Source organism: Myxine glutinosa, chromosome 1 (genome assembly GCF_964187855.1).
Source record: "Myxine glutinosa chromosome 1, kmMyxGlut1.1, whole genome shotgun sequence".
NCBI classification, from domain to species: Eukaryota; Metazoa; Chordata; class Myxini; order Myxiniformes; family Myxinidae; genus Myxine; species Myxine glutinosa.
In genome coordinates, this window is record NC_136261.1 from 69909105 (window position 1) to 69981193 (window position 72089).

The window sequence follows — 72089 nt, forward strand, 5'->3', positions numbered from 1 at the left end:
TCCCTGGCTCGGATGGTTCTGGGGTATCTGGGGCGCGAGGGTAGCGGGGTTACAGGGAGGTGGTGGCGGGAGCGCAGAAAGGATAGGTGGTGCCTGAAGCCCCGGGACAGGGCTTAGGTCTGGGGTTGGGGAGTGTAGATTGGTCACTACTTCCCCTACCGCGGGGTCTGGGTTTTCAACGAGCGACATCAGTCGCGCGTTGGCCTGCCTCTCTAATTCTTTAATCGCTTCATCCTGCATTTTATTCGCCTGTTTCCTCAGACCCTTGAGTTTTGTTACCTCACCGGCCAAGCTGGCCTGTTTCGACTTTGCGTGTCGCTTCATCGCTTCTTCCTTCCACCAACCAAAGACTTTCCAATAGTCAGGCGGGAAGTGTTTTGTGGCCTGTTCTAACTTTTCTAATGCCTCATACAACACGTCCAATTTTTCCAGCGCAAAAGACCCTCCTTCGGGCCACGGTTCACCTAAATCCTTAGTCAGCTCAACCCATGACTTCCCTGGTCTCGCAGCATCATAGCCATACCTCCGAAACATGAAAAATGCTGGGGTATTTCTAAGCGGTTCACCTGCCTTTACAGTCTTATTACCCATCCTGTTCCCCATCCTAGGAAAATTTAGTTTACCGACGTAGCCTTGTACCCGTGAGGTTCGCCCGCCTCGCGAGGTACGGCCTTCTACCTAACTCTGAGAGACCCGTAGCCTTGTACCCGTGAGGTTCGCCCGCCTCGCGAGATACAGCCACGCTACCTACTCTCCGGAGAGGTTCGCCCGCCTACTCAGCTGTCTAACCTACCCTTACTATACTCTCCTGGCGTCCTATGCCCTTATAATACTTCTAATCTTACTTATAATTCCGACGTCTCCCGGGTAGGCCTCGGATCGGGACGCCGCCCTTATCCTTACCCTCACAACCCAGAGATCTATTACTCCTTACCCTTGGGCACCCAACGTGGGGCACTTCCCCTTACGTAACGTTACCCTGACACGAGTCCATAAACAGTCAGTTGCTCCGGGACCCAAGCGGTCCGTATTTAAATTTAGGTTCGTGGATCAGGTTCGAGCAGTGAACGGAACAAACGGCACCCGAGCAAGAGAGTGGGTTACAATTTGGGCTGACCCCCAGGCTATAAAGGAAAAAACAAAAGAAAACCACAGCTCACCTGACCCGGATCAATTGCCAGCTGGTCTCACCACTCACTTGCCTGGGACTGCGTCCCGGACTGCACAAACTGATCCCACCGCTGCCACCACTTGTTGGAATTGAGACTTAGAACTTGGGACTCAGAAGACTCAGAGAAAGGAGCAACGGATATATTTATTAGAACTCGTTTACACAAGCTTGCGGACAACAAGATGTCGCAGGAGGCTCACATGAAATGACCAACACTACAACAAGATGCTCTGAAATAATTCGATTTAAACTTGCTTTATATAATGAATATAGGGTGTGGCTTTAGCTCACAAGATACAGAGACAGAATGGGCTCATTGGTTCTCCCACCATAGTCCCATCCTGTTGTTCAGTTAGTTTAAAGGAAGTTCATCCAAGGCCACTTATAGGTCAGCTCAGATAAGGAGATGGTCAGCAATATGTGGCAACATGTTTACAACTTTCTGTATAGAGACCTTGGTTGGGAAAGTACAAAAGGAGGGGACACTCATAAATGTGTCAGCCCACAGGATATTGGCAAAGTTATGAGGGAGGCTGAGAGATAGCAGCTGCAACCGAGGCCAAAGAGGGGAACTAAGAGATTGTGCCCACACAGGGCAAGAGCTCACAAGCACAGAACTCCTTATTAGGATATTACACATCCTCAATGCACAAGAAAGGACTAAGTATTATAAAAGAGTACAGTAATCAGTCAAAACAAAACATATAATTGGTTACACTTGGTAATTGGTAAAGCAGCAAGAAATACAAAGGGGGAGGGGCAAAACAGCTCCCTACATATATATATATATATATATATATATATATATATATATATATATATATATATATATATATATACATATATATATACATACACACATATATATATGACTATATGTATGTATGTATATATATATATATATATATATATATTGTTGCGGAGATGAGGACTGTATTTTTTGATTGTGTGCTGTATTATTATTATTATTGTTTATTCTGCGCCCCCCTACCTCCGGAGCTGTGTAAAGGTGAAAGGGCATCCCATAATTAGTCCACAAGCATACACGTCAGCCAAATAATAGAATACCCCTGTTTGATAGTTATCTCTTATTCTGTGTTTTAGGGTTAGGCTGTGTCTCCCATTAATTAAAGCACTCCATTGCACCAGTGAAAGAGAATAGACCCCCTTTCATTCCCATCCCCAAAATCTACATCCCCTTTCGTCATTGCCAAGCCTCGATTCTCAATTACCTCCCCTCCAAAACCACCATTGAACATGTGCTCGAATCGGAGAAGAAAGGCGTGCCCGCCCGTCGTCATCAAGGGCGGAGCCAGAGGGTCGCGCGACCAACCAGGGCCGAGGTGAGCACCCCGATGGGCGTGTCCAAAAGGCCGGCGGCTTAATCACCGGAGGCGCTATAAAAGGCGCGCACGCGAGAGAGTCGTGAGTTGGTCGTCAAGAGAGAGTCATGAGGAGTCAGTCAGTGGAGTCGGTGGTCAGTTGGTTGCGTTGGTTGCGGTGAGGAGTTGGTGGTGGTGGTCAGTTGGTTGCGTTGGTTGCGGTGAGGAGTCGGTGGTAAAGAGTGAGTGGACCAAGAACGAGTTGAGGGTTTGGACCAGACGAGTCGGACAAGGCCTGGCAAAGCACGCGACGTCCACAGCAGCCACAACAGCAGCTTGGGGGCCTGAACGGCGGTTTGGAGCAGGGCTTAGAAGGAACGGCGGCTGCTAAACGCGCCGGTTGTGCTGCAGGACCCCCCTTGGACCTTCCTCTCCCTCCAGCCATCCACCTCCTGCCATTCCATCCGTCTTGTGTACGTGAGTTTGTTCTGTTTGTTCTGTCCTGGGTTAATTAAGTCTGTATAAGCTAGTATTTTCACTGTGTCACCTGCGTCTTATGTGCTTGTAAATAAACGTGACTGCTTTCTTTTTGCTTATGTGTGTAAATAGTCAATAAATTCAGTAGTATTTCCAAACCTTTCTTTGCCTTCGTTTTCCTCTTTGCATTCGTCGTTTTAGTCTTTTCCCTCATTGAGCAGCCGCGGTGCGATCTGGTCAACGTCGGGTGGAATCGGGTTCTAATCGGGGAGTAACTGTTCGGTTGCGGTTGGACCATCCGCTCGGCCCATCATACCATCTAAACCGCGATCTGTAACAATTGGTGTCTGGGAGTGAGATTCGGGGCCCGAACCAAATTTTTAAAACATCTAAAAAAAAAATTTGGTCAAAATTTGGAGCGGCCGAAATTTGTTTTGTTTTACAAAACCTGAACTTTGAAATCGCGCCATGGCTGGTCAAGGCGACGGGATGCCGGTGGGAGAGATAGACGGGGTAGAATCGACCCAGGACCCCAGGGAAGAAGTGGGGAAAATGGTGGAGGAGAGTAAAGAAGGTGTGGTTGAGGGAGTATCAGGTGCACAAAATGGCGGCCTCGCGCACGTGGTTACAGCGGCACCAAATAGAGCCGCGCCCTTTGTACCAACGGTGGAAGACGTGCAATCATTTATGGCTGAAATGGAGGCCCTTATGGCCGAGATGAGGGAGCAATTCAAAAATGACTTGGGAAACCAAATTGAAGCAATAACCAACAGAATGGGTGACCGCATGCAAAAATGTGGGGAGACCATGGATCGCATGGTGGGCGAGAGGGCCCCAGGGGTGCACGAGGAGGTAACGCGAGTCGAAAAGCGCTGGTTGAGCGAAGTGGAGGAAAGCACGGGTACAATAACGGGGGTAGAAATCGCGACACAGGGTTTGGAAAAGCCGGCGACCGATGAGGTAGAGGGAATTTTATTAAAGCCAACGGTCGTCGAGGTGAGTAAAGAAAAAGCGGAAGTGGGCATTGAAATTGAAGAGATGACGGAGGTAGCCCGGGAATTGCAGGGAGAAATGGAATATGTACAAAGTCCCTGCTCAAATCATAATGGTGTACTCGCTAATTCAAATGGAAGTTTGCAGGTTTTGGTGCAGGGAGGAAGAAGAACCCCGAAGGTGAGACGTGCTGTGTATTGTGCGGGGAGATTTTGTAAGAGGATGTTTGGCGACAAAAGAATTTTCGCGTGCTTGGGATCGAGGAGGCATCCGGGCGTTGGTGAAGGGTCCCGTGTGAGTGGAAATGGCACGCGTGGGAGGAAAAAGTGTGCGTCGGCGAGTGGGTGTGTTATAAAGTGTGGGAGTGAAACCGAGTGCGAGCGAGAATGCAGGTCGGGGTGTACGGAGTGTACGTGCGAGGGTGAGAGTGACCCGGAGAGTAAGGTGGTGGTGGAACGTGTGCGAGGAAGCACACCTGAGTTGGTGGTAGCGCGGGTGTGGGAGAGCCCATGTGAGCGCGTTAGTGGGTGGATGCCAGAGTGCACGCCCATGTTGAGTGTTACGGAGGACGTAATGGAGGAGAGGTGTGCGCAAGAGTGTGCACGAGAGGTGTGGTGTGTAACAGGGAGAGCGTTGGTGGAATGTACGGACGGCGTTGGAACGCCAAGTTTTGTGAGGGTGAAAGGGGTAGCGTATGCGTGTGAGCATGCAAGTAAAGCATCGACGGTAACCGGGTTAGTGGTTAGGGCGACGGATAGCCGATGCGAGCACTCGGGGCGCGGGGTGCTTTGTTGGGTGCGAGGCCCGGCGCGGGTCGATGCTGCGTCGCTTCTCTTCGAAGCGTCGTTGCCGATTCGGGCTTGGCCCCGCGCCGCACGGTCGAGTCCGGGCTTTGTCGGGCGAGGCGACCGGTCCGGTTCAAGGGCGAGTGGGAGGAGGCGGAACGGTGCCCCCTCGTGGGGACGGGGTTCCGACCGGGGGAGATTGAGCCATCGGGCCCGGGACCGCAAGGTGCCGCGCCGAGATGGTGCGTGGAACCTCGGTCCAACCAAACCACCTCCCTTGAACCGAAAGCCGGACGGATTCAACCTGCAGGCGACCAAACCACCCGAATTCATTGCTCGGCTTTACGAACCGAGTTTAATGATGTCACGACGCACCGAGGCTAGGATATAGTGGACTGTGATGATGGTGATAGTGATAGTGATAGTGATTTGATACGAAATTTATAATAGTGGGTAGATTTGGCAGTAAATGGAAAATTTTTGATTGGTTGAAATTTGGTGTGCCAAATTGATAGTGGGACCTCCCCGATGTGGTGGGATGGCAAATCCACCATCCCTCACAGATAGTGGGGCAAATGCGCACTGGCTTATGGGGTTGATGGCAGTGAAAACTAGCCCGGGTGGGTTAGGATATATGGTGTGTAGGGATCTAGCGAAGATGACATTAGGTAACGTTAAGGTTAGTTAGTGACAAGGATACCTGTAGTGGGGACGCAGGTAGATTAGTATGGATGATAATGACGTGGGAGCGCAATAGTTTAAAGGGACGACTGGGAAGCGCAAGTTTCAGAGGGGAGTAGTTAGCTGAGATGATGCCGTGTGTTTGAAGATTGAACAGGTGTGATTGAACAGGTGTGATTGCACAGGCGTGCAACTGAACAGGTGTGTGGAGCAGTGTATGAGTGAGTGATGGTGATGTGTGTTGTGTTGACCAACTGGTCCAGGAAGAGGAGGAGGGTGCAGGTGGCACCAGGTATGATTGCACAGGTGTGCAACGACAGGTGAATGGAGGACAGGTGTATGGAATAAATGGTATGGAGTATAGGAATGGATGGTCGTGGAGTGAGTATGGTGGAAATTGTGGAGTGGAGTGGATGGTGCGGAGGTGTGAATGGGGGAAGAGTGGACCCCCATCACGGATAACTGGGGCGGGTAGTGTAAGTGTTAGGTAGAGGGTACAGGTAAATTGTGGTTGGATATTGGCATCTGTGGTGTGGGTGAAAGAATGGTCTTTGGATGGGTGCATTAGTGTTGTGGAAATGGCTGGGCGTGTAGCCTGTTAGTGTGTGTAGTTGGTTTGGGCACTCCACCACTGTGAGGATGTCGGCCAGGTGAGGCCGCAGGTGGGCTCTGGGAGCCGGTAGTAGTTGTTGTGGATGGGGCCCGAGGATCCGGAGGACGGACCCGGGTAGCCCAGTGCCAGAGGGCACCAAGGGGTGACAGAGCCAGGAGAGGGCCTTCCCCAGTTAGTTAGGTTAGGGTGAGGAGCTAGGTAAGCTCGGGTGGCAACTGCAGTGGTGGAGGTGTGCAGGTGGGTAGACCTGCTGGGAGAGCTACACGTCGCAGCCCAGAAATTGTGCGAGGGCACCGGGAGATGAATCGGGGGAGTGAGACCCCAAATTGAGAAGCACCACAGTTTGGTCAATGGGAATTGGTTATTAGAACCCATAGTGTAAGTTGGCCAATGGATTGGCAGGGAAAGACCCCGGGTAGTGTAAAGTGTGTTAAAATCATTTAGAGGATAGTTAGGATGAAGGATCTCCTCGCACCATCTGCATCCACTCACCTGAGGTGACAGGTACACCACACCATGCCATGTTTTGATTATTTTTTATGATGCAAATGTTTGGATTGTGAGACGCATCATGACGTGGGTGTGACATTGTGCGTAATTCCATCTCTCCCTCCTTATGAGGATTGATGATGAATTGGTGATGGCAAATTTTGAAGTAGAGGGATTGTGGAGACGAATTTGGTATAGGAGAAATATGGGGAAGACGTGACAGTAGTGACGAATTTGTAAATGGGTAGATTTTGTAAATATGGGGTAAGGGCAAGGGTAGTGTAGGTGACAGGGGGGTGATGTACGGTAGGGACGATCTTTCTCACTTCGCCCTCCGTACGCATTTCGCCTTGCATTGCCTTATTCATGTGTACCCTTGTGACCTTACCCCTCGCTCATTTGTCTTTCCCCTTTTGTCTCCCACATGACCTGTGCGCCATTGGGTGCCGAGGGGAGCGTGCGTGAGTCCTCCATTGGGCGCCCGGAATTCCCAGAACCAGCTGTCTGCATCGATGCACCACATTATGGACCACATGCCTGTGGCCGAGCACCACTTATGGACCCCATGGGTTGGGGCATGGCCCCTCTGCTGGAACCGGCCATGAGGGCCCGAAATCTTGCTGGCGGACCTTGGCCACAGGGCACCGATGCCCCACAGGTGAACCACATGTAGTCGGCCCTGTGGGCCATAAATAAAGAAAATAAAAAGGACACATTGGGCACACTTTATTGCAAATAGGCCGCCAGTAAGAAAATGAAAGAATGACAACATCTGGAAGAACAAATAGTAATAAACAGCAGAGGGAGCCGAAGAGCAAGAGATCACCTGCAGGGTTAGGGGTTGTTGAATTTATTTTTGTTGAACACTCTTGAACATTGGTGACTGCACCGATTGGTGCTTGGGTGTGTATTGGTGCGTTTTTGGGTGCTTTCATGGTGCGTCGATGCAGAGCAGACTGTCTCCCCCCCAGAAAGAACAATCACAGGTCCTGGGTTAGTTTTGTAAATAAAAATAGCGTCATTGTAAATAATGCTTCCCACCGTCAGTGTATAGTTTGAAGACCATTCCGCAATTCGGTTAACTGTGGGCATAAGTCTGTTAGGCAGGGTGCAATGGAGCAGCGGGACACATTTATTTATGTTTTAAAACTGTCGCACTCAGGGTCAGGTTAAAAGTAGAGGGAACTACACCTACGTGTCACACTAAATAAAAGTTGTAGGCCCGGGCCGTGCCTAAGAGGAGGAGGGTGCAGTGTTGCGGAGATGAGGACTGTATTTTTTGATTGTGTGCTGTATTATTATTATTATTGTTTATTCTGTGCCCCCCTACCTCCGGAGCTGTGTAAAGGTGAAAGGGCATCCCATAATTAGTCCACAAGCATACACGTCAGACAAATAATAGAATACCCCTGTTTGATAGTTATCTCTTATTCTGTGTTTTAGGGTAAGGCTGTGTCTCCCATTAGTTAAAGTACTCCATTGCACCAGTGAAAGAGAATAGACCCCCTTTCATTCCCATCCCCAAAATCTACATCCCCTTTCGTCATTGCCAAGCCTCGATTCGCGATTACCTCCCCTCCAAAACCACCATTGAACATGTGCTCGAATCGGAGAAGAAAGGCGTGCCCGCCCGTCGTCATCAAGGGCGGAGCCAGAGGGTCGCACGACCAACCAGGGCCGAGGTGAGCACCCCGATGGGCGTGTCCAAAAGGCCGGCGGCTTAATCGCCGGAGGCGCTATAAAAGGCGCGCACGCGAGAGAGTCGTGAGTTGGTCGTCAAGAGAGAGTCGTGAGGAGTCAGTCAGTGGAGTCGGTGGTCAGTTGGTTGCGTTGGTTGCGGTGAGGAGTCGGTGGTGGTGGTCAGTTGGTTGCGTTGGTTGCGGTGAGGAGTCGGTGGTAAAGAGTGAGTGGACCAAGAACGAGTTGAGGGTTTGGACCAGACGAGTCGGACAAAGCCTGGCAAAGCACGCGACGTCCACAGCAGCCACAACAGCAGCTTGGGGGCCTGAACGGCGGTTTGGAGCAGGGCTTAGAAGGAACGGCGGCTGCTAAACGCGCCGGTTGTGCTGCAGGACCCCCCTTGGACCTTCCTCTCCCTCCAGCCATCCACCTCCTGCCATTCCATCCTTCTTGTGTACGTGAGTTTGTTCTGTTTGTTCTGTCCTGGGTTAATTAAGTCTGTATAAGCTAGTATTTTCACTGTGTCACCTGCGTCTTATGTGCTTGTAAATAAACGTGACTGCTTTCTTTTAGCTTATGTGTGTAAATAGTCAATAAATTCAGTAGTATTTCCAAACCTTTCTTTGCCTTCGTTTTCCTCTTTGCATTCGTCGTTTTAGTCTTTTCCCTCATTGAGCAGCCGCGGTGCGATCTGGTCAACGTCGGGTGGAATCGGGTTCTAATCGGGGAGTAACTGTTCGGTCGCGGTTGGACCATCCGCTCGGCCCATCATACCATCTAAACCGCGATCAGTAACAATATATATATACATATATATATATATATATATATATATATATATATATATATATATATATATATATATATATATATATATATATATACATACACACATATATATATATGTATGTATATATATATATATATATATATATATATATATATATATATATATATATATATATATATATATATATATATATACATATATATATATATATATATATATATATATATATATATATATACATATATATATATATATATATATATATATATATATATTGTTACGGATTCATCACTTCCGCTGTTGTGGTTTTCACCCACTTGACATGTTGCTGATATTATGTATTATTTATTATTCGCAAACGGTTTATTATTCGGGAACAGCTATCCAAAGTTAAAAAGGTTAACTTAAAATGATACAAGAAATCGTGGACCGGAAAACGACGAGGCAAAGAGGAGGAGGCGGTGAGAATAGTCGGAGAAGAAGCTGGTTGCTTTGCGTTCTGGATCGACCATTGTCGAGCAAGAGACACGGGTGAACTTTGGGTTTCCTGGAAAGGGATTCCGCCATAGCGTTGTTATCGCCGTGATGGATCAACCCTGCATGTCAGGTTGGCGTTGGATTCAGAGGAAACATCGTCGTGTGATTACATCTCAAGTACGAGCCGTCCTCCATTTTGACTCATGCGCTTCGCGCGTCGAGCAAACTTTCCTTGCTTCGTCACCCGTTTCTACTGCGTTCAGACATATCTGTGGTGTGTGTGTGCACCAAGGCTTCTGACGATTACTCTGTGGCTCGCCGACCATGAACAGTGAAAGTTCGTACCTGGAGGGGGCCTTTGGATTTCCCAGTCGCCGTGAGTGCGCCTTTGTGCCACTTTAACCACGTGACCCTTTTCTCCGCTTTGAGCCGCGTGCGCTTTGGTGCCGTTTTGGGCGGCGTGTCTGTTCCTGCCCTCGGAACGAGATTCTGGTTTAGAGTCGACATCGTTCCGTTGATCACTGGAGGGGACCAACTCTGAGCTCGAAGACGGGACTATAGAGACATTGGGGAAGGTTCTTTCCACTCACTTGGAACACTGTGAGTTACCTTATGCATGCTAGCTGATGGAGTAGAGAGTGCACTCTTAATTGTCATTTGTGGTAATGTTATTCCTGTGTGATTTATAATATATTATTGGTTTGTTCATAACCATTGGTGTGGTTTCCTTATTGATTTCGACACAGAATAATATACTTTTCTGCCGTGGCCCCTCCCGGGGTTCGGAGGTATACCGAGACAAGGAGGTCGGGGAGGAACACGTAACAATATATATGTATATATATATATATATATATATATATATATATATATATATATATATATATATATATATATATATATATATATATACACACACACACAACTGTGAGAAATAGCAGAAACTCCACAATACGAGCAGGGTGCCTCATTTTGCTTCATTTGCATTAAATAAACTAGAAAGAGCAATCAAAGATTGCAGACCCTCGCCAGGACATGTTTTCAGTGGTTTTCAAGGCTTTTTACGGGATAGCCCATAGGGCAAAACTGTCTACAACAGTGTTTGTCCGTCCTTATGTATGTATGTATGTATGTATGTCCCCTCAAACGTACACCAATCAGAGCTGAAGATCTGGTCACATGACAGGGTGATGCGATTACGTCTGATGTCATAACGGCATACAACAGCTGACTCTACACTCAGGCATTTTGATTCCAATGTCGTTAATGCCGAACATATCGTCGAAACTGTCATATATCACAATCGCCATGCTCTACGTTTATGTTGTTCATTCAAAACACAAACATTCAAAACAAAAACAAACTAAAGAAAACAAAAACACAAACAAACAATTCAAAACAGAAACAAACAAAATTCAAACACAAAAAAGTGTGAAACACAAACAAACCGATTGTTAAATGATCATCATATATCAAAAGCATAGTCATCTTCAATATATTGTCACGTGACTACCCTGTGTGGTGAACACCGCAGGGTGACACAGATGACCAAACGAGCTTAACACTCTGAGGCATTCAGTCAAAATGTCGCGGAGAATACGCTTGGGGGGGAAGCAGAAGAGCTTACCTTCACGGGTCCCCCAGCGGTCTTCTCACATGAGATGATTAAATCAAACTGAGATGGAATTAAAATGTACAAAAATAAACAGGTTTAATGAAAGAAATGACGGTAACAAGGAAAGCACGATAAAACTAAATTCCTAACTGGAGCGCACCCATACAGACCCGTATACAGATGAGGGATAAAAGAACTGTAAAAGAAATACGTGTAATTTGTGGGACTTGGCTCAAATCGGCTGGTGTATCTCGTCAGGAATCGTCAAAGATAGTCTGAGGCCTTGGCAGGAAAATGCGTTCGCTGCACTGCCATGGGCGCAAACTAGGCCTCACACACCCGCATTCGCCTAGCCACAATCGTCTTCATCCATGCACGGGAAGAAACTGCAGTTCTCGGTCTGCAGCTCTTCCTCCTCACGATCACTATCAAGATGTCGGAACACGATCGTTTGTGATGAACCTTCCTTGCGCAAGAGCAATAGCGACCCTTCGCTATGGAATCCAAAATGAGAAGGGAAAATGTCCGCCGTTCCACCTATTTTGTACTTGAGGCTTTGACGTCATCCCACAACGTCTACATCTCCACTCCTATCAGCGATTCTCATCTTACCAGTGTCTGTGCCAATCAAATCCCTGCCAATCACTGCTCTTTGACACGTGGCTTCACAGGCCTTTTGTGCCTCTGCGCTCACCAAGTTGGTGTTATCAGCGATTGTGCTTGATGCCTGGTTTCCGGTTGGTTTTTAATTAGTGTGGTTAATGGCCGATTTCATACTAAGTCTCGGTAGTGCTGTGTCATAAGGAACACAGGAAAAGTTTACAGAGGCAACTACATACAGGGGATTAATTACCCATAATCCCTCACTAATTAACAAACCACACCCCTCTCATGGGGGCGAAGATACACTTACACGACATCCCGTCTGCACAAATTTCCTACTTATGATACATTGATGTGTCTTCTTCTTCACGACAGTCAGAGCACACTAATCTATACAATTCTACTTGGACGAAGGTATTGCCTACCCTCTACAAACGTAACAATATTAAAGTAGTGGCAGATTTGTTTCTGGCGGTCATGCTACGTCATTATGTCTATGATGTCATGATGGTGGCTGACTCCACGCACATTTTAATTTACTAGTACACCCGCTCACTACAGGAGTGACAGGAAGGGTCATTCCTCTTTGGGGTATATAGATTACAGTCGATCTATGATCGGGACTCAAGAACGATGGGTGTGTGTTCATTTACCAAGTTTCTTGTGGAGAGATCGCCAATTGGTTTAAGCATTCGAGCAAGCACTCCATTCAAAACCATTAAGGAATGGCTGGCTTGGTAGGCGCTAGCTAGCAGCTTGGTAAATGAGCAGAACCCGGGCTTCCTCCCTTTCAGTTTCGGGTTAAAAAGCTGGAAAAGTGGGTTTCATTGGTGGTTTTCAAAAACAAAACCTTAATTGGTGGGTTTCGAAAGGCCGCTACGAAAAACGCCACTTTTTTCGTGGCAGGAAGGGTCATGTTATTTAACCAACCCTTGTGGGGTATATAGATTACAGTTGATCTTCGCTCAGTTCTCTAAGTAAAACTTACCTCAGGGATGTCAGGATTCCTCCAAATTTATTTCTTCAATGTTATAAACAGCATTAGCGACTGTTTAAAAAGCTAATCACATGTGTTTGTGGTTTATAATATTTTACAAGCCCGGCTACTTCCGGAAGTTAGACTTCCGGACTTGTTTTTTTTCATCCAATTGAATTTTTCATCCAACATCTCAATTTTCATCCAATTTGTATGCAAACTCGAGGCTTATGTAAGAGCTAACACATTAAATACAAAAAAGACAGACACATAAAACATACAATTAAGGGAGCGGGAGACAAGAGGGGGACAGAGAGGGAAGCATACAAGCACAACAGTAGACAACAGGGACATCGGCAGATCTGTGGAAGGGAGAAGGGGGGGGGGTGGAGGGGAGCTGTACACGGTATAAAACAAATGGACAATACGAGGAATTTCAGGAATGAAGTCGGAGATTGAAAGAGGTGGATTTGGGGTGAATTAGCGTAGTAGAAAAGATCAAGGTTTCCGATGGGGGAAGATAAGAGTTTTTTTTTTTTTTTTTTTTTTTGTATACAAGGTCGAGGCTCGTGAAAGAGCGAACATTAATCACACAGAAAGACAAACCGACACATAAAACATATAACATAGGGAGCGGTAGACAAGATGGGGAGAGAGGGGGAAGGACACAAACACAACATTTGAGAGCAGGGACCGAGACACATGGAGACATCGAGAGATCTGAGAGAGGGCTATGGGGGGGGGGGCGTGGGAAGGGGGCGGTGGGAGAGGTATAAAACATATGGACACTGCCAGGACTTCCAGGAAAGAAGTTGGAATTTCAAACAAGGTGGATCTGGGGTGAATTCGCGGGGGTAGAAAAGATCAAGGTTTTGGATGGGGGAAGATAAGAGATGGTGGTGAACAGCTGTTTTAAAGACCTGGAGGGAGGAGTGGGATTGAAGGGAGTGAGGGAGTTTGTTCCAGAGGCGGGAGAAAAGAGGAATGAAAGAGTGAAGGTGAGCAGAGAGCCGAGATTTCGGCAGTTTAACCATCAGAGGGTTGCTGGCAGATCTTGTGCGACCTGTAGGAATATTTGGGGGACAGAGCACAGAGAGAGCTGGGGGTGCAAGGCCGGAGGGGAGTCGGTAGAAGACAGAAAGACCACCTACCTGCCTGCGGTGAGTGAGTGAAAGGCCCTCAGAGATAGCTTCATCGCGGGAGATTCCAATAATTCTGAAAGCTTTGGTTTCAACAGCGTGAAGCCGAGCTAGGTGTGAGGCAGGAGCACCGGCCCATAGGGGAGAACAGTATTCCATTGAGCTGCGGATGAAAGCCTTGTATGTGGTGAGGAGCTCAGGTGTGCCTAGGAAGGACTTCGCACGACGGAGGATGCCCAGTCGGCGACTGGCTTTGGAGGCCAGCTTGGAAATGTGGTTTTCCCAAGAAAGATCATGGCAGATGGTGAGACCCAAAAGCTTGAGCGACAGAACTTCTTGGAGAGGATTGTTGAGAAAGTAGATGGGAGGGTTGTCCAGTCGATCTTTTCGGAGAGACATAGTAAGAGTGTGAGATTTGTCAGGATTGAAAGACATGTTCCACATGTTTGACCAGTCTGTGATTTTGTCCAGGTCTTCAGAGAGTGAGGAGGCTTCAGACTGCCGATCTGAGGGAAGAGGAATGGAGCGGCAGAGAGTGGAGTCATCAGCAAAGAGATACAGAGGATTTTCGAGAGAGTCAGAGAGATCATTGATGAAGACCAGAAAAAGCACGGGGCCCAGAACACTGCCTTGGGGAACTCCAGCCTGAACAGGAAGAGGAGATGAGAGAAACCCATTCAGGGCCACACGTTGACGACGACTAGAGAGGAAGTCCGCCAGCCATGCGTGGAGATTTCCATGGATACCAAAGGAGGAGAGTTTGGTGAGCAGAGCGGGGTGCCAGACCGTGTCGAAGGCACGTGATATGTCGAGGGAGACAGCTCTAATTTCCTGTTTGGCATTGAGGACCTCCATCCATTGTTGAGACAGCAGAAGCAGCATGTCCAGAGTAGAGTGACCTGGTCTGAAACCAAATTGATGATCAGAGATCAAGCCATTGGAGAAGAGGAAAGATTTCATATCCGAAGCAATGATGGATTCCATGACTTTGCTGATAATTGGGAGAAGGCTGATTGGTCTGTAGTTGCTAGGATCTGTTTTTGCACCTTTTTTGTGCAAAGCGGTGATGTTCGCTGATTTCCAAGCAGATGGCAGTTGACCTTGAGCAAAAGAGAGGGTGAAGAGAACAGAGAGAGGGTGAGATAGAGCAGCAGAGCAGGATTTTAGGACCCGTGGGCTGATGCCGTCGGGTCCAGTTGCAGAATCAGAGTCGAGGGTTGACAATACCATGACAAGATGGTGGTGAACAGCTGATTTAAAGACCTGGATGGAGGAGTGGGATTGAATGGAGTATGGGAGATTGTTCCAGAGGCGGGAGAAAAGAGGAATGAAAAGACAAGGAACAAGATGGGATAAACAAGGAACAAAACAGTTGAAGTACACCCAGATTTTGAATTTTCCTTCCTGTAAAAGTGCCTTTAGAGATCTTATTTTGAATACAAATAACTATAACATTACTATCATTGTCATTTTTATTTAGAGCAAACTGACCTTAATTTTCCTTTGGTATTGAGGAATGTCTTTTTCAAGAAGAAATGTAATGTTATTCCATTCTTCCTGAGTAAGCTCTTCATAGATGTTGAACATGAGAAGTCTAAAAGGGTTGATGTAGAATTGAATTGAATTATAATTTGAAGAGGATTTGCAAATTTTGTCACTGAATTGAACCACCAATTATTTTTGAGGTCAACATAAGTAAAAAGATCAACATAGGCCATAGGTCAACAACTTCGAAGCAATTTGTAAAATCCTCAATTTTCATCCAATTGACTTGAACATTGAGGAGGATTTGCATATTCGGTCTTTGAATCCGACCACCAATTATTTTTAAGTTAAAATTTGTTTTTGGGATTTTGTAAGTGTCGTGCTCTGCATGACGTCTTTGTTTGTCTGTTTCTCTGTTTATTTATTGATATCTCATGTACTTCATCTACATGAGAAAAATTACATGCAAGTTCTTCCAAAAAGAATGTGTAGTTGCTACCATAATGAAGTTGCCAGCATAATTGTATGATTTTTAATTTAGCAACCTTATTGATATCTCATGTACTTAATCTGCATGAGAAAAATTACATACATATTCCTCCAAAAATCATGTACAGATTGCTAGCATAATTTCCTCTACTACCATAGGTGAACATAAGTTATGTTTTCACTCCTGTCTGGCTGTCTGTAATACTTCAGTCACATTTGGCTCGGCGGCCGTAGGGTCTAAAAAATCTACGGCCACTAGCAATTATAGGGTGGCCGCAGTATTTCCACGGTCACACAATGTAGCAGTCACATATGTTTTTATTTTTCGGGTAGCCGCACGGGGTATTTAGAAATTGTGGAGACCGAAAACGTGGGGGTGCCGTACGGTCTTTGATTTGATGTCGCACGGTGACCTTAGGGCGTCCCTGTGGCGGCCATAGAATTTTCAAGGCAGACGCAAGGTAGCCTCAAGGTGCCCGCAAGGTGCCCGCAGGGGGGCCCTAAGGCGAACGTGCGGCCAGCCGGACGGTAACGAGTGGGTATATATACCAGTTCTTTTTCATATGTATAACAGCACTTACAGTTGTCATGGCTACGGCTTGTCGAATTGCTACGGCCACCCTAGAAATGAAAAAAGTTATAACTCCGCGCTATAATTCCACGGCGACCCCTACGGCCTGTAAAAGATAGCCATACGCCCTAGGGCCACCCTGAGGCCACCTCAGAAACTCTGCGGCCGCCGCACGTTTCTGTCAATTTAGGGGGGGTACGGCCGCCGTATCCTAGCCGTAGAGCAAATGTGACTGAGGAGTCAGTGAGCAGGATATCTCAAAAAGTTGTTGATGGATTTGGACGAAATTTGGTAAACACGTTGGGTGTGTGACGAAGACTAATTGTTTAGATTTTGGTGAAGATTCAAAATTAGGATCTGGATACTAGAGTTTTCTAATTTTCGAAGTGATTCTTTACGGTTGAGAAATGGGGCCAAAAACGATATGTAGCATGATATCTTATAAAGTTGTGGAGGAATTATGACAAAACTTGGTGGATGAGTTGGTTAGTTGACAATAAAAAGCCGATTAGATTTTGGTTCCGGTCTGGAACAAGATCCGACCTATCATTGGGATACAAAACGTAAACTGTTCCGCCTCGTTGACGTATGCGCTCTACCAAGTGCCATTCTTGTTTTATGTCGTTTTTCAAATGCAAATGTGGAGAAATAAATGGAAGGCGATTCTTGCAATCATTTGGTTGATCAGCATTGAAATGGATTTTCACATAATGTTTTTGTTTCAATCAATATTTAATGCAATGACATTTCAGATTCTCCAGATTGCTTACGGTGTCCCAAAGATCAATGGCCTACTGAAGACAAAAGTACCTGTGTTCACATGCCAATAGAATTTCTTTCCTTTTCTGATCCATTGACAATCTCTTTGCTTGGATTTGCTGTTTTTGGAAATGTAATGGCACTAATGGTTGCTGGGCTGCTGATAAGATTCTGGAAACGATCTATTATGAAGTCTACAAACTTTGCAGTTTATTGCATTATGCTTGCAACTATCGTAGGGTGCTTTGGGAGTAGTTTTACCTTTGTGGGCCAACCCACAGACCTGCTGTGCCAGTTGCGCCATCCTCTCACTTTGTCCATCTTAACCCTCACCATTGTCTGTGTGATTGTTACAGCAGCTCAACCGATCATTTCCAAACCTGCCATTTTACAAATACCAACTCTCTGTTCTTCTTGCACGAATATCCCAAAGCCACTGATACTTGGAGCACTTTGTGTATCTCCACAATTTACTTTTTGTCTAATTTGGGCTTTAGTGGGGAAACCTCGCCCTGTTAAGAATATAGAAGCTCGTGTGGATGTGATAGTTTTGGAGTGTGGTGGAGCATCTTCAATCTGGGATATCTGTGCTCTTGTTTATTTAGGAATTTTAATCTTATTTTGTTTATTTGTAATCTGTCTTGTCCATGACGAAACATCAACTCAACGGGACATTAAGTTCATCCGGTTCAGCATCCTTTTTTGCCTCATGGTACTCGTGGCATTTTTCCCTGCCTACAGCAGCACCCAAGGCAAGTTTGCAGTTACTACAGAGATATTTGCAATACTCGCCATTGGGTATGGATTTCTGGGATGCATTTTCTTTCCGAAATGTTATGTCACATTTATAAAATCTTAACTCTTATACGATGTGGATGACATTTAATGCGTCTGGGTTTTCCCCTTTTTCAATCATGAAATGTAATTAGTGATTTGCTACTGCAAATCACATGGCAAAGCTTCTCTACTTTATAATTAACCCTAGGATGCATTTGGGGGTCTTTTTGGGCAGCATAATTTTGTTTTTGTGATAACTTCGTTGTAAAAATGTTTACACCCATGATCTTTCATATATGCTTCAAATAAAGGGTAATACATATTCATGTGTGTGTGTTTTGGTTTTTTATTTTCAGGGTCGGGGAGAATGTATTTATAAATGTTACCCCCATTAATGCATTCGTGGGTCTTTTTGGACCCAGACCAAGCATGATTTTTGTTTTGCTATAACTTTGTTATAATAACTTATATTTGCATGACCTTTCACATGTGCTTTCAATAAAGGGTAGTGCATGCCCCTGTGTGTGTGGTTTTTTTCGTTCAGGATTGGGGAGAAATTTATTTATTAAATTTTTATCACATTGCCTTGGGGCATGATTCTATTTTTGCGATAACTTTGTTATAAAAACGTGTTTACCCATGATCTTTCATACGTGCTTTGAATAAAGGGTAGTACATAATCCTGTGTGGATGTTTTGTTTTGTTTTTATTCTCAGGGTTGGGGAGAATGTACTTTTAAAATTTTACCACCATGAATGCATCATGGGTCTTTTTGGACCCGGGCCAAGCATGAATTTTGTTTCACTATAACTTTGTTATAAAAACGTTTTTACCCATGATCTTTCATGTTTGCTTCGACTGAAGGGTAATAAATACATGTTCCTGTATGTGTGGTTTGCGTTTTTTTCTTTCAGGATCGGGGGAATTTATATTTTTAATTTTACCCCCATGAATGCATTCATGGGTATTTTTTGACCCGTTTGACATTTTCACATAACAGGTTGTGATATCACAGGTCACAACCTAACAGGAAGTGGTGACAAGTTCGCCTGCCATTTTGTAGTCCTTGTCAATCTCTTGCAATCCTTGCTTGTGAGCCTTCAAAAACATTGCCTGTAAGTATAAAAAATATAGTCTAACAGTTCATCTTGTTATATCCATCAGAATTTTGCACATATGGTTTGCACAATTGAAACATTGTTCGTGTGCTGAATTTATATTACCAGCTCAGTCGGCCGAGTCTGCTATTGAGTGTCATACGGCACTAGTTGACACAATTGTGTTATGTGGCATCACTGTGGATGAGCAACTGGTACCATTCAGAGGCCGTTGTAAATTTATCCAATATATGCTGAGCAAACCGGCAAAATATGGCATCAATATATTTTGGGATTGTGATGCAAAGACTTCGTATGCTGTGGATGGCATGGCATACACAGGCAGATACCCTGGGCAAGCCGTGCAAAAAAAACCTAGGATCAAATGTCCTACAGACATTGTGTGGTCCATTGAGGGGTTCAGGATGGAATATCACCATGGACAACTTCTTTACGATTGTTCCACTTGCTTGGACACTGCTGGAGAAACGTCTGTCGCTTGTAGGGACACTTAAGAAAAATAAGGCCGATATCCCTGCACTGATGGCAGCCAGAAAAGACAGAGCGCATCGCAGCAGCGAATTTGGATTCATTGAAAATGTAACTATGGTGAGCTATGTGCCAAGACCCAACAAAGCCATAATTTTACTCAGCACACTACACCATGACAAGGCGATCATGGAAGGAGCTAGCAGGAAAAAAAGCCCGAAATAATCGGCTACTATAACAGCACCAAAGGCGGTGTGGATACCATCGATCAAATGGTTCACACATATTCATGCAAACGACAAACCAGGAGGTGGTTCATGGCACTGTGGTATAATGTCCTGGATGTTGCCTGCCTGAATGCGTTTCTGCTGTTTTCATGCCAACATCCAGAATTCCATCCAAAGGTATCCAACAAACGCTGCTTGTTCCTGCAAGAACTTGTCGTGGAAATGGCAATGCCTCATATGGAAGACAGGCTGAATAACAACCCTTCACTTCCAAGCAGCGGCAAATATTCCATGGAGATTTTTGGCATTTGGTGTCCAACAGCCGAGACGTTCACAGGTGGTGCCAAAAAAAGGAAAAGGTGCACTTACTGTCCAAAACAGGAGGACAGAAAAATCTCCAAGACATGCCAAAATTGCTCACAGCATGTGTGCAAGAGGCGCAGCCTGCTTTTGTGCAACAAATGCCATCACTAAGATGCCATCACTAAGAAATAAGAATAAATTTACTGTTGAAAATGTTTTGTATTACCTACCTCACCACCCATACATTCAAGATGGGGGGAGGGGTCGAATTACCAAAACTATTCTGGGGAAGCAAACATTCTTCATGCCAAGTTTGAGCCCTGTGGGTCAAAGGGTGTGGAAGATACATCAGAACACATCACACACACACACACACACACACACACACACACACATTCAGCGATGCTATATAAAGGGGGGAGGGGGAGGGGGAATGTAATAATTAAATAATAATGATAAAAATAAAAAGAATACATCCAATATAAAACAGCAATAAAGAAAATTACATCTTATTGGTTTGTTTTGACCAACAATAACCTAAATACTAAACCGGTCCAAAAAGACCCCCAAATGAATTAATGGCGTAAAATAAAAAAAATAAAAATTTGCTTTTAATACTAAAAATACTTTTAAAAAATTTAATTTTTCTAATTTTTAAAAATCTCTCCGACCCTGAAAATCAAAAAATCAAAACACTCACACAGGAATATGTATTACCCTTTATTCAAAGCACATATGAAAGATCATGGGTAAACACATTTTTATAACAAAGTTATCGTAAAAACAAAGTCATTCCCCCAGGCAATGTGATGGGATTTAAAAAAAAAATCCCCCCAATCCCGAAGGAAAAAAAAAATCCACACACTCAGGGACATGCACTACCCTTTCTTCGAAGCATATATGAAAGATCTTGGGTAAAAACGTTTTTACAACAAAGTTATAGGGAAACAAAAAAACAGCATAGCCTGAGGGCATAAAAGACCCCCAAATGGAAGAGCAGGGGTATCATACCCGAATGCATCGTACAGTTAATGAAGAATATTGTATGAGCACATTCTGCTTTGTCTAACTCCTTCCAGTATTTTTAGCTCCGCCACAGAAGAGTTTATGTTTTCACTCCTGTTCGTTTGTCTGTTTATCTGTCTGTCTGTTTGTTTGTTGGTGAGAAGGATATCTCAAAAAGTTATCGACAGATTCCGACAAAACCTAGAAGACAGGTTGTGTGTGAAATGATGGACAAATTGATTCGATTTTAGTGAAGATCCAGATCTGGATCCTGATACAATATTTTTTTACGTTTTTCAAGTGATTCTTCACCATTGAGAGATGGGGCCAAAAACCATGTATCGCATGATATCTCAAAAAGTTATGGATGGAATTGGACGAAACTTGGTAGGTGAGTTGGGCAGGTACAAGAACAATGTGATTAGATTTTGGTTCAGGTCCGGATGCAGACCTGGCCTCTCAGTGAGATACAAAAAGTAAACTGTTCAGCCGGTGGAGGTATGCGCTCTATCGAATGCCTTCTAGTTTTTTAATGAATTGCATGAGACCAATCACTTCATATTTTTTCTTTTGTCTCATTTCTTGTGTGTGCAATAAAATTTAGCATATTCAGGATACACATTCTTTGTCATGGACTTGATACATTAATTGAGACTCAAACCTTCAAATTCGAGTCTTTGAATGTGTGACCTGATCAAATCATTTTGTACGCACACCAAGAATACAAGGAAAGTAAGAAGCAGAAAAATCAATTTGCTTCCTCCAGGCTGTGCTGCATTTGCACTCCCACTTATATAATTCAACAACAAAAATCATAGTTTGTGGCTATGCTTCTATATCGGTGTAGCACCAGAATACATCACAGCCTGTTACAAATTATATGCTTTTTTGCCAGAAGATGTGGTGAGTGGAGGAGGGTGAGCAAAAAAACAAATTGGTCTTACAGAAGCCCAAGAGAGGGGAGGTCAAGAGGAAATTGGAAGAAACTAGTGCAAAGTATTAATATGGTTTTCAACTCAGTACACAATAAGTACTTGTGACCACAATTAAATAAAAACACTCAAAATTACAATATGAAAAATAAATTATTTATAAGAATGTAAATCCTCATCAATGACACAGCCCAGAAACCCACCTTTAAAATTGGACCTGTAGATTTTACATGTAAATAAATAACTACTTTAAAAATTACATTTGTATCTATATACATATATATATATATTGTTACGGACGCGGCTAGGATGTTGATTGGCCGAGCGGATGGCCGCCGCGCCCGAACAGTTACTCCGACTAACCCGATTCCTGCAACGTTGGCCAAAATCACGCCACAGCTTTTCAATGGGGAAAAGACAAAAGCGAAGGATGTGAAGAAGAAGAACACCAAAGCAAAAGGGTGGAAATACGAATATAATTTATTACTATTGTTACGGACACGACTTTGATGTTATGGTGGGCCGAGCGGAATGGCCGCTGTGTTCGCACAAGTTACCCGATTATACTCGAACGTTGACTAAGTCGCGCTATGCTAAATCAATGATGGAAAGGACACAACGGCTGGATTAAATGACACGACACCAGGGGTACGGTTCTCAAGACCTCCGGAGGAGGTTATAATATTGCGGAAGGTTAGATTACAAAGACAAGAGAGACAGCATAGAAAGGTGGGCACTTAAACACGGTCTTATCTTAGCCCTGACAGACGACAGATAAACGGGACAAGACTGACTCACACGGGGATTGATGGCAAGGAAAGGCGGGTAGTCGATGGCTCAAGGTGCACTCTTGGCTCAGGGACAGAATCGACCCGGTCCGGTCCAGAGATGCGGGAGGTCTCACAGCGCTCGGAGGTGGCGTCTGGTTCTCTTTCGTGGCTGAGGCGCATCTGACGTCACGTCCGGTAAGTGGCTGCGTATATCCGGCGGGGAGTGACACGCCCTCGGCTCGTTAGCTCCGCCCCAGTTGGAATCGGCCCGTTGCTTCTTATTGGATGCGGGGGTTACCGGGCTCCGCCCTTGATGAGGAGCTGACAGCCAGCCCCTTCGTGGTAACCCCGTGGGCGCACATGGCAATGGCGACTAACCAAGCCGGTGTGAGGACGCACACTCCCCGCACGCCGTTGTTGTAGTTGTTGTTTCATGGGGAAGATGGGAGGAGGTATGGGGAGGTCCTAAACTCACTACTGGTGCCATACAATCACATTCTGGTGCAACGAAGAGTCAGAATTAATGGAAACGAGTCCTTAACTGACATAGACTAAGAATAACTAGCAAGAGGTCCGAAAGTTGTCTACGTGAGATGCGGTGGACCTGGGCACGACATTTAATGGGGGAAGAAGGGGAAGGTCGGTTCTACAGAGTGTTGTTTACAGACAATGGGACTAGGGAATGGGGGATTGGGGATAGTTGGGGAGTATTGGGGAAATAGGGGAATATTTACAAGCGGATATGGAGGCCAAGTCCCATATCCGCAACATTGCACCCTTCTCTACCCTCGGGGCGTCCCGACCCGATAAATTTTTACCTATTTTAGTGTGGCACTCAGATGTAGTTCCCTCTACTATTAACTCTACCCTGAGTGCGACAGTTTTACAGATATTCACAAATGAGTAAATATGTCCCCCTGCGACGTTGCACCCTTCTCCTCACAGAAACACACCCACAGGATAACCGAATCGCGGAAAGAATTCGCAAACTAAACATACAGCCGGTAGGGAGCATTATTTACAAGACTACGCTGATATTTACACTACGATCCAGGACCTGTTTTTGGAGGAACACATGCAGATGTTATGCATAGAGAGAGCACGCATGCCAGCATCGATACACCAACCCACGAGTGCTCTGTGGCCTTACGGCCTTTAATAATGTGCAGAGCACCCCTTCCAAACACCAAAAGCACCACCCCATCACACAGTCAGCACCATCCGGTGCACCAATAAAATGTTTAATAATCATGGTGTGGTGTCGCAGCCGGCCGATGTTCTGCCGCTGGTCTTGCCTTCATGTGGTGCACTTGGCCTTCTTACTTCTTTCAAAAATAAAGAAAGGCGCCAACCGCGTCCATTTCTTTATTGTGGCCGTCAGGGGGCCAACTATAAGTGGTTCACCTGTATGGCATAGGTGCCACGTTGACCCATAGGTCCATCCACGGGTGGTGCTTGGCCGCAAAAGAACTGCGGTCCATTGTGGGTGGCCACCAAAATTGCGGTCCATATGGTGTATCGATCCAGGCAGCAAGCAGCGAAAGTGCAGGCCCACAACTGCGGAGCCAGCACCTCTCTCTCCTCTCTCTCTGCCCCAAAGCCAGATCCTCGGAGGTGGGAGACAGAAGAAGCAGACAAGTGAGTAAGGTGGTAAGGGCGCAAAAGTGCACGCAATGCAAGGTAATGCACACTGGGGGCACATGGGAACCAGGTGAGACAGGTACGTTCCTACCGCACGCCCCCCCCCCCAACCAGGTAACCTACATGGCCCCTCCCTTACCCCTTACTGTATCCACAAAACGCAACACTACCCATAAACATCTACTTTACAAATCAACAAACGTCCCTACTGTCTTCCCCGTTCCTCCCATATACCAAATTCGTCTTCTCTCCCTCCTAACCAATCAAATTTGCCATTTTCAACTCTCATCAAAATTTGCCATCTCCAACTCAACATCATAATTTGCTATCACCAATTCATCATCAGTCCCTCCTAGGGAGGGAGAGATGGAATCACCCCAATGTCTCATCCACGTCGTGATGCGTCTCACCAATCCAGACAGCAATTCTCATTTCCTGCACACAGAACAAAGAAAACACAGGTGTGGAGTCATCATCATCACCACAGGTAAGTGGCTGCGTATGGTGCGACAGGTTCATCAATCCTAACTATTTCCTACATGACTTTAACAACTTTACATTACCCGGGGTCTTTCTCCTGCCAAACCATTGGCCCTCTTACACTATGGGTTCTAAAAACCAATGCCCATTGACCAAACTGTGGTGCTTTTCAATTTGGGGTCTCACTCCCCCGATTCATCTCCCGGTGCCCTCGCACAATTTCTGGGCTGTGGCGTGTACCTCTCCCAGCGGGTCTACCCACCTGCACACCTCCACCACTGCAGTTGCCTCCGAGCTTACCTGCTCCTCACCCTATCCTAACTACCTGGGGAAGGCCCTCTGGCGCTCTCCCCACTCGGTGCCCTCTCTGGCACTGGGCTGCCCGATCCACACCCGGGATCCTCAGGCACCCACTCACAACTACCGGCTCCCAGAGCCCACCTGCGGCCTCACCTGGCCGACATCCTCACAGTGGTGGAGTGCCCAACCAACTACACACACTAACAGGCTACACGCCCAGCCATTTCCACAACACTAATGCACCCATCCACAACACCATTCTGCAACCGCACCACAAATGCCAATATCCAACCACAATTTACCTATACCCTCTACCTAACACTTACACTACCCTCCCCGGGTACTCGTGAAAGGGGTCCACTCTTCCCCCATCCACACCTTCGCACCATGCACACCACTCCGTACCACTTACTCCATGTATTCCACACACCTGTACCTGCACACCTGTGCTCTCACACCTGGTGCCACCTGCACCCTTCTCTCCCCAAGCGCATTCGCGCTGATCCACAACACTCACTACTCATACACTGCTCCACACACCTGTCCAGTTGCACACCTGTGCAATCACACCTGTTCAATTCTCACACACACGGCATCATCTCAGCTAACTACTCCCTTCTGAAACTTGCGCTTCCCAGTCGTCCCTTTAAACTATTGCGCTCCCTCGTCATTATCATCCACACTAAACTACCTGCGTCCCCACTAAAGGTATCAGGCCACTTCTTCTAATTTCTGCTTCACCTCTTTTATGTCCCGGTACGTCTCCTCAAGCTCGTCCTCCAAGGCTACCTTGACCGTTTCCATGTGCGTCCTCACCTGCCGGTCCTTCGTCTCCATTACCTCTATCACCTCTTCCAACCTCGTTGTCAGTCCCTCACGTACCATCTGACATTCCCTCTTCGTCGCTACCAAGTCATTTTTTAGGTCATTTTGTATCGCTTTTAACCCTCCTATTACCGCAGTGTTCCTTTGTACCTGCTCCACTAACTCCGTCTGTCCCACCGTCAGCTGCTCCACCTCCTGCATCAGGTCCTCTATGCCCCCTTGTAACTTTACAGTCCCCTTTCTCACCTCCTTCTCCATGCGCTCCTTACAGTGCCTCACCTCCTCGTGCACTCCTCCGCCCTCCTCACTCACACCTCTTCTGATCTCCTCTCCCATCACTTGCATCTCCTGCCCAGATGCCACCCTCATCTGCTCCATTTCCTCCCTGTGAGCATCCAGTTTGGTTTCTACCCCCATTCTGACCCCCTCTATCTGCTGCCCCATTTGTTTAACTTCCCTTTCCGCTTGGTCCCTCATGTCCCTCAATTTGCCTTCCATACTATTTTCTAACCCCTCTAACCTCTTTTGCATCCCTTCCATTTGATTCTCTTGAGCGGCCATTCTGTTTTCTACCCCCATTAACCCATTTCTCACCTCTTTTATCCCGTTGTCTAACCCCTCAAAATTATTGTCTAACTTCCCAAATTTCTTGTCTAACTCCTCAAAATTATTGTCCAACTTCCCAAATTTCTTGTCTAATCCTTTAAAATTATTGTCTAACCCCTCACCGGTACCCCTCGCTTCGTCCCTCATGTCCCTCAATTTGCCTTCCAATCGCTCACCCCGAGCATCCATCCGCTTCCCCAAGTCATTTTTGAATTGCTCCCTCATCTCGGCCATAAGGGCCGCCATTTCAGCCATAAATGCTTGCACGTCTTCCACCGTTGGTACAAAGGGCGCGGCTAAATTTGGCGCCACAATAACCATGTGTGCGAGGCCGCCATTTTGCGAACCTGCCGCCCTCACTGCTTCGCTCTCCTCCTGTCCCTCATGTCCCTCAATTTGGTCCTGGATCGACCCTGCCTCACTCTCCTCTACCGGAACCCAGCTGTCTTGATCCGCCATAGCGCGACTTTCAAAATTCGGGGGTTTTTTTTCGTAAAATAAAATCAAATTTCGCCGTTATAATTTCGAGCGCGTGAAACGCGCTCCGGATCGAATTCTACTTCCCAACACCAAAATGTTACCCTAATGGTACAATTGGTGTTCCAAAATTTGGGCCTAATAAATTTAGTCCCAGGTCCGAATTCCACTCCTCGACACCAATTGTTACGGACACGACTTTGATGTTATGGTGGGCCGAGCGGAATGGCCGCCGTGTTCGCACAAGTTACCCGATTATACTCGAACGTTGACTAAGTCGCGCTATGCTAAATCAATGATGGAAAGGACACAACGGCTGGATTAAATGACACGACACCAGGGGTACGGTTCTCAAGACCTCCGGAGGAGGTTATAATATTCCGGAAGGTTAGATTACAAAGACAAGAGAGACAGCATAGAAAGGTGGGCACTTAAACACGGTCTTATCTTAGCCCCGACAGACGACAGATAAACGGGACAAGACTGACTCACACGGGGATTGATGGCAAGGAAAGGCGGGTAGTCGATGGCTCAAGGTGCACTCTTGGCTCAGGGACAGAATCGACCCGGTCCGGTCCAGAGATGCGGGAGGTCTCACAGCGCTCGGAGGTGGCGTCTGGTTCTCTTTCGTGGCTGAGGCGCATCTGACGTCACGTCCGGTAAGTGGCTGCGTATATCCGGCGGAGAGTGACACGCCCTCGGCTCATTAGCTCCGCCCCAGTTGGAATCGGCCCGTTGCTTCTTATTGGGTGCGGGGGTTACCGGGCTCCACCCTTGACGAGGAGCTGACAGCCAGCCCCTTCGTGGTAACCCCGTGGGCACACATGGCAATGGCGGCTAACCAAGCCGGTGTGAGGACGCACACTCCCCGCACGCCGTTGTTGTAGTTGTTGTTTCATGGGGAAGATGAGAGGAGGTATGGGGAGGTCCTAAACTCACTACTGGTGCCATACAATCACATTCTGGTGCAACGAAGAGTCAGAATTAATGGAAACGAGTCCTTAACTGACATAGACTAAGAATAACTAGCAAGAGGTCCGAAAGTTGTCCACGTGAGATGCGGTGGACCTGGGCACGACATTTAATGGGGGAAGAAGGGGAAGGTCGGTTCTACAGAGTGTTGTTTACAGACAATGGGACTAGGGAATGGGGGATTGGGGATAGTTGGGGAGTATTGGGGAAATAGGGGAATATTTACAAGCGGATATGGAGGCCAAGTCCCATATCCGCAACACTATTTACACAATCAAAGAAACCAAGGAGGAGGAAAGATAATAAAATAAAATAGAAAGAGGGACGGACCAGAAGGACACAGTGCAAATTCCTAGCCTACCTATAGCAGTCTTAATTAACCCAGGGACAGAACAAACAAAACAAACTCACGTACACAAGAAGGATGGAATCGTTGGAGGGATGAGGAGGTTCAGGTTCATGCAAACGGCAGGGCTGGAGGTGACAGCTCCGACTCCTCGCACTCTGGTTCACAGAACGGGCGACAGGGAGATCCAAAGACCGCGGCACGTCGATGTTCACGTGCATGCACTGGTTGTTCTTAGAGTGCTGGTTGGTATCGCGAGCAGGGCGTGCCGATTCTCATTCCCCGCAGGACATTCGCGCCAAACAGAATGAACAATCCTCCCCACTGGTGTTCCTTGCTCATGCGCCTCCCTTCACAGAACTTCTCAATCTGTGTTCCCTCACTCATCTGCTGCCTCAATCGTTTGCTCGTGCCACTGTGGGGACGTCGCGTGCTTTTCCAGGACTCGTCTGAGGTGGGGGCGTCTTCTGCGGGTTATATCAGCCCCACCCTTCATCCTCTTCGAACCTCCCCCAAGCGTTCTCTCTCCGCCCTCCCCAGCCAAACCCCTCGTTCTGGGTTGGTCGGCCAGGGCTGGTTCACTCCTCCCCTCTATGACGAGGTGGAGACACGCCTTTCTTCCCCGACCCGAGCACATGTTCAATGGCGGCAATTGCAGCAAACCGCCCAATTCAGTCGGCAAAGGTTGAAAAAAGGGGAATGCAGTTGGTATTGGAGGCTTTGAGGGAATTGAAAGGGGATCTATCTTATGTAATTCAGTGCAATGGAGTATTAAGTTAATGGAAGACAAGGCCTTACCCTAATACACATAATAAGGAAATAACCGTCAACAAAGATATATGGTGTCCTGCATGTATATTTTATGGACTAACTACGGGAACGCCCTTTGACCTTTATACAACAACAAACGGAGGAAGGAGGGGTGATATTTTACAACAATTCATAACACAACAACAAAAAAAAAAAACATTCTCATATCCACAACACTGCACCCTCCTCCCCTTAGGCACGTCCCGGGCCTATAACTTTTACCTTAGTGTGGCACGTAGGTGTAGTTCCCTCTACTTTTAACCTGACCCTGAGTGCGACAGTTTTAAAACACCAATAAATATGTCCCGCTGCTCCATTGCACCCTACTTAACAGACTCACGCCCACAGCTAACCGAATTGCGGAATTGTCTTCAAACTATACATTGACGGTGGGGAGCATTATTTACAATGACGTTACTTTCTTTACAAAACGCAACCCAGGACCTGTGATTGTTCTTTCTGGGGGGGGGGGGGGGAGACAGTCTGCCCTGCATCGACGCACCAGAAAGCACCAAAGCACCCTCAAGCACCAATCGGTGCACAGTCACCACAGTTCAATGAAAAATAAACCGACAAACTCTGCTGGTGGTCTCTTGCTCTTCGGCTCCCTCTGCTGCCTATTGCTATCTTCCTGGGTTGTCTTTCTTTCATTTTCTTACTGGCGGCCTATTGGTGGAAATAAACCTGCACAGAACGTGTCCATTGGCTTGATTTATTTATGGCCCACCGGGCCGACTATGTGTGGTTCACCTGTGCGGCATAGGTGCCCTGTGACCAAGGTCCGCCAGCAAGATCTCGGGCCCTCATGGCCGGTTCCAGCAGAGCGGCCATGCCCCAACCCATGGGGTCCAAAGGTGGTGCATCGACACAGACAGCTGGTTCTGGGAGTTCCGGGCGCACAATGGCGGACTCCTGCACGCTCCCCTCGGCGCCCAGTGGCGCACAGTCCTCATGTGGGAGACAAAAGGGGGAGAAAGACAGATGAGCGAGGGGTAAGGTCTCAAGGTTACTAATCAAACAAGGCAATGCAAGGTGAAGTGCGTACAGAGAGTGAAGTGAGAAAGCTCGTCCCTACCGTACGTCACCCCCCCCTGTCACCTACTCTACCCTTGCCCTTACCCCATATTTACAACAACCTACACCAAATTCGTCTTCACTCCCTCTACTTCAAATTTTGCCATCACCCAATTCATCATCAATCCTCATAAGGAGGAAGAGATGGAACAACAAGCACAATGTCACACCCATGTCATGATGCGTCTCACATTCCAAACATTTGCATCATAAAAATAATAAAAACAACCTGGCCTGGTGTTGAGGTACGTCACCCCAGGTGAGTGGATGTAGATGGTGCGAGGAGATTTCAATCCTAACTTTACACTACCCGGGGTCTTTCCCTGCCAATCCATTGGCCAACTGACACTATGGGTTCTAAAAACCAATTCCTATTGCCCAAACTGTGGTGCTTCTCAATTTGGGGTCTCACTCCCCCGATTCATCTCCCGGTGCCCTTGCACAATTTCCGGGCTGAGTCATGTAGCTCTCCCAGCAGGTCTACCCACCTGCACACCTCCACCACTGTAGTTGCCACCCGAGCTTACCTAGCTCCTCACCCTAACCTATCTAATTGGGGAAGGCTTCTCCTGGCTCTGTCACCCCTTGGTGCCCTCTGGTACTGGGCTACCCGGGTCCGTCCTCCGGATCCTCGGGCCCCATCCACAACAACTCTACAGGCTCCCAGAGGCCACCTGCGGCCTCACCTGGCCGACATCCTCACAGTGGTGGAGTGCCCAAACCAACTACACAAACTAACAGGCTACACGCCCAGCCATTTCCACATCACTAATGCACCCATCCAAATACCATTCTTTCACCACGCACCACAGATGCCAATATCCAACCACAATTTACCTGTACCCTCTACCGAACACTTACACTACCCTCCCCGGGTATTCGTGATGGGGGTCCATTCTTCCCCCATTCACACCTTCGCACCATCCACTCCACTCCACATTTTCCCCCATACTCACTCCACGACCATCCATTCCAATACTCCATATATTCCAGACCATTTATTCCATACACCTGTTCTCCATTCACCTGTCGTTGCACACCTGTGCAATCACACCTGGTGCCACCTGCACCCTCCTTCCTTCCTGGACCATTTGGTCAGCACAATACACATCACTATCACTCACTCAAACACTGCTCCATACACCTGTTCAGTTGCACATCTGTGCAATCACAATACAACTCACAATCACAATCATTTACTTATACCCTGCTCAATACACTTTCGATCCTCACACACTCGGCATCATCTCATCTAACTGTTGCCCTGGTAACTTAGTGCTCCCCGTCTTCCCTTTAAACTAAGCACATACCACATCATTATCATCCAAACTAATCTACCTGCGTCCCCACTACAGGTATAATTGTCACTACCTAATCTTAACGTTACCTAAGGTCATCTTCTCTAGATCCCTATCATTATCCTAACCCTCCCGGGCTAGTTTTCACTGCCAACCCCATAACACTAGTGCTCCTTTGCCCCCGCTGTGAGAGATGGCAGAGTTGCCATCCCACCACATCGGGTATCGTTCACTATAAATTTTGCTCGTCCAAATTCAACAAATCAAAAATTTGCCAATCATCTGCCAATCACTCTACCATTACCAATCATCACTCTGCCAATCCTTTGCCAATCATCAAATTTTGTTTTTCTAATTTCGGGCCCAAAACACTATTCTCGTCACACGTCTACTCACTTGAGCCTCTCGGTGTGCCAATTCATCTCTAAAGCTCGGCTTCGCAAAGCCGAGCAATGAATGCGGGTGGTTCATTGCCAGCGGATGGGTCCGTCCGGCATTCGGTGCAGGGAAGGCGGTCTACTCAGCCTGAGATTCCACGCACCATCGTGGCACGGGACCGTCCAATGGCCCGATTTCGCCTTGCCGGAAAGCCTCAACCACAAGGGGTCGCTGTGTCGGCCCTTCCAACCAGACCGCCCGCTCCGCCAGGCAGAGCTCGGACGCGACCATTCCGAGCGAGGCCCAGCGTGGATCGCGTACGGCGGTTCTTTCGAAACCGCCGTGGTTCGGATCCCCGCAGGTCCTCGCGGCACGCGAAGCCCGGCACGTACCGAGGGCCCGATTCGGCTATACGTCGTTCTAACCGCTAACCCGATTAGCGTCGATGCTCCATTCGCATGCTTACACCCCGCAGCCCGTTCCTTGCTCATACATCCAGCCGTCTCCATGCTCTTTGTCATTGCACCTTCCCTGGCACACCCAGGTACACTCAATCCACTTACAGACTTGGTCACACACCTGACCACCGCACACCTTTGCACACACTCGTCGTTCGCACACGTCACCAACACACCTCTTCGCGCCCCCTCCTCGGTCACCTCCTCTGTGACAACCACAGGTGTGCTCTCACTTGCACACCCAACCACGTGCCTCACTACCAACCCCAGCGAGCGTGCATTCCCACACACGCTCTACCATTCCAGGTGTGCATCCTTTCATTCCAGGTGTACATCCTCTCTCACCTGCCACAACCAACTCACGCTCCGTGTCACTCTCACTACTTTCACCACCACACTCGGTCGCGCAATCACCCTTACTCTCGACAGCGCACTCTTTCCTCATGCACCCATCCGTTACACACCTTTCTCTCGCATCCTCTTGCGCACTCTCTCCCGTTACACCCTCCGTAACACTCACCACAGGTGTGCACTCTCTCATTACATCCTCTGTAACACTCCCCACTACGCGCTTCCATGTGCTCCCTCGCACACGCGCTACGACCAACTCACTCTCGACAGCACACTCACTCCTCGGCGCGCACTTTTTCCTCACACACCCCAGAGTCGGACATTCTCGCACATCTCCTCTCTCGCACACCGTACCTGTCGCACACTTCACCAACGGCCTCTCACGAACACCCGGGTCCAAATCAACCCCCAAGCCGACTGAAGCTCCCCTCACATCATATACATTTCCACGTATATCGCCACTCACCTCGGCACCTCGTCTCCGCACCTCCTTCGCCACCTGCAAACTCTTTATTTGGTTAGCGAGCACACCATCACGATTTGAGCACCGACCTTGTACATATTCCATCACCTCCTCCTTTATCTCCCTCTTAGTTTCCCTCCGTCTCTTCTTAATTTCAATCACCCCCTCTTCCACCTCCTTTAAGTTTTGCTTCACCTCTTTTATTTCCCGGTGCGTCTCCTCTATTTCGTCCTCTAACGCCACCTTGACCATTTATATGTGCGTCGTCACCTCCCGGTCCTTTGTCTCCATTACTTCTGTCACCTCGTCCAACCTCGTTGTCAGTCCCTCACGTACCATCTGACATTCCTTCTTTGTCGCTATTAATTCATTTTTAATGTCTTTTTGTGTCGCTTTTAACCCTCCTAGTACCGCAGTGTTCCTTTGTACCTGCTCCACTAATTCCGTCTGTCCCACCGTCAGCTGTTCCACCTCCTGCGTCAGGTCCTCTATTCCCCCTTGTAACCTAGCCGTATTATTCCTCACCTCTTTCTCCATACGCTTCTCACCTCGATTTACCTCCTCGCGTACCCCCGAGACCTCCTCGCTTACACCTCGTCGTATTTCCTCCTTCATCTCCTCCATCTCTTTAGTAGATGCCGCCCTCATCTGTTCCAATTCATCCCTCTGAGCATCCAATTTACCTTCTAACCCGATTTTCACCTCCTCTATCTGGTTCCCCATCCGTTTGATTTCCCGGGCGGATTGCTCCCCTATTTCCCTCAATTTGCCATCCATTGTGTTTTCTAATCCCGTTAACCCATTCTTTACCTCTTTTATCCCATTGTCTAACCCCTCAAATTTATTGTCTAATCCCTTAAAATTATTGTCTAACCCCTCAAATTTGCTGTCTATCTTCCCAATTTGGGCACTGGTACTCCTCACTTCGTCCCTCATTTGACTCCTCAATTGCTGACCCTGAGCATCCATCTGGTTCCCCAATTGCTGACTATTAGCCCTCATCTCGTCCCTCTGCAGGTTGAGGGACGCCTGCATTTGCGTCATAAATTTCTCCATGAGGGCCTGCATTTGGACCACCCCCATTGGTGCAGCGGGCGCGGCTACCGCGCGCTCGTGCGAGGCGCCTTTTTGCGCGCCTGAAACCTCGTGCGCGAGGGCGCCATTTTGCGCGCCTGAAACCTCGTGCGCGAGGGCGCCATTTTGCGTGCCTGAAACCCCCTCAACCACATTGCCATTGTTCTCCTCCTGCGAAGTGTCCAGTACTTCTGGACAATATCCAAAGGCTGGCAATATCACCTATATAAACTGCCTACCTATATAAACGTTGAGACTCACCGACGTGACTCCCTTTCCTCCACATACATTTCCCCGAGGTGCTGGGTCGATTCTACCCCGTCTATCTCTCCCACCGGCATCCCATCGCCTTGACCAGCCATGGCGCGACTTTCAAATTTAGGATTTTATAAAATACAATTTTTGGGCCACTCGTAATTTGAGCGCGCTAAGCGCTTCAGGTCCGAATCCGACACTCCTGACACCACTTGTTACGGACGCGGCTAGGATGTTGATTGGCCGAGCGGATGCCCACCGTGCCCGAACAGTTACTCCGACTAACCCGATTCCTGCAATGTTGGCCAAAATCACGCCACAGCTTTTCAATGGGGAAAAGACAAAAGCGAAGGATGTGAAGAAGAAGAACACCAAAGCAAAAGGGTGGAAATACGAATATAATTTATTACTATTTACACAATCAAAGAAACCAAGGAGGAGGAAAGATATCAAAATAAAATAGAAAGAGGGACGGACCAGAAGGACACAGTGCAAATTCCTAGCTTACCTATAGCAGTCTTAATTAACCCAGGGACAGAACAAACAAAACAAACTCACGTACACAAGAAGGATGGAATCGTTGGAGGGATGAGGAGGTTCAGGTTCATGCAAACGGCAGGGCTGGAGGTGACAGCTCCGACTCCTCGCACTCTGGTTCACAGAACGGGCGACAGGGAGATCCGAAGACCGCGGCACGTCGATGTTCGCGTGCACGCACTGGTTGTTCTTAGAGTGCTGGTTGGTATCGCGAGCAGGGCGTGCCGATTCTCATTCCCCGCAGGACGTTCGCACCAAACAGAATGAACAATCCTCCCCACTGGTGTTCCTTGCTCATGCGCCTCCCTTCACAGAACTTCTCAATCTGTGTTCCCTCACTCATCTGCTGGCTCAATCGTTTGCTCGTGCCGCTGTGGGGACGTCGCGTGCTTTTCCAGGACTCGTCTGAGGTGGGGGCGTCTTCTGCGGGTTATATTAGCCCCACCCTTCATCCTCTTCGAACCTCCCCCAAGCGTTCTCTCTCCGCCCTCCCCAGCCAAACCCCTCGTTCTGGGTTGGTCGGCCAGGGCTGGTTCACTCCTCCCCTCTATGACGAGGTGGAGACATGCCTTTCTTCCCCGACCCGAGCACATGTTCAATGGCGGCAATTGCAGCAAACCGCCCAATTCAGGCGGCAAAGGATGCAAAAAGGGGAATGCAGTTGGTAATGGAGGCTTTGAGGGAATTGAAAGGGGATCTATCTTATGTAATTCAGTGCAATGGAGTATTAAGTTAATGGAAGACATGGCCTTACCCTAATACACATAATAAGGAAATAACTGTCAACAAAGATATATGGTGTCCTGCATGTATATTTTATGGACTAACTACGGGAACGCCCTTTGACCTTTATACAACAACAAACGGAGGAAGGAGGGGTGATATTTTACAACAATTCATAACACAACAATAAATAAAAAAAACATTCTCATATCCACAACAATATATATATATATCTGTGCAGTGTCTGTGTTGTGTTGTGTTGTCTTGTCACTGAACTACTCCCTCAAACTTTTGTGAAATCGTACCAAACTTCTGGTATGCACCTATCTCTCCCGTCGAGTTGTCCTAAGTGTATTTTTTTGAAAAAGTTTCCAAATTTTTTTATTTTGGGGGGGAATTATTTTGGGAATTTTTTTTTTTTTCAACTGAAGTTTTAAACTTCAATTGTTTATAAAATTTAATATCACGTATATTACAAATACATTTGTGCATTATGATTGTTTGAATTATGATTGGTGTAAACCATGACAAAACAGCAACTCAGGTACAGTCATTTATCTATCTGTATATATATCGAAGCAGTGTCTGTCTTGTGTTGTGTTGTCTTGTCTGGTCACTGAACTACTCCCTCAACCTTTTGTGAAATCGTATTAAACTTCTGGTATGCACCTATCTCTCCCGTCGGTATGTCCTTAGGGTATTGTTTTGAAAAAGTTTCCAAATTTATTGATTTTTGGGGGGGGAAATTTTTTTGGCGAAATTATTTTTTTTAACTTAAGTTTTCAACTTCAATTGTTTATAAAATGTAATATCACGTATATTACAAATACATTTGTGCATTATGATTGTTTGAATTATGATTGGTGTAAACCATGACAAAACAGCAACTCAGGTGCAGTCATTTATCTATATCTACATATCTGGGCAGTGTCTGTTGTCACTGAACTACTCCCTGAAACTTTTGTTTCCGTGGTTGTGAAGTGTTTTTAACAACGTGGTGGTGATTTTGAATCACGTGGTGGTGAGGTATTTTAAATTACTTGCTGGTGATGTGTTTAAAATAAGGTGGGGTGAGGTGTTTTAAATTACGTGGGCGGTGGGGGTGAGGTATTTTAAATTACTTGGTGGGGAGGTGTTTTTAATTTTGTGGTGGTGAGGTGTAATCATCCCAAACTTCCAGTCTGCAACTACCCCTCCCGTATGTATGTGCTGAGGGGTTCTTTTTTGAATTTTATATATTTTTTCAATCTAAATCTTCAACCTAAATTGCTTATAAAAATGTAATATCACAAAACTGCAAATAAATTTGTGCAAAATAATTGTTTGTATTATGATTGGTGTAGATCATGTCAACACAGCAACTCAGGTACAGCTATTATCCTCAGCTAAAATAAGCCCGTTCCTCAGTAATGACGCGTGGTGAGGCGAGCGCAGCGAGCCAAGCTATATATATATATATATATATATATATATATATATATATATATATATATATATATATATATATATATATATATATGTCGGACTGGGACTTAGAACTTGGGACTCAGAAGACTCAGAGAAAGGAGCAACGGCTATATTTATTAGAACTCGTTACACAAGCTTGCGGAAAGCAAGATGTCGCAGGAGGCCCACACAAAATGACCAACACTACAACAAGATGCTCTGAAATAAGTCGATTTAAACTTGCTATATATAAAGAATATAGGGTGTGGCTTTAGCTCACAAGATACAGAGACAGAATGGGCTCATTGGTCCTCCCACCATAGTCCCATCCTGTTGTTCAGTTAGTTAAAGGAAGTTCATCCAAGGCCACTCATAGGTTAGCTCAGATAAGGAGATGGTCAGCAATATGTGGCAACATGTTTACAACTTTCTGTATAGAGACCTTGGTTGGAAAAGTACAAAGGGAGGGGACACTCATAAATGTGTCAGCCCACAGGATATTGGCAAAGTCATGTGGGAGGCTGAGAGATAGCAGCTGCAACCAAGGCCAAAGAGGGGAACTAAGAGATTATGCCATCACAGGGCAAGAGCTCACAAGCACAGAACTCCTTATTAGGGTATTACACATCCTCAATGCACAAGAAAGGACTAAGTATTATAAAAGAGTACAGCAATCAGTCAAAACAAAACATATAATTGGTTATACTTGGTAATTGGTAAAGCAGCAACAATTAACAAAGGGGGAGGGGCATAACAGCTCCCTACATACCGCCATTTTGGATCTAAGATACAACGTTATCTACGAGCCAATCAAAGGCCTTTATTTCAAACAAAGCAGAAACAAAACAAATCAGGAAAGTCATTCCACATATCATGCGAAGGCAGCCCAGTGAGCATGTAGTGCCCAAAGCACTCCACATCGCACCCAGCAGGATGATTCGCGTCTGTATGTGAGTATGCAATGTAAGTCCGTAAAAGCAGGGTGATCAAATGGCATGTAAAATCCTCCAAGAGTAGTGAAATAGGCAGTGTCACTAAACATACCGCGCGAATGCAGCCCAGTGAGCATGTCCCGTACCCAAAGTACCACACATCGCACTCAGCAGGATGATCCGCGGGTATGTGGGTGTATGCGGGTGTATGTGGGTGTATGATGTAAGTCAGGTGTAGATGGGTGTATGATGTGAGACCGTAGAGGCATGAAGATCGAATAGCGTGTCAGATCCACAACGAAGACCTCTGGTTCCGCCGGGGTCCACACCCAGGAGGATCTCCCGACCCACCCTTCGACCACAGAGGTGCGGCCAGGACTCCCCCCCCCGACTGGAGCTCGCCCAAGCTTTCCCAGGTGAAATCCTTGTAGATCTTCAGCGCTCAATCGATATTCATGTTCATGAGGTCTCTTATATGCTGGTGATCTGGGGAAGACACAATGTCATCAGTATCAGGTGGCTTAAACCTATGGCCAAAAAACAAAGCATAATGGTCCAAAGGAGGGAGAGAAACTTCCTTTGGGTCAAAGTCGAGGTCGTCCGAGGCGATGCTGCTTCCACCGCCGTCATCCATGGACGAATCATCCATGGACGAATCTTCAAAACAATCAGATTCGGAACTCAAAGTATCTCCAATGTTGAGTTCCTCACCATCCAGGCTTGGGTTTGCAGTTGGGTCCAAATCCAGGATTGGGTCAGTGACGGTTGACTCACTGGGAGCTTGTGAGACATAAAGGTGAGCTCGTGAAACATACAGAGGCAAAGCCTGCATTGAGACATAATCATCAGTCGGGGACCCTTGCAAGTGGCCCACATCATCATCAGTAACATTATTCTCAGGTGGCGTAGGCCTGCAGCGTAGGCGGCCAGCAACAGTCATAGCCTTACACATCGAGAAAAACTGAGAGGTCTGCCTTAGGTACTCGTTGGCGTCTGCATGCGACATGTTGGGGTCCAAAGTAATCGGCGTCCTGGCAGCCTGAAATGCTCTGAGGTTAGCAACCGTGTAATCAAAATCATTATCAGTAATATCAACAATGGAAGAACAATCTTCGGAAGCGGAGATCTCATTGTCGCGGCCCAGTGACTCGTTCGGGTCGTCGTTCCGGGATCCGCCATCTGCAGTCACGTTGACGGCCGGAGTGTCATCTGGACCCACGGTCAGCTTGTCGGTCATCACCATGGCCTTTTCTGGTGTCGTCTTCAGTGTCCATCCTGTGGTAAACTTTCTCACACACGCAAGGACTAAAGCCTTGATTAGTACACAACAAACCACGATTCCAAGGACTATTGCCAAGGCGGTCAATATCCACTTTACTATCGTACCCGTCCATCCTTTAAACCAGTCAGTAAGCCACTGGTGGGAGGCTTCCCGATCCATTCGATCCTTTGTCAGTATATGAGCACTTTCCCTTAACCTTATAATAGCAGCACTGACCCCTTGTGAAGGATCAGGAATAAAAGTGCAACATCTACCCTCAATTATCCCACATACCCCTCCTCGTTCTGCCAATAGCATATCTAACGCAACCCTATTTTGCATAACCATTGTACGCAGGTGGACAACCGTGTCCAACATTTCGTCATGTGCCGTAGCGGTGTCGTTGGCCACCTGTTCTAAGATTAACGCAATTTTGTCAATGCGGTAACTGCTCATGACCGTCCCAGCCCATGGGAAGAAGAAACTAACGGCTTTCTCCCAATCAGCGCCGTGTAAGTTGGTGGTGCCGTCGTCGTGCCAATAGGTGCTTCGTTGTGTCCTTATGCATGCAGGGGTATTATGCAAGTGTTGTCGCATTTCCATATCTGGGAAAACTGATCCTAAATAGCAAATTCCTCCCCAATTATCAGGTAAATACGGGTAAGCTTTGTTCCCGCATACAAACATGGTCCCGTGCGGAGCCACTAAATGGGTGGTCATGCAAGTGCGAAGGTCTGGGATAGTGTTTGTTCCGTTTTCCCCTTCCCATGCCAACTGGATGTGTGTGAGGTTATGTAGGGGCGAACTTGTAACATTCACTAACAGCCTGTGTTTCCCTTCCCTAGGGTCCGCGAGGAGGGTATCTCTACACACGGATTTGCCTACCATTATTTGGCCCTTTCCTTCTAAGCAGAGGGCCCCCCTAGCCGGCTTGACCCAAACCGGCGCCGGGCGTTCCCCAAAGTGTCGGGACTGGATGGGGGGGGGGGGAGTACTGGAAAACTCGTTTACACGCGGTTCCGTCAGAACCTTGGCTTGTCAGGGTTGTACGAAGGCATTTGGTGTCTAGTGGCTTTGAGCACAAATCATTGAGTGATAGGGGTAACACTACCATTGGTATTCCTGCTGTGCTGGTGCGGGGAAGGTGCATACACATCCAACACTGTGTCCTATTCTGCAATGTGGCCATATGCCGTGCGACCTTCCAGTATGTGTTCTCCTCTGGCTTCCTTCTTACTTCCTGGGCAGGCGGGGTTTTAATGACATAGGCGGCGCAACTGGGTCGGACGTAGGGTTCAGTTCCATTTGGGATTAATGTGCGAGGGGGCCATATTCCACATTCAAGTATCATTGTTGTATCCGGGCCAATGGGGGTATATTGCAATAAGAGGGTAGTATTCTCGATGCCCTTGCCCCATCGATATCCTGGGGCATATCGACTGCTTATGTCCCCAGTGTATGTTCCATTTTCCACTTTCCTAACCTTAGTCAGGACTAGGCGTGGTCTTGTCATGCGTGCCTGTGGTGTCATATTGAGTACCACTATAGCTTCCACCCATCTTACAGATAACCACTTAAAGCGTGTTTCCAAGTTACAGCAATTCACCGCTACTTTGTCACCCCAGCGAGCCGTTATATACTTGACGGGGTAGAGGGGAAACGCTGAATAGTTGTCGTGTCCTGGGTACTTGGGGAGGTCCTTTCTCGATAGATCAAAGTGCAAGAGCCTATCTTTGGCAGGGGGTTTGAGGCAGCTGCCCAGAATTCCCATCATCATGACCATCATCGCCGCCCTTAGGAGACTGTAGTGCCCTAGACGGTGCATTGTCTTCAGCAGTGTGAGGTGCGGTGTCTTGTGTGGCTTGTGGTGCGGGAATGGACAACTTACAATGGGTGGCGTGGATCCACGAAGGTTTACCCTCGCAGAAGACTGCCGTCGGTGTGACCAGTAGCACCTGGAATGGTCCCTTCCACCGTGGCTCCAAAGCAGCCTTGCGGGTGAAGTGCTTTACGAGCACCCAGTCGCCGGCTTGGAAGTCGTGGATGGCGTGGCCTATTGGTTCAGGCAGCGCCTCTCGTACTCGAGCATGGATGCTGCGTGCGACATTGGACAAGCCTATGCAAAATCTCAAAAGCATGTCATCCATCACTGGCAAAGCAAGGGTGGACATGTCCATTGGTGCTGAAACGGGCAAGCTCATAGGTCGTCCCATTAATATTTTGTGGGGGGAAAGGCCCGTAGTGCGACCCGGGGTGGAACGGATGCTCATCAATGCAAGCGGGAAAGCCTCCGGCCACCTCAAGCCTGTGTCTGCGCAAAGTTTCGCTAGTTTATTCTTTAAAGTCTTATTCGTTCGTTCCACAAGTCCCGATGACTGTGGGTGGTAAACGCAATGGAAGGACTGTTTAACGCCCAACGCCTTTAGGATGCCCTTGACCACCTGCGCCGTGAAATGGCCCCCTTGATCCGACGAGATTATCTGGGGAATGCCAAATCTGCACATAAAATCCCGCACGAGGCGCTTCGCTACTGTCGGGGCATCGGACTTGACGCATGGGTAGGCTTCGACCCATTTGGTGAACGTATCTACTATTACCAACACATAGCGAAACGACATGCTTGGTTCCAATTCTGTAAAATCGAACTCGATAGTTGCGAACGGCCCACTTGGCGGGGGCCGTCCCCCGTCATGTGCATGTCTCGGTGGCGCCCCTCTATTGTGTTGCTGGCAGACCACGCACGATCGGCACACTTCGGATACAATCCGTGACAGTCCTGGCGCTGCCCAAGTGTAGTTTATCTGTCCCATTACCCCCCCTCTGGCACACATGACCATTTTGATGTGCCATGCGTGCCAGCCAAGGCAGTAAGGCCTGGGGTGCTATAGGTTTCTCGTCAAGGGTCCATATTTCTCCTGGCCCAAGGCGTATCGCCCCTCGTTTGAGCCAGTCCTCGTGTTTGGCCGTCGATGCAGCGTTCTGCAAGTTTATGATATCGTCCTTAGTTGGTGTGGCGGGTGGTCCCACAGTCGGTATGTCAGCAATCTGTGCGGACGTCGCCTTTGCTCGTGTCACCATCGGCATGTTGCATTCTATCTTTTGGTTGGCGGCCTTTCCTGCCGCCTCGTCCGCCCTTGCATTGCCCCGGGCAACGTCAGTGTCCGCCCTTTGGTGGCCACGACACTTAATTACCGCGATAGCGCGGGGAAGTAAAATCCTTCGGAGGAGCCCTTCTACCAACGCACCATTCTTTATCACTGAACCGGCAGATGTGAGAAAACCTCTCATCTTCCAGATGGCCCCTTTATCGTAGACTACGCCGTGAGCGTAGGCCGAATCAGTGTAAATGTTGACGGCAAGGCCTTCCGCCAAGCTGCACGCTCTGGTCAAGGCGCACAGCTCCACCTGCTGTGCGGAAAATGTAGGTGGAAGACGCCCGCTTTCCACCATTTCGCTATCCGAGCACACAGCGTACCCGGACAACAGGGACCCGTCCCATGCACGCCTAGCTGATCCATCGACATAATATGTACAATTGGGGTATTCTAGGGGATTGTCCTTTAAATCCGATCGCACCGTGGAGACTAGCTGTACAACGTCGGCGCACACATGGGGTTCGCCCTCCTCAGGGGTGGGCATCAGTGAGGCTGGGTTGAGTGTCGTGCAACGTTCGATCTTGATGTTGGCTGCAGTGATCAGTGCGGATTCGTATTGCATTAATCTAGTGTTAGACAAATGCTGTGTGCTTCGCTGTAACAACAGCGAAGTGACGCAATGCGGTACCCGTAGCGTTACGGGGTGTCCCATAACGATGTCCGCGTTCTTTCTACTGCATACCTGGCCGCTGCCACGGCTTGCAGGCACACCGGAAACCCTCGTTTGACCGGGTCTAACTTTTTACTAAAGTAGGCCACCGGCCGCTCCTTATCCCCATGGGTCTGTGTCAAAACTGACTGGGCGAAACCTCCCACGGCGTAAGTGTAAAGGGTAAATGGTTTCGCATAATCCGGGAGTCCTAATGACGGTGCCGTAACCAACGCCTTTTTTAGCCCTTCGAAACATCGCCTCAATTCCTCCGTCCATACCAATTCGTCCGGGGCGTTTGATTTGGTCGCCTCGTACAGTGGCTTAGCCAGCAGCGCAAAATCAAGTATCCAAGTGCGGCAATATCCCGTCATACCTAGGAAGCGCAGCATTTGCCGTTGCGAGCGTGGGCGAGGTATCTCCATGATAGCGGTCACCCGTCCAGCATCCAATTCTCGTTTCCCGTGCGAAATGGCGTGTCCCAAGTAAGTTACAACTTTCCGCACGAATTGAAGTTTTGGTCTGCCTACTTTGTGGCCTTTGGCCGCCAAGGCCTTTAATAGGGCCATGGAATCCATTTCGCACGCCTCCTTAGAAGGGGAACAAATCAACAAATCGTCAACGTATTGCAGCAACACTGACCCTCCCTTCAATTCCACATCCGCCAGGTCGCGGTGTAGCGCCCGGGAAAACAGAGTGGGGCTATCTGAAAACCCCTGAGGTAGTACTGTCCAAGTATACTGTCGCCCCCTATGGGTGAAAGCGAACAAGTATTGTGACTCAGCCGCGATGGGCACAGAGAAAAACGCAGAACAAAGGTCGATAACTGTGAAGTATGTTGCGTCCGGCGGGATTGACATCATAAGGGTTTCTCCATTTGGAACTAGTGGGTGTATGCCCTGTATCACCTTGTTCACCTCCCTTAAATCCTGTACAAACCTCCATTTGTCTTTCGTCGGCTTTTTTATTGGCAAAATTGGTGTATTACACGGGCTGTTAGTTTCCACGATAATTTTCTGTTCCACCAGGGATTGAATTACTGGTGCTATGCCTACGTCGGCCTCGGGTCGTAGCTTATACTGTTTTACATTTGGCAAGCGCATCCCCGGCTGCACTGATATCACTAGAGGTTCGGTGTCTCGCATCCGTCCAACCTCATCATCGCTCTGAGGCCATAAATTGTCTGGCACCTCCGCTAGGAGGTAATCTGACTCACCCGGGTCGGTTAGCACTGCCCTCATGGCATAGGTGCCCTTAGGAGGCAACTCTGCTTCTTCGAACACTCCCTCCCTTCATTGTGGTTTCATGTCAATCGAGAACCCTTCACCATTTTGGAGCCGTTTCAAAGTCCAGCGGCCCCTTTTACACCGATAACCTTGTAAGGGAACTTCTCGTAACCGCCCCACCATCCAACCTACACTTTCCGGTGGCCACCCCTTGGCAGTAGTGAGGGTAACATGGGCGGCCACTCCTTCGGGGTATTGGGCCAACGCACGCTGACTCGAGGTTAGGACTGCCTCGATACCTATCCCCTCACGGCCGATCCATATCCGTGATAAATGTAGAGGCGTGCGCTCGCCCAGCTTTTCCTTAACCTTCTCTCAATAATTCTCGTCCTCGCCCTTTGCATCATAATACGCAGTGCAATGGGGTGGATTATCCTTTAAGTTTTTTATCGAAATTTGGTGCAGTTGTAGCCAATCTCGCAGAACTGGACTGTCCAAACACACATTATCTATGATATGCGTCCAAGTAGCCAGAGCCCCTTCGTCCAAGCGCCACCAATACGCGGTGGGGCCGGGCCGAGACAATGCCATCATTAACAAGTCGCGTTTAGATTCCGCGACGTCTACGAAGACTCCCTCCTCTGTACATGAAATTTGACAGCCCAATCGGCACAGTAAGTCCCGTCCCAACAAATTTGTCGGGGCGGTTGTGGTCATCAAGAAAGCATGTTTAGCCTCCAGCGGGCCGCATGTTACTCGCACTTCCTCCGAAATAGGAAGCGCTTGGGGTAAACCCGAAACGCCCAGTATTTGAATGTTCCTCGCCGTGGGGCGCAAAGATGGCAATTGCCCCTTGTTAATTGTGCTGCGAGTCGCCCCCGTATCGACGAGAAATTCTAATTGTCGTCCCTCCATGTCCAACGTCAAGGTCGGTTCCTCTGCCGGTGTCATGGTCAAAAGAGGACACTCCTTGGGCGACCCGCCAGCATCCCGTCAATAGGCTCCTCTATTGTATTGGGGCGGAAACCCTTTACGAGCGCTTGGGCAATCACGTCTCCGGTGTCCCATTTGCTTGCAATAAAAGCACGGTTCCTGCAGAACCGGTGGTGCGGAGGGCATGGGTCGTCCCTCTGCAGCGCCCCTTCCGCCCAGCCGGCGGTCTGGTGGCCCCCACTGTGACTGGTTTACTGGATGCCATTGCGACGGACCCCGAGGCGGGGCCCAGTTCCCCCTTGGTCCATTCTGCATCCCACTATTGGGGGGTGGTCCAGGGGTTTGGAGAAGGGGTCTTGGTGGGTACCAAATTTGGGGAGGGGGCCCTGGTATGGTCCAAGTTTGAGGGTTTTGAGGAGGAGGAGGAAGAGGGGGTGGTATTGTCCATTGTTGTTTTATCTCGTCCATATTAATTAGTCCAAAGTCTTGGTCAGTACAACCGTCGCAGTCGTTGTTTTCGTGGTGGATCCACTCTCCGTTGGGGAATTGGCCCCTATAGAAAGGCAAACACCCCCTCCCATGGTCCTCATAACCTCGGACAGGCCCCCACTTCTGGCACTGTTCGCGTATGTGGCTCTGACTCTGATCCCCCTTTTTATTTTGATTAAATTGAGCCCGTTTCTCCTGGACAAACATTTGCAATATTTCCTCCTTAATATCCTTCTTCTCCTCTAAGGAGGAGCCCGGGCATTGTTCCAGCTTGTCGCATAACTCATTGGTTGTCATTCCTTTCCAGCCGAAAAGGACTAACTGTACCTGTTTCTTTAATGCTGGCCGAAGCCCCTCTATTAAATATTGGTTTACCAATGGGTTGGGTAGTTCTGTCATCAGCATCGGGCCCAGTCCTCCCCAGCGCGCGATGGCCCTTTCCAACCTTTCCCGGTAATCCCCAATTGATTCTCCTGCCTTTTGTTTTATGGCCCCGATCTTTCCCCAATCCGGACCTCCTGCTGGCAACAGCGCCTGCTCAATAGACTCTAGCAGCAGGGCCTTTAGATCACCCCATTGCGCTTGTGTTATCTGGGGGTTTGCACCCGCCGTCCTTGGGTCTGCCATCGGCCACTGTGCTCTTTGCTTAGCCTTCTCCCATACCTTGGGTGGGAGCACAGAAGTGCCCATATCGGTTATATCTCGAAAGTCACAATCGCCATGCTCGCATGTGATCCAATTCGCTATGGTCGGTGCTATCTGTCGTGGGTCCTCGATGAGCAAATGTTGAATCCTTTCCCGCATCACCGTTAAGGCGGATTCCTTCCATGGTACCCTTTCTCGAACCCCATGACCTGCTGCATCAACTCCGATAACTTGTAAGGGGCACAATTTTTCTCCCTCTGTTAATCCAGGGCATGCCTTCAATGGGGGGTATAAACGAGACATTCCGGTGGTTCAGGGGGTCTCGTTCCCATCACAGCCTACCAGCGAGGGGTATAACCTGTCCTGTCCTATCGGTGGTGGGAACCCTGCGATGTCGGTCCCGTTATCTATCCCGTTAGCCCCGAGCTGTGCAAACAGGTTTCCCTGGCTCGGATGGTTCTGGGGTAACTGGGGCGCGATGGTAGCGGGGTTGCAGGGAGGTGGTGGCGGGAGCGCAGAAAGGATAGGTGGTGCCTGAAACCCCGGGACAGGGCTTAGGTCTGGGGCTGGGGAGGGTAGATTGGTTACTACCTCCCCTACTGCGGGGTCTGGGTTTTCAACGAGCGGCATCAGTCGCACGTTGGCCTGCCTCTCTATTTCTTTAATCGCTTCATCCTGCTTTTTATTCGCCTGTTTCCTCAGGCCCTTGAGTTTTGATACCTCACCGGCCAAGCTGGCCTGTACTGACCTTGCGTGTCGCTTCATCGCTTCTTCCTTCCACCAACCAAAGACTTTCCAATAGTCAGGCGGGAAGTGTTTCGTATCCTGTTCCAACTTTTCTAATGCCCCATACAACACGTCCAATTTTTCCAAAGACCCTCCTTCGGGCCACGGTTCACCTTAGTCAGCGCAACCCATGACTTCCCTGGTCTCGCAGCATCATAGCCATACCTCCGAAACATGAAAAATGCTGGGGTATTTCTAAGCGGTTCACCTGCCTTTACAGTCTTATTACCCATCCTGTTCCCCATCCTAGGAAAATTTAGTTTACCGACGTAGCCTTGTACCCGTGAGGTTCGCCCGCCTCGCGAGGTACGGCCTTCTACCTAACTCTTGAGAGACTCGTAGCCTTGTACCCGTGAGGTTCGCCCGCCTCGCGAGGTACAGCCGTCTACCTACTCTCCTGAGAGGCTCGTCCGCCTACACAGCCGTCTAACCTACCCTTACTGTACTCTCCTGGCGTCCTACGCCCGTGTAATACTTCTAACCTTACTTATAACTCCAACGTCTCCCGGGTAGGCCTCGGATCGGGACGCCGCCCTTATCCTTACCCTCACAACCCAGAGATCTATTACCCCTTACCCTCAGGCGCCCAACGTGGGGCACTTCTCCTTACGTAACGTTACCCTGACGAGTCCATAAACAGTCAGTTGCTCCGGGACCCAAGCGGTCCATATTTAAATTTAGGTTCGTGGATCAGGTTCGAGCAGGGAACGGAACAAACGGCACCCGAGCAAGAGAGTGGGTTACAATTTGGACTGACCCCCAGGCTAAAAAGGAAAAACAAAAGAAAACCACAGCTCACCTGACCCGGATCAATTGCCAGCTGGTCTCACCACTCACTTGCCTGGGACTGCGTCCCGGACTGCACAAACTGATCCCACCACTGCCACCACTTGTCGGACTGGGACTTAGAACTTGGGACTCAGAAGACTCAGAGAAAGGAGCAACGGATATATTTATTAGAACTCGTTACACAAGCTTGCGGAAAGCAAGATGTCGCAGGAGGCCCACACAAAATGACCAACACTACAACAAGATGCTCTGAAATAAGTCGATTTCAACTTGCTATATATAAAGAATATAGGGTGTGGCTTTAGCTCACAAGATACAGAGACAGAATGGGCTCATTGGTCCTCCCACAATAGTCCCATCCTGTTGTTCAGTTAGTTAAAGGAAGTTCATCCAAGGCCACTCATAGGTTAGCTCAGATAAGGAGATGGTCAGCAATATGTGGCAACATGTTTACAACTTTCTGTATAGAGACCTTGGTTGGAAAAGTACAAAGGGAGGGGCCACTCATAAATGTGTCAGCCCACAGGATATTGGCAAAGTCATGTGGGAGGCTGAGAGATAGCAGCTGCAACCAAAGCCAAAGAGGGGAACTAAGAGATTATGCCATCACAGGGCAAGAGCTCACAAGCACAGAACTCCTTATTAGGGTATTACACATCCTCAATGCACAAGAAAGGACTAAGTATTATAAAAGAGTACAGCAATCAGTCAAAACAAAACATATAATTGGTTATACTTGGTAATTGGTAAAGCAGCAACAATTAACAAAGGGGGAGGGGCATAACAGCTCCCTACATATATATATATATATATGTATATATATATATATATATATATATATATATATATATATATATATATATATATATATATATATATATATATATATATATATATATATATATATATACACTGGAACCCCGCTATAACGAACACCAGTATTACGAACTTCCGGATATAACGAACGAACTTCCTGTCCCCCGCATATTTAATGAGATTCTATTGTTTAACGTAAGGCAAATCAATATGGCTACACCATCCCGTAAACGCAAGATCTTGTCAGTTGAAGACAAGCTCCGTATCATTGATCGTCTGTCTTGGTGAGAAAGCAGCAAACCTTTCCAGAGAACCGATGAAGAAATTATCGCCTCCGTTCGTGAAACAACACTCCAGTGTGACATCGAAAGTGACTCTGATGACACCAATGAACCACAAGAAGTTCCAGCAACATCTGATGTAATTGCCGGACTTGAAACAGCACTTTCCTGGTTTGAAGGGCAACCAGTCGACAGCATTAAAGTTTTACATCTCCGTCAGCTATTATCTTATGCATGCAAAGAAAACGCCACTTCCAAGAGTAAACAATCCAAGATTACCAGTTTCTTCACGCAGTAATTGAACATTCGGTGAATATTACATGTACTTGAACATTTTATTTATGTACTTGAACATGTACTTGAATATTACATGTACTTGAACAATGACACAACAGCAATGCTTTTTAAAGTTTTTTATTCGTACAATCGAACAATAAAATGTACATGAATGAACAATACAAAGAGTTTGTTGTTTTGCATATGAATAGGTGTGATAGTATGGTGATTCGTACGTTATTCAGTATTACGAACACTTCAAAATAACGAACTTTTTTTATGTCTCCCGAGCAGTTCGTTATATCGGGGTTACAGTGTATATATATATTGTTGCGGTTTAGTGTTTTTGCAATAAAGGTTAATTTTCCCCCTCATAGTTAGTCACACGACAACACGTAGCCTTGCGATAGTTCAGTTATTTCGTAGTAAATGTAAGCATAGTCCTTTTTCTATGTGTAGTTTTGCGTTGAGTAGAATAATGAGAGTTAGGTTTCCCTCCAATGCTTTATGCCGCCTCGATGCTTTGGTTTTTGGCGCAAATTACCACGAGGCTGGCCTGACATGTTGAGGCAAGCCGAAGGAAGGCGGAGGAGGAGCCGACAGCAAACGCGAGCCGCCAATCAGGGTTCGAGGGGAGTGGCTTACGTCTGTGGCAAAGGCATGGTTTGGAACATTCGATGCGGGCTAAGGGCGTGGCAATATACCCCTTTGCGCAAAGCCCCACCTGAGTTATGAGGCAAGCCGATGCGAGAAGGACAGGCGCTGAGTGATGAACTTGAGTTATCGGTTCGAAGCACTGAACAAGTTCTGAGGAGAGGTGCGTTGAAACAAGTCAAGCAGTTTTGAGGGGAGAGGCACTTGAACAAGTTGAATGCTCGGTTGAGCTTGAGGAAAATCCCCTATTGAGTTACACGAGTGAAAGCGCGCCGTTGATTAATCATGCTGTGAGAAACTGCCGAGCCGGGCGATAGACGCGAATGTCGCCAGCCTGCCTTTGTTCGAGATACGTGCCGCAAGGATCCCTCCCGCCTGCCTGCCTGCCTTCATCGAGGGACATGCTGTGACTGACAGAGGGCCTTGCCAGGCAAACTGTTCCTGAACAACCGAGCCGGCGCGTTCAGCGCATGAACATTTCCTTCTTTCATTCCCCCTGTGAGTGTGAATGGGCCCGTGTCTGGGCACAAGCTAAGACTGTATAAGACTGCCCCGTGTCTCTGCTTTCTACCGAATCATTGTAAATAATAATTAAATCGTGTTATTCCTTTGATTCTACCGCTTTTGTGTTTTCCATCATTGACAGCGTGGTACGAATAATTATCGCTCGAATCGGGTTCCAATACAAGATAACTGCACAGACCACGTGGTACATCATCCGCTCGGACGTACTCAAATTATGCGTGGTTCGTGCGAGACTTGATCCCCGCTTCCGCGGCGGCGTAGGTATTTAGGTACGTGCGAGAATTGTCTCGAAACCCTGTCCTGCGTCTGCCCGGGAGTGGCGACTCAAAGTCTCCCGGTTGCGATGACCCAAAAAGAACAAGGGGCTTAATCTCCCCTTGGTAAGGGAAGGAGGGTCGCGCGGAAACCGTAACAATATATATATATATATATATATATATATATATATATATATATATATATATATATATATATATATATATATATATATATATATATATATATATATATATATGTGGGGAGTGAGCCCCTCCCCCTTTGTGGTCTCTTACCTTTTGACCAAGTATAACCAATTATATGTTTGGTTTGATTGTTTACTGTATCCTTTTAATACTTATATTCTTTCCATGTTCTCTGAAAGCTGGCTGTACCCTTATAAGAAGTTAAATGCTTTACAAACCTTTGCCCTGTGTTGGCACAATCCCTTGTTCCCCATACTACGGCCTTGGTTGCAAACTGCTATCTTTCTGGCCTCTGCCAATTTCCTGTATGTTGGCACATTTATGACTGTTCACTCCCTCTATACTTTCCCAACCAAAGGACTTATGTTACATTACTTTGTCTATTATGCCCTTTTAAGGATTATATACTTTGTGTGACTTTCATGCCTTGTAATGGCATGTTATCTTTACCTGTCGAAATCCAGATTTTGTTTCCATACTGTGGTCACAGCTGCAAAGCTGCTATACTCCTCCATGTTCTCAATATCCTTCTTGATGACAGCTTTAAGGCTGTCTACTCCTTATCTCCTTCTTTCCCTTCAAACCTCAATGATTTCCCTTCAAGCTTCAATGATTATGATATCAAAGGGCATAACCCTCGCCTAGCCTCGGACTTCCTTAAACTAACTGGACAACAGGAGGGGACTGAGGTGGGGGCCATGTAAGTCCACCCTTTGTCTCCTGTCCTGATGTTAAACCACACCCCTATCTTTCATATATATAATGAAGCCCTGATCAAACATTTTCAGAGCATCTTGTTGTAGAGTTGGTCATTTTGTGTGAGCTTCCTGCGACATCCTGTTTTCCGCAAGCTTGTGTATAACGAGTTCTAATAAATATATCCGTTGCTCCTTCTCTGAGTCCTCTGAGTCCCAAGTCTTAAGTCCCAACCCGGCATATGGTGGCAGCGGTGGGATCAGTCCATGCAGTCCGGGACGCGGTCCCAGGCAAGTGAGGGGTGAGACCAGCTGGCAATTGATCCGGGTCAGGTGAGCTGTGGTTTTCTTTTGTTTTTCCTTTATAGCCTGGGGGTCAGTCCAAATTGTAACCCACTCTCTTGCTCGGGTGCCGTTTGTTCCGTTCCCTGCTCGAACCTGATCCACGAACCTAAATTTAAATACGGACCGCTTGGGTCCCGGAGCAACTGACTGTTTATGGATTCGTTAGGGTAACGTTACGCGAGGGTAAGGGGTAATAGATCTCTGGGTTGTGAGGGTGAGGATAAGGGCGGCGTCCCAATCAAGGCCTACCCAGGAGACATTGGAATCATAAGTAAGGTTAGAAGTATTATAAGGGCGTAGGACGCCAGGAAAAGTAAGGTACGGTTAGGTTAGACAGCTGTGTAGGCGGGCAGCCTCTCAGGAGTTAGGCAGACAGCCGTACCTCGCGCAGGCGGGCGAACCTCGCGGGTATAAGGCAACGTCGGTAAACTAAATTTTCCTAGGATGGGTAATAAAACTGTGAAGGCAGGTGAACCTCTCAGAAATACCCCAGCATTTTTCATGTTTAGGAGGCATGGCTATGCCGCTGCGAGACCAGGGAAGTCATGGGCTGCATTGACTAAGGATCTAGGTGAACCGTGGCCCGAAGAGGGGTCTTTTGCGCTGGAAAAATTGGACGCGTTGTATGGGGCATTAGATAAGTTAGAACAGGAAAGGAAACACTTCCCGCCTTGCCTATTGGAAAGTCTTTAGTTGGTGGAAGGAAGAAGCGTTGAAGCGACAGGCAAGGTCAAGACAGGCCAGCCTGGCCGGTGAGGTATCAAAACTCAAGGGCCTGAGGAAGCAGGCGAATAAAATGCAGGATAGCGCGGTTAAGGAAATAGAGAGGCAGGCTAACGCGCGACTGATGCCGCTCGTTGAAAATCCAGACCCCGCGGTAGGGGAGGTAGTAACCAATCTACCCTCCCCAGCCCCAGACCTAAGCCCTGTCCCGGGGTTTCAGGCGCCACCTATCCTTTCCACGCCCCCACCACCACCTCCCTGTAACCCCGCTACCATCGCACCCCAGCTACCCCAGGGGCCAACACCCCACGGCATGAAGGCCGTTACCCCCCAGAACCATCCGAGCCAGGGAAATCCGTTTGGACAGCTCGGGGCTAATGGGATCAATAACGGGACCGATATTGCAGGGTTCCCGCCACCAATGGGACAGGACGGGTTATACCCCTCACTGGTAGGCTGTAGTGGGAACGAGACCCCCCAAACTACCCCATTGAAGGAATGTCAGGAAATAACAGAAAGGGAAAAATTGTGCCCCTTACAAGTTATTGGAGTTAATGCTCAAGGTCAGGGGGTTCGAGAAAGGGTACCATGGAAAGAATCCGCTTTAACAGTAATGCGGGAAAGGATTCAACATTTGCTTATCGATGACCCACGACAGATAGTACCAACCATGTCGAATTGGTTTTTAACCGGCGATTGTGACTATCGAGACGTAACCCATATGGGAGTATCCGTGCTCCCACCCAAAGTATGGGACAAGGCTAGACAAAGAGTACAGTGACCGATGACGGATCCAAGGGCGGCAGGAGCGGGCCAGATAACACAATTACAATGGGAGGATCTAAAGGTCCGGTTGCTAGAGTCCATCGAGCTGGCGCTGTTGCCAGCAGGAGGTCCGGACTGGGGAAAGATCGGGGCCATAAAACAAAAGGCAGGAGAATCAATTGGAGATTATCGGGAAAGGTTGGAAAAGGCCATCGCGCGCTGGGGAGGACTGGGTCCAATGCAGCTGGTAGGACTACCCCAACCATTGGTAAACCAATATCTAATAGAGGGGCTCCGGCCGGCATTAAAGAAACAGGTACAGTCCGTCCTTTTCGGCTGGAAGGGAATGACAACCAACGATTTATTCGACAAGCTGGAACAATGCCCGGGCTCCTCCTTGGAGGAGAAGAAGGATATTAAGGAGGAAATATTGCAAATGTATGTCCAGGAGAAACGGGTTCAACTTAATCAAAATAAAAGGGGAGATCAGAGTCAGAGCCACATACGCGATCAGTGCCAGAAGTGGGAGCCCGTCCAGGGTCATGAGGACCCCTGGAAGGCTGATTGGCCTTTCTATAAGGGCCACTCCCCCAACGGAGAGTGGGCCCACCATGAAGGCAACGACTGCGATGATTGTACCGACCAAGACCATGGACGAATTAACATGGACGAGATAAGACAACAATGGACAATACCACCCCGTCTTCCTCCTCCTCCTCAAAACCCTCAAATTTGGACCGTACCAGGGCCCCCTCCCCAAAATTGGCACCCACCAAGACCCCCTTTCCAAAACCCTGGACCACCCCCAAATCATTGGACACAGAGTGGAACTAGGGGAACCTGGGCCCCGCCTCAGGGCCAGCCACAATGGCAACAAGTAAACCAGTCACAGTGGGGGCCGCCAAACCGACGGCTGGATGGAAGGGGTGTCATAGAGGGACGACCTGTGCCCTCCGCACCGCCGTTTCTGCAGGAACCGTGCTTCCATTGCAAGCAATTGGGACACTGGAGACGCGATTGCCCAAATGCTCATAAGGGGTTTCCGCCCCAGGGCCACCATGCGGCCTATTGACGGGACGCTAGCGGGTCGCCTAAGGAGTGTCCTCTCTTGACTATGACGCCGGCTGAGGAACCGACCTTGACGCTGGACGTGGACGGACGACAATTAGATTTCCTTGTCGATACGGGCGCGACTCGCAGTACAATTAACGAGGGGCAACTGCCATCCTTGCGCCCCACGAAAAGGAACATTCAAATAATGGGCGTTTCGGGCTTACCCCAAGCGCTTCCTATTTCGGAGGAAGTGCGAGTAACATGCGGCCCGCTAGAGGCTAAACATGCTTTCTTGATGACCACTACCACCCCAACAAATTTGCTGGGGCGGGACTTATTGTGCCGATTGGGCTGTCAGATTTCATGTACAGAGCAGGGAGTTTTCGTAGATGTCGCGGAATCTAAACACGACTCGTTGATGATGGCATTGTCTCGTCCCGGCCCCACCGCGTATTGGTGGCGCTTGGACGAAGGGGCTCTGGCTACTTGGACACATGTCATAGATTCTGTGTGTTTGGACAGCCCAGTTGTGCGAGAATGGCTACAACTGCACCAAATTTCGATAAAACACTTAAAGGATAATCCACCCCACTGCACGGCTTATTACGATGCCAAGGGCGAGGATGAGGATTACCGAGAGAAGGTTAAGGAAGAGCTGGGCAAGCGCACGCCTCTACATTTATCACGGATATGGATCGGCCGCGAGGGGATAGGTATCGAGGTAGTCCTATCCGCGGGTCAGCGTGCGTTGACCCAATACCCCGCAGGAGCGGCCGCCCATGTTACCCTCACTACTGCCAAGGGGTGGCCGCCGGAAAGTGTAGGTTGGATGGTGGGGCGATTACAGGAAGTTCCCTTACATGGTTATTGGTTTAAGAGGGGCCACTGGACTGTGAGACAGCTCAATAATGGTGAAGGGTACTCAATTGACATAAAGAAACAACAGAGGGATGGAGTGTTCGAAGTGGCAGAGTTTCCCCCTAAGGGCAACTATGCCATGCGGGCAGTGCTTACGGACCCGGGTGAGTCAGACTACCTCCTGGCGGAGGTGCCGGACGACTTATGGCCTCGGTGCGACGACGAGGTTGGACGGATGCGAGACGCCGAACCTTTAGTGATATCAGTGCAACCGGGGATGCGCTTGCCAAATGTGAAACAGTATAAACTACGACCCGAGGCTGACGTAGGCATAGCACCAGTAATTCAATCCCTGGTGGAGCGGAAAATTATCGTGGAAACTAATAGCCCATGTAATACACCAATTCTGCCAGTAAAAAAGCCGACGAAAGATTAATGGCGGTTTGTACAGGATCTAAGGGAGGTGAACAAGGTGATACAAGGCATACACCCACTAGTGCCGAATGGAGAGACCCTTATGATGTCAATTCCGCCGGACGCAACATACTTCACAGTTATTGACCTTTGTTCTGCATTTTTCTCTGTGCCCATCGCGGCCGAGTCACAATACTTGTTCGCTTTCACCCATAGGGGGCGCCAGTATACTTGGACAGTACTACCTCAGGGGTTTTCAGATAGCCCCACTCTGTTTTCCCGGGCGCTGCACCGCGACCTGGCGGATGTGGAATTGAAGGGAGGGTCAGTGTTGTTGCAGTACATTGACGACTTGCTGATTTGTTCCCCTTCTAAGGAGGCATGCGAAAAGGATTCTATGGCCCTATTAAAGGCCTTGGCGGCCAAAGGCCACAAAGTAGGCAGACCGAAACTTCAATTTGTGCGGAAGGTTGTAACTTACTTGGGACACGCCATTTCACATGGAAAACGGGAATTGGATGCTGGATGGGTGACCGCTATCATGGAGATGCCTCGCCCACGCACGCAACGGCAAATGCTGTGCTTCCTAGGTATGACGGGATATTGCCGCACTTGGATAATGGATTTTGCGCTGTTGGCTAAGCCACTGTACGAGGCGACTAAATCAAGCGCCCCGGAAGAATTGGAATGGACGGATGATTTGAAGCGATGTTTTGTGGGTCTTAAGAAGGCGTTGGTCACGGCACCGTCATTGGGACTCCCAGATTATGCATAACCATTCACCCTTTACACTCACGCCGTGGGAGGTTTCGCCCAGTCCGTCTTGACACAGACCCATGGGGACAAGGAGCGGCCGGTGGCCTACTTTAGTAAAAAGTTAGACCTGGTCGAACAAGGGTTTCCGGTGTGCCTGCAAGCCATGGCAGCGGCTAGGTACGCAGTAGAAAGAACAGCGGACATTGTCATGGGACACCCAGTAACGCTACGGGTGCCGCATTGCGTCACTTCGCTGTTGCTACAGCGAAGCACACAGCATTTGTCTAACACTAGATTAATGCAATACGAATCCGCACTGATCACTGCAGCCAACATCACGATCGAACATTGCACGACACTCAACCCAGCCTCACTGATGCCCACCCCTGAGGAGGGCGAACCCCATGTGTGCGCCGACGTTGTGCAGCTAGTCTCCACGGTGCGATCGGATTTAAAGGACAATCCCCTAGACTACCCCGATTGTACATATTATGTCAATGGATCAGCTAGGCGCGCATGGGACGGTTTTCTGTTATCCAGGTACGCTGTGTGCTCAGATAGCGAGACGGGAGAAAGCGGGCGTCTTCCACCTACATTTTCCGCACAGCAGGCGGAGCTGTGCACCTTGACTAGAGCGTGCAGCTTGGCGGAAGGCCTTGCCGTCAACATTTACACAGATTCGGCCTACGCTCACGGAATAGTCCACGACAAAGGGGCAATTTGGAAGATGAGAGGTTTCCTCACATCTGCAGGTTCAGTGATAAAGAATGGCACGTTGGTGGAAGGGCTCCTCCGAAACATTTTACTTCCCGGCACTATCGCGGTGATTAAATGTCGTGGCCACCAAAGGGCGGACACTGACGTTGCCCGGGGCAATGCAAGGGCGGATGAGGCAGCAGGAAAGGCCGCCAACCAACAGATAGGACGCAACATGCCGATGGTGACACGAGCAAAGGCGACATCTGCACAGATTGCCGACATACCGACTGTAGGACCACCCACCACACCAACTAAGTATGATATCATAAATTTGCAAAATGCTGCGCCAACGGCCAAACACGAGGACTGGATCAAACGAGGGGCGATACACCCCGGGCCAGGGGAGATGTGAACCCTTGACGAGAAACCTATAGCACCCAGGCCTTACTTCCTTGGCTGGCACGCATGGCACATCAAAATGGTCATGTGTGCCAGAGGGGGGTGATGGGACAGATAAACTACACTTGGGCGGCACCAGGACTGTCATGAGTTGTATCCGAGGTGTGCCGATCGTGTGTGGTTTGCCAGCAACACAATAGAGGGGTGCCGCCGAGACATGCACACGATGGGGGTCGCCCCCCGCCGAGTGGGCCGTTCGCAAATATCGAGTTCGATTTCACGGAATTGGAACCAAGCATGTCATTTCGCTAGGTGTTGGTAATCGTAGATACGTTCACCAAATGGGTCGAAGCCTACCCATGTGTCAGGTCCGATGCCCCGACAGTAGTGAAGCGCCTCGTGCGGGATTTTATGTGCAGATTTGGCATTCCCCAGGTAATTTCGTCAGATCAAGGGGGCCATTTCACGGCGAAGGTGGTCACGGGCATCCTGAAGGCGTTGGGCGTGAAACAGTCCTTCCATTGCGTTTACCACCCACAATCATCGGGACCTGTGGAACGAACGAATAAGACTTTAAAAAATAAACTAGCGAAACTTTGCCCAGACACAGGCTTGAAGTGGCCGGAGGCTCTCCCGCTTGCATTGATGAGCATCCGTTCCACCCCTGGTCGCACTACGGGCCTTTCCCCCCATGAAATATTGATGGGACGACCTATGAGCTTGCCCGTCTCAGCTCCGACGGACATGTCCACCCTTGCTTTGCCGGTGATGGATGACATGCTTTTGAGATTTTGCATAGGCTTGTCCAATGTGGCGCGCAGCATCCATGCTCGAGTACGAGAGGCGCTGCCTGAACCAATAGGCCACGCCATCCACGACTTCCACGCTGGCGACTGGGTGCTCGTAAAACACTTTACCCGCAAAGCTGCTTTGGAGCCACGGTGGAAGGGACCATTCCAGGTGCTACTGGTCAAACCGACGGCAGTCTTCTGCGAGGGTAAACCTTCGTGGATTCACGCCACCCATTGTAAGTTGTCCCTTCCCGCACCACAGGCCACACAAGACACCGCACCCCACACTGCCTAAGACAATGCACCTTTTAGGGCACTATAGTCTCCTAAGGGCGGTGATGATGATGGGAATTTTGGGCAGCTGCCTAACAAACCCTGCCAAGGATAGGCTTTGAACTTTAACCCACTGAGAGAGGATCTCCCCAAATACCCAGGACCCGACAACTACACGTTATTTAAACTTTACCCCGTCAAATACATAACGGCTCCCGGGGACAGGGGATAGTAGTACATTGCAGTGAGTTGGAGACGAATTTCAAGTGGTTATCTGTAAGATGGATGGAAGCCATGGTGGTACACAATGGGACACCACAGGCACGCACGACAACTCCACGAATAGTCCTAACTAAAATTAGAAAGGTGGAAAATGGAATGTTTACTGGGGCCGTGAATAGTCACGCCGCCGCAGGATATCAATGGGGCACGGGCATCGACAATACTACTCTCCTACTGACGCATGCCCTCGTCGGCCCACACACCACAATAATACTTGAATGTGGAATATGGCTCCCGCGCACGCTGATTAAAAGGAACAAAAAGAAGGGAGATACCCAACACCAATTCCGGCCTAGTTGCGCCGCCTACGTCATTAAACCCCCTCCTGCCCAGGAAGTAAGGAGGGAGCCAGAGGAGAACACACACTGGAAGGTTGCACGGCATATGGCCACAGTACAGAATAGGACACGGTGTTGGATGTGTATGCACCTTCCCCGCACCAGCACAGCTGGAATACCAATTGTCGTGTTACCCCTATCACTCAATGATTTGTGCTCGCAGCCACTAGACACCAAATGCATTAGTACAACCCTGACAAGCCAAGGTTCTGACGGAACCGCGTGTAAACGAGTCTTTCAGTACTACCCCCCCCCCCCCCCCCCTCATCCAGTCCCGGCACTTTGAGGAACGTCCTGTGCCGGTTTGGGTCAAGCCGGCGCAGGGGGCCCTCTGCTTAGAGGGAAAGGGCCAAGTAATGGTGGGCAAATCCTTGTGTAGGAATACCCCTCCCCGTGGACCCTAGGAAAGGGAAACACAGGCTGCTAGTGAATGTTACAAGCTCGCCGCTACATAACCTCACACACCTCCAGTTGGCGTGGAGAGGGGAAAACGGGACAAACACCATTCCAGGCCTTCTCACTTGCATGTCCACCCATTTAGTGGCACCGCACAGGACCATGTTTGTATGCGGAAAGAAAGCCTATCCGTACTTACCTGATAATTGGGGAGGGATTTGCTATCTAGGATCAGTTTTTCCAGAGATGGAACTGCGACAACACCTGCATAATACCACGGCACTCATAAGGACACAAAGAAGCACCTATTGGCACGACGACGACACCACCACCTTACACGGCGCTGATTGGGAGAAAGCCGTTAGCTTCTTCTTCCCATGGGCAGCAACGGTCATGAACAGTTACCGCATTGACAAAATTGCGCTAATCTTAGAAAGGGTGGCCAACGACACCGCTACGGCACATGATGAAATGTTGGACACGGTTGTCCACCTGCGTACAATGGTTATGCAAAATAGGGTTGCTTTAGATATGTTACTGGCAGAACGAGGAGGGGTATGTGGGATAATTAAAGGTAAATGTTGTACGTATATTCCTGATCCTTCACAGGGGGTCAGTGCTGCTATTATAAGGTTAAGAGAAAGTGCACATATATTGACAAAGGATCGAATGGATCGGGAAGCCTCCCACCAGTGGCTTACTGACTGGTTTAAAGGATGGACAGGTACGATAGTAAAGTGGATATTGACCGCCTTGGCAATAGTCCTTGGAATTGTGGTTTGTAGTGTACTAATCAAGGCTTTAGTCCTTGCGTGTGTGAGAAAGTTTACCACAGGATGGACACTGAAGACGACACCTGAAAAGGCCATGGTGATGACTGACAAGCTGACCATGGATCCAGATGACACTCCGGCTGTCGACGTAACTGCAGACGGCGGATCCTGGAACGACGACCCGAACGAGTCACTGGGCCGCGACGATAAGATCTCCGCTTCCGAAGATTGTTCTTCCGTTGTTGATGTTACCGATAATGATTTTGATTACACAGTTGCGGACCTCAGAGCATTTCAGGCTGCCAGGACGCCGATTACTCTGGACCCCAACATGTCGCATGCAGACGCCAACAAATACCTAAGGGAGGCCTCTCGCTTTTTCTCGATGTGTAAGGCTATGACTGTTGCTAGCCGTCTACGCCGCAGGCCTAAGCCACCTGAGAATAATGTTATTGATGATGATTCCGATGATGATGTGGGCCACTTGCGAAAGTCCCCTACTGACGTTTATGTCTCAATGCAGGCTTTGCCTCTTTATGTTTCACGAGCTCACCTTTATGTCTCACAAGCTCACAGTGGTTCAAACGTCACTGACCCAACTCTGGATTTCGACCCAACTCCGGACCCAACTGCAAACCCGGGCCTGGGTGGTGAGGAACTCAACATTGGAGATACTCTGAGTTCCGAATCTGATTGTTTTGAAGATTCGTCCATGGATAATGACGGTGGAAGCAGCATCGCCTCGGACGACTTCGACTTTGACCCAAAGGAAGTTTCTCTCCCTCCTTTGGACCATTATGCTTTATTTTTTGGCCATAGGTTTAAGCCACCTGATACTGATGTCATTGTGTTTTCCCCAGACCACCAGCATATACGAGGCCTAATGAACATGAATATTGATTGAGCGCCGAAGATCTACAAGGATTGCGCCTGGAAATGCTTGGGTGAGCTCTAGTCGGGGGGGAGTCCCGGCCGCACCTCTGTGGTCCAAGGGTGGGTCGGGAGATCCTCCTGGGTGTGGACCCCGGCCGAACCCGAAGTCTTCGTTGTGGATTTGACACGCTATTCGATCTTCATGCCTCTACGGACTCACATCATACACCCACATACACCCGACTCACATCGTACACCCACATACACCCACATACCCACGGATCATCCTGCTGAGTGCGATGTGAGGTGCTTTGGGTGCGGGACATGCTCACTGGGCTGCATTCGCATGGTATGCTTAGTGCACCTTTTACATTGCCTATTTTACTACTCTTGGAGGATTTTACATGCTATTTGATCACCCTGTCTTTACGGACTCACATTATATACTCAGACATACGTGAATCATCCTGCTGGGTGCGATGTGGAGTGCTTTGGGCACTACATGCTCACTGGGCTGCCTTCGCGTGATATGTTGAATGAATCATCTAATTTGCTTTTGTTTCTGCTTTGTTTGAAATAAAGGCCTTTTGATTGGCTCGTAGAAACGTTGTATCTTAGATCCAAAAGGGCGGTATGTGGGGCATGAGCCCCTCCCCCTTTGTGCTCTCTTACCATTTGACCAAGTATAACCAATTATATGTTTGGCTTGATTGTTTACTGTATCCTTTTAATACTTATATTCTTTCCATGTTCTCTGAAAGCTGGCTGTACCCTTATAAGAAGTTAAATGCTTTACAAACCTTTGCCCTGTGTTGGCACAATCCCTTGTTCCCCATACTACGGCCTTGGTTGCAAACTGCTATCTTTCTGGCCTCTGCCAATTTCCTGTATGTTGGCACATTTATGACTGTTCACTCCCTCTATACTTTCCCAACCAAAGGACTTATGTTACATTACTTTGTTGTCTATTATGCCCTTTTAAGGATTATATACTTTGTATGACTTTCATGCCTTGTAATGGCATGTTCTCTTTACCTGTCGAAATCCAGAGTTTGTTTCCATACTGTGGTCACAGCTGCAAAGCTGCTATACTCCTCCATGTTCTCAATATCCTTCTTGATGACAGCTTTAAGGCTGTCTACTCCTTATCTCCTTCTTTCCCTTCAAACCTCAATGATTTCCCTTCAAGCTTCAATGATTATGATATCAAAGGGCATAACCCTCGCCTAGCCTCGGACTTCCTTAAACTAACTGGACAACAGGAGGGGACTGAGGTGGGGGCCATGTAAGTCCACCCTTTGTCTCCTGTCCTGATGTTAAACCACACCCCTATCTTTCATATATATATTGTTACGGATCGCGGATTTGATGTTATTTACCGAGCGGTGGTATTGCCGTGACCTAACAATTCCCCCGATTCTTCCCCAACTCACCCGATTCCACCCGACGTTGACCAAATCGCGCTATGCTAAATCAATGAAGGAAAGGACACAACGGCTGTGATAAATGAAACGACACAAGGGGTACAGTTCTCAAGACCTCCGGAGGAGGATATAATTGGTGATGCAGAAAAGGGGTAGATTACAAGGCAAGAGGTAAAGCACAGAAAAGATGGGCACTTAGACACAGTCTTATCTTATCCCCGACAGACCACAGACAAACGGAACAAGACTGACTTACACAGGGATTGATGGCAGGGAAGGACAGGCAGTCGATAGCACAAGGTGCACCTTGGCTCAGGGACAGGATACAGCTCGGTCCAGTAGATGCAGGGAGGTGTCACAGCGCTCGGTTGGTGGCGTATCTCTTCCTTCAAGTCCAGCGCGCATCTGACATCACCTCCCTCTTCCTGCGCATGCTCAGTGGGGAGTGACACGCCCTCGGCTCGTTGGCTCCGCCCCAGATGGAATCGGTCCGCCGCTTCTATTGGGTGCGGAGGGGTTACCGGGCTCCGTCCTTGACGAGGAGCTGACAGCGAGCCCCTACGTGGTAACCACGTCGGAGCACATGTTCGATGGCGGCTAACCAAGCCGGAGTGAGGACGCGCACTCCCCACGCCGCCGCTGTTGTTGTTGTTGTTGTTGTTGTACCATGAGGAAGAGCTGCGGGGAGGTATTGGGAGGTCCTAAACTTCCTAACGGTGCCATACAATCACATTCTGGTGCAACGAAGAGTCAGAATTAATGGAAACGAGTCCTTAACTGACATAGACTAAGAATAACTAGCAAGATGTCCTATAGTTGTCTACGTGAGATGCGGTGGACCTGGATGCGACATTTAATGGGGGAAATAGGGGAAGGTCGGGTCTACAGAGTGTTGTTTACAGAAAATGGGACTAGGGAATGGGGGATTGGGGATAGTTGGGAAGTATTGGGGAAATAGGGGAATATTTACAAGCGGATATGGATGGAGGCCAATCTCATATCCGCAACATTGCACCCTTCTCTACCTCGGGGCGTCCCGACCCGATACATTTTTACTTACATTAGTGTGGCACTCAGATGTAGTTCCCTCTACTATTAACTCAACCCTGAGTGCGACAGTTTTACAGATGTTCACAAATGAGTAAATATGTCCCCCTGCGACGTTGCACCCTTCTCCTCACAGAAACACACCCACAGGATAACCGAATCGCGGAAAGAATCCTCAAACTAAACATACAGCCGGTAGGGAGCATTATTTACACAAGACTGCACTGATATTTACACTACGATCCAGGACCTGTTCTTTGAGGAACACATGCAGATGTTATGCATAGAGAGAGAGCACGCATGCCAGCATCGATACACCAACCCACGAGTGCCCTGTGGCCCTACGGCCTTTAATAATGTGCAGAGCACCCCGTCCAAGCACCAAAAGCACCACCCCCCACACACAGTCAGCACCATCCGGTGCACCAATAAAGTGTTCAACAATAATGCACAATTAAGTATCCATGGTCACCGGTGGTGTCGCAGCCGGCCGATGTTCTGCCGCTGGTCTTGCCTTCATGGAGCACTTGGCCTTCTGGCTTCTTTAAAAATAAAGAAAGGCGCCAACCGCGTCCATTTCTAAATTGTGGCCGTCAAGGGGCCAACTAAAAGTGGTTCACCTGTATGGCATAGGTGCCACGTTGACCCATAGGTCCATCCACGGGTGGTGCTTGCCCGCAGAAGAACTGCGGTCCATGGTGGGCGGCCACAAAAATTGCGGCCCATATGGTGTATCGATCCAGGCAGCAAGCAGCGAAAGTACAGGCCCACAACTGCGGAGCCAGCACCTCTCTCTCCTCTCTCTCTGCCCCAAAGCCAGATCCTCGGAGGTGGGACACAAAAAGAAGACAAGTGAGTAAGGTGGTAAGGGCGCAAAAGTGCACGCAATACAAGGTAATGCACACTGGGGGCACATGGGAACCAGGTGAGACAGGTACGTTCCTACCGTATGCCCCCCCCCCACCCCCCCCACCAGGTAACCTACATTGCCCCTCCCTTACCCCTTACTTTATCCACAAAACACAACACTACCCATAAACATCTACTTTACACATCAACAAACGTCCCTACTGTCTTCGCCATTCCTCCCATAAACCAAATTCGTCTTCTCTCCCTCCTAACCAATCAAATTTGCCATTTCCAACTCTCATCAAAATTTGCCATCACCAATTCATCATCAGTCCCTCCTAAGGAGGGAGAGATGGAATCACCCCAATGTCTCATCCACGTCGTGATGCGTCTCACAAATCCACACAGCAATTCTCCCTTCCTGCAACACAGAATAAAGGAACACAGGTGTGGAGTCATCATCACCACAGGTAGGCTGCGTATGGTGCGACAGGTTCATCAATCCTAACTATTTCCTAAATGACTTTCACAACTTTACATTACCCGGGGTCTTTCCCTGCCAATCCATTGGCCAACTTACACTATGGGTTCTAAAAACCAATTCCCATTGACCAAACTGTGGTGCTTCTCAATTTGGGGTCTCACTCCCCCGATTCATCTCCCGGTGCCCTCGCACAATTTCTGGGCTGTGACGTGTAGCTCTCCCAGCAGGTCTACCCACCTGCACACCTCCACCACTGTAGTTGCCACCCGAGCTTACCTGCTCCTCACCCTAACCTAACTAACTGGGGAAGGCCCTCTCGCACTCTCACCCCCTCAGTGCCCTCTCTGGCACGGGCTACCCAGGTCCGTCCTCCGGATCCTCGGGCCCCATCCACAACAACTACTACCGGCTCCCAGAGCCCACCTGCGGCCTCACCTGGCCGACATCCTCACAGTGGTGGAGTGCCCAAACCAACTACACACACTAACAGGCCACACGCCCAGCCATTTCTACAACACTAATGCACCCATCCACAATACCATTCTGCAACCGCACCACAAATGCCAATATCCAACCACAATTTACCTATACCCTCTACCTAACACTTACACTACCCGCCCCGGGTACTCGTGAAAGGGGTCCACTCTTCCCCCATCCACACCTTCGCACCATGCACACCACTCCGTACCACTTACTCCATGTATTCCACACACCTTTACTTGCACACCTGTGCTCTCACACCTGGTGCCACCTGCACCCTTCTCTCCCCAAGCGCATTCGCGCTGATCCACAACACTCACTACTCATACACTGCTCCACACACCTGTCCAGTTCTCACACAGCATCATCTCATCTAACTACTCCCCTCTGAAACTTGCGCTTCCCAGTCGTCCCTTTAAACTATTGCGCTCCCTCGTCATTATCATCCACTCTAATCTACCTGCGTCCCCACTACAGGTATCAGTCACTATCTAAACCTTAACGTTACCTAATGTCATCTTCGCTAGATCCCTACACACAATATCCTAACCCACCCGGGCTAGTTTTCACTGCCATCAACCCCATAAACTATAGCGCATTTGCCCCCAATCATGGGAAGGGTGGCAAGGATGCCACCCTTACCCACCGTCATACGGCGCGAGTGGGACCTTGTGGGACCACCTCGTATGTGAGTCGTTGCCCGCCTGCCGGACCCCGTGCGTCGCCCCTTGCGGGGTCAGTGCGGGGCCGAACAGGCCGGACCCCCACAGTACATTACCCCCAAGGGGCTCTCGTGCCTCCCCTGTCCCTCTAAAAACTACCCCTGTTGGTGTCGATGCATGTGTCACACTTCCGCAACCCGCTACCCATTCCATACCACCACAACCTTGCTCACCCACACCTCGCACCTCTCCCATCACCGGACCCTCTCGCTCGCACCCTCGTTCCATACCCTCCGGACCAGCCATACACCTCACTCTTGGCCTCTCACGAACATCCGGGTCTATCTCGACCCCCAAGCTTATTAAATCACCTGGCGCATCATACGCACGACCATATTGGTCACCACTTACACCGGGTCCTTTTTCTCTTCGCTTCTCCTCCATCACCTGCGAATCCCTCATCCGGTTAATGAGCACATCACCACGATCCGAACACAGACTTTGGACCAATTCTTTTACTTCCTCCTTTATCTCTTTCTTATCCTCTCTCCGTCGCTTCTTAATTTCGCTCACCCCTTCTGCCACTTCTTCTAATTTCTGCTTCACCTCCTTCATCTCCTCGTGCACCCCCTTAAGTTCTTCCTCTAACTCCACCTTATTTTTTTCTATGTGCTCCCGCACCTCCCGCTCTTTAACCTCCATTACCTCTACCACCTTGTTCATTTTCCTCGTCAGGTCCTCATGTACCGTCTGACACTCTTTTTTAATTACCCCTACGTCCTTTTTCATCTCCTTCTGTGTCGATTTTAAACCCTCTATTACCACTGTGTTCTTCTTTACCTGGCCCCCAACTCCTTTTGTCCCACTGTCAGTTGTTCTACTCCCAGCGTCAACTCCTCTATACCACCTTGCAATTTTACAGTCCCCTTTCTCACCTCCTTCTCCATGCGCTCCTTACAGTGCCTCACCTCCTCGCGCACTCCTCCGACCTCCTCACTCACACCTCTTCTGATCTCTTCTCCCATCACTTGCATCTCCTGCCCAGATGCCACCCTCATCTACTCCATTTCCTCCCTGTGAGCATCCAATTTAGTTTCTACCCCCATTCTGACCCCCTCTATCTGCTGCCCCATTTTTTTAACTTCCCTTTCCGCTTGGTCCCTCATGTCCCTCAATTTGCCTTCCATACTGTTTTCTAACCCCTCTAACCCCTTTTGCATCCCTTCCATTTGATTCTCTTGAGCGGCCATTCTGTTTTCTACCCCCATTAACCCCTCCTGTATTTCCCCTAATCTATTGTCTAATCCCTCTATTCTACTCCCTAACCCTCCGATCTGGGCCCCCATCCTTTGTTCTAACCCCTCACCGGTACTCCTCGCTTCGTCCCTCATTACCCCCATTTGGCCCTCCAATCGCTCACTCAATCGCTCACTATCAGCCCTCATTTGCTCACTATCAGCCCTCATTTGCTCACTCTGAGCATCCATCCGATTCCCCAATTGCTGACTATTAGCCCTCATATCGTCCTTCTGCAGGTTGAGGGACGCCTTCATTTGTACCATAAATTGCTCCATGAGGGCCTGCATTTGGGCCATCCCTCCCACTTGTGCAGCGGGTGCGGCCACCGTAGCAATGTGTGAGGCGCCATTTTGCGAACCTGCCGCCCTCACTGCTTCGCTCTCCCCATGTCCATCAATTTGGTCCTGGATCGACCCTGCCTCACTCTCCTCTACCGGAACCCAGCCGTCTTGATCTGTCATAGCGCGACTTCCAAAATTCGGGTTTTTATTTTACAACAAAACAAATTTCGGTCACTTGTAATTTTGAGCGCGTTAAGCGCGCTTCGGGTCCGATCTCACTCCTCGACACCAGTTGTTACGGATCGCGGATTTGATGTTATTTACCGAGCGGTGGTATTGCCGCGACCTAACAATTCCCCCGATTCTTCCCCAACTCACCCGATTCCACCCGACGTTGACCAAATCGCGCTATGCTAAATCAATGAAGGAAAGGACACAACGGCTGTGATAAATGAAACGACACAAGGGGTACAGTTCTCAAGACCTCCGGAGGAGGATATAATTGGTGATGCAGAAAAGGGGTAGATTACAAGGCAAGAGGTAAAGCACAGAAAAGATGGGCACTTAGACACAGTCTTATCTTATCCCCGACAGACCACAGACAAACGGAACAAGACTGACTTACACAGGGATTGATGGCAGGGAAGGACAGGCAGTCGATAGCACAAGGTGCACCTTGGCTCAGGGACAGGATACAGCTCGGTCCAGTAGATGCAGGGAGGTGTCACAGCGCTCGGTTGGTGGCGTCTCTCTTCCTTCAAGTCCAGCGCGCATCTGACGTCACCTCCCTCTTCCTGCGCATGCTCAGTGGGGAGTGACACGCCCTCGGCTCGTTGGCTCCGCCCCAGATGGAATCGGTCCGCCGCTTCTATTGGGTGCGGGGGGTTACCGGGCTCCGCCCTTGACGAGGAGCTGACAGCGAGCCCCTACGTGGTAACTCCGTCGGAGCACATGTTCGATGGCGGCTAACCAAGCCGGAGTGAGGACGCGCACTCCCCGCGCCGCCGCCGTTGTTGTTGTTGTTGTTGTACCATGAGGAAGAGCTGCGGGGAGGTATTGGGAGGTCCTAAACTTCCTAACGGTGCCATACAATCACATTCTGGTGCAACGAAGAGTCAGAATTAATGGAAACGAGTCCTTAACTGACATAGACTAAGAATAACTAGCAAGATGTCCTATAGTTGTCTACGTGAGATGCGGTGGACCTGGATGCGACATTTAATGGGGGAAATAGGGGAAGGTCGGGTCTACAGAGTGTTGTTTACAGAAAATGGGACTAGGGAATGGGGGATTGGGGATAGTTGGGAAGTATTGGGGAAATAGGGGAATATTTACAAGCGGATATGGATGGAGGCCAATCTCATATCCGCAACAATATAATGAAGCCCTGATCAAACATTTTCAGAGCATCTTGTTGTAGAGTTGGTCATTTTGTGTGAGCTTCCTGCGACATCCTGTTTTCCGCAAGCTTGTGTATAACGAGTTCTAATAAATATATCAGTTGCTCCTTCTCTGAGTCCTCTGAGTCCCAAGTCTTAAGTCCCAACCCGGCATATATATATATATATATATATATATATATATATATATATATATATATATATATATATATATATATATATATATATATTGTTGCGGATATGAGGACTGTATTTTTTTGATTGTGTGTATTATTATTTTTGCTTTATTCTGAGCCCTCCTTGCTCCAGTGTTGTGTAAAGGTCAAAAGGGCGTCCCGGTAGTTAATTCCATAAAGCATACATTGAAGGACACTATAATATCCCTGTTCAGTAGTTTATATCCTTATTATGTGTTTTAGGGTAAGGCCTTGTCTTCCATTAAAATGACACTCCATTGCACCAAGTGAAAAAGATAGATTCCCTTCATTCTTCATTCCCATTCCCAAAAACCTCCATTTCCCCTTTCGTCATGGCCAAGCCTCAATCTGCCAATTACATCCCCTCCAAGTCTCCATTGCCAACTGCACTGGGCAGTTGGCCAGTTTGTTACAGCTGTGGGTTGTTTTCGCCCCAAAGCCGCCATTGAACATGTGCTCGGGTTGGGGAAGAAAGGCGTGCCTGCCCGTCGTCATCAAGGGCGGAGCCAGAGGGTCGCGCGACCAACCAGGGCCGAGGTGAGCACACCGAAGGGCGTGTCCTAAAGGCCGGCGGCTTAATCGCCAGAGGCGTTATAAAAGCGCGGGCGCAAGAGTGATAAGGAAGGGAGTCGTCAGAGCAAAGCTGCGTAGAGAGGTCCATGACAAGAGAGGTCCATGAGTATGGAGGTCCATGACAAGAGAGGTCCATGACAAGAGCAGAGCTGAGTTGTGTGGTTTTGGGAAAGAGCTGGGTTGGTCGTCAGTGGTGGTCAGTGGTTGCGTTGAGTGGTTGCGTTGGTTGCGTTGAGTTGTCGGTGGTGAAGAGTGGTTGGACCAGGAAAGAGAGAAAGGAGAGAACCCGTCACGCCAGACCCCCCACCAGCGCGACGGCTCCACCAAGCAGCTCCGACCCGTGATCCCGCGCACACGACAGGATCGGTGGCATCAGCGGCCGTCGAGGTCCAGCCCGACGTCCCGTGCGGGATCAAGCTCCAGCCAGCTCCGTGCCGTCCTCCCCCTCCAGCCACACACCTCCTTCCAGCCAATACAACAACAACAACATGCATTTTAAAGGCCATTTTCCCTGCTAGAGCGGGGGTTAGCCTTGCGGTCCCCATGACAATCTTCTCCATTTTGCCCTATTTTCTGCATCTCTCCTTGTTAACCCCCTTGCCCACATTTCTTCTTCCACCATCTTTAGCCAAGTCTTTCTCAGTCTTCCCCGTCTTCTACTTCCTTCTACATTCATTTCCATCACTCTTCTCAACCAGTCACTTTCATCCTTCCTCAACACATGACCAAACCATCTCAACCTGTTCCTCTTCACAGCATCAATCACAGGCTCTATTCCCATCATCTTTCGCAATTCATCATTTGTCTTCCTCTCTCTCAACGTCATTTGTCTCATTTCGCATCATCATTTGTCTTCCAGCTTCCAGCCAATCCACTCTGCAATTCCCCATTCGTGTACGTGAGTTTGTTCTGTTTGTTCTGTCCTGGGGATTTAATTAAGCTTGTATAAGGAATTTGCACTGTGTCTCTAAAAAGCTTCTGTATATTATTTTCTTATCTTTCCTTCTCCTTGGTTATTTTGAGCCTGTAAATAGCAAATAAATTAGATTCGTATTTCCAACCTTTTTGTCTGCTTCTTCTTCACATCCGTGTCGTCTTTGTCTTTTCCCTCATTGAGTAGCTGTGGCGCGATCTGGCCAACGTTTGGGGAATCGGGTTTAGTCGGGGAAAAAACTGTTCGGCCGTGGCGCCTCCGCTCGGCAAACAACATCTTATCCGCGGACCGTAACAATATATATATATATATATATATATATATATATATATATATATATATATATATATATATATATATACAGTGGAACCTTGACTTACGAGTTTAATTCGTTCCGTGACCGAGCTCGTAACTCAAATTGCTCGTATCTCAAATCAAATTTCCCCATTGAAATGCATTGAAATGCTATTAATCCGTTCCAGCCCGCCAAAAACCACACCAATTTTTTTTTAAATATACAGTATATATAAAAATATCTCGCGCTTTATATTTCACCTGTATGCAGCATACAAGTTGGCAGGATGGCCTGGACTGGAGGTACGCACACTTGACTCTAAAGTCTAAACTGTCCAGCCTGGGTTTGAATCCCGACCCAGCTATAACCTGTCATGGGTGAATCACAGGCAGGGTGATTCATCAATGTGTGTACCGCTAAACTGGGTGCCCCGTTTGCGTCCCATTAGTTGTTGGATGTTAAGGATCTCACCGTGTTTTCCACAAAGAGAAGGCGAGCTATCGCCGGCACTCTGAACAAGTTGTGGCCTGGCATGGCATGAACATGAAAACATGAACATGAACATGAAATGTTCGACATGAACATGAAATTTTCCGAAATAACCAAAATGCGAAAACAAAAACG